Consider the following 58,135-nt stretch of genomic DNA (forward strand, 5'->3'; position numbering starts at 1 on the left):
GGAGGAGCTTGTGTCTATTTTTGATGGGTTAGGGCACTGAGCATGCATGAGGGCAGTGGGCATTTGACAGAAGGAAGGGTACCATGGAATGAGGAAAAGGCCTAGAGAGGGGGAGGGAGGATACATAAATGACAGCTAATTCCTGCTGAACTCTATTCAGGGCTGGCCTATGCTCTGGTATTTCTGTCCTGAAATTGAATGATGTCCTTCTCCTCTTCTTTCCCCCAAACAGATTGACATATTATGTTGTTTTGCAAGAACAACACTGGAAGAGTGTAAAGCAAGTGTTCCTTTGAGGAGTAGGCTTCCTGGTCCAAGTAGCTCTATAAACTGCATCCACCCACACCATGCTACTCCAGAGACAGTCTGTAATCACAAAAGGAACAGTCTGGAAGATTCCAGTTGTCAAGCAGCTAAAATGTAGCAGCAGCAGGCCTTGCACAAGAGACAGATACCACAGCGTGAATTCAGGATTTTTCTAGCCTTGGGGACCCGTAGGCTCGGTGCCCTCTCAGTGGATGCCAGTATTTGAGGGGGCCCTGTGTCTATGCCCCCATACCATTATCTGCTCTGCAGTTCTATTTCATCCACTCCCACCCCATTCCTGCCTCCTCTGGTCCCCTCCCCCTCAGGGTACTGTGGCTAATTTTAACCTGTAATCTGAAGCCCAGTACAGGGCAGTCCCAAGGTACCAGGGTGGCCACAGTTAAAGCACGCTTTCAGGGAAAACACAAGACAAGGCAAACAGGAAGGTGACGACTCTTGTCTCCAACACTCCCCCAGAGTTTAAAATAAGGACAGATTATCCTGGACAAAAATTCTGATGAAAGACTTTCTTCATTTTGAAACAGATTGCCCAGAAAACAGAGAAGTGTTTATCAAATGCTTTGCTGTGTACAGAGCATGATTTAAGCACTGGGAAAGGACACCAGTTAGGGGACAGTCCTTCCACTGATGTTCAGGAACAATGACAAAACAACATGTCAGTAAGTAGACAATAACACACTCAAGACAGTAAGATGAGCTAAAACTTACAAAATTGTTTCTAGGTACTGGGTGTTCACAAATACACAATAATTTAATCCTTGTATTGCCCCTATGACGTAGATGCTGTTATTATCCCTACTTTACTGATGAGGAAACTGAGCCACTGAGAGGTTTAGTCACTTGCCCAAAGTCATACAGGATTCAAACCAAGGCAGCCTGGTTCTAAAGCCCTGCTCCTAACCACGCCACAGCACACCAATAGGGAGGGGCGCAGAGAAGAATGGGGCTGACCTAGACAGCTTCCTGGGGGAGTTAAGTTTGGATAAAGAATTATGGAGAGTGAGGACAATGTTGGGGGTGAATGAGAATGAGTTGGATTAAAAAAAAACAGGTTTCCTTTTTTTTGCTAACCTATATTAGTTTTAATGTCTGTAAGAGCATTCCTTAATGGGAGGCCTTTTCCATAAATGCTTAAATTTTATCTTTCCATGAGTACTGGGGCCATGTTTCAGTGAGTTCCAAGATGGAGGGGCTTAAAAATGAGAGTTGTGGGTCTGGGAAGAACAATAAAATCATCTGGTTCACCTCCTTATTTTACAGGCAAGGAAACGAAAGCTCAAAGGGACCCCCAGATTCTCAATCTAGGGCTTTTCCACCCCGACCCCCTGATGTGACCTCCTGAATGCAGCAGCCTGAGCTGGACTGGGCCTGGGACAACAGGAGCAGAGTAGGATGGTCTTTCTCAGATGACGCCAGACATCTAAGATGGTCACAGTTGGGGAACTCTGAGGCACGCTTGGCTGGCCTGTGTTGGCCTGGGTCAGTGCAGTTAGGGACTCAGGGAGGGAATCACAAGGTCATGTCAGGGGTCTTCGTGGTGCTGAGTGGTCTGAGCTCCCTGGATGACTGACCTCTGGGTGTCCTGCCTGTTATAGCATCCCCTATTGTCCCCACTCTGACTCAGTCCCTGAAAGAGGTCCTGTGGTCAGGATAGGTGGCCCTGGCCACCTTGGCTGCCATAAGCACGGTGCTGGCCACTAGGGATGAAAGATGAGCAAATCCTGCCCCTGCTTGGGGGCACCAACAGAGCATGAGCATGGTCTTGTGGAGACCAGCTCGTAAATGGGTGACTTCTGTTTCTTTCCCTGAGCTGAGCAGGGGTCGATGTTGCCCCTCATCAAACATATTCAGTGTAGAGATGATAACTAGATTTCATTTAGTTATCACTGAACCCTAGTAAAAAGTAATTTATGATTTCACAGAAGCCAAAGCCTCATTCTGGGAGACTAGTCAGGAGTCATGTGGCAGACAGGGAGGGGGACTGAAGGAGGAGCTGGCTCACTCAGATCGCAGTCTGGGCTTCCATGCGGCCAACTGCACAATGTTCTGGCTTTGGCTCTTCATCTGTAAATTGAAGGCGTAGATGGCCTTTTTTAAAAAAACAGCTTTATTAAGATATAGTTAACAATTTACCTAAAGTGTGCCATTCAGTGCAATGGTTCCCAGTGTATTCAGTATGCAACCATCGCCATAATTAAGTTTTAGAACATTTTCCTCTCTCCAAAAAGCAACCCTGTCTTATTACCACTCACTCTCCATTTCCCCCTCCTTCCAGCCCTAAGCAATCTACTTTCTGTCTCTATGGATTTGCCTAGTCTGGTGAAGTTGTGTATATATACTTTTAACACTCAAGAGGTCGGGGTGAAAAGCATGGCGTGCTCTGCAAGTGATCCCATTCTTCCTTCTACCTCTTTGAGATCGCAAGTCCTGCTTTGCTTGAGAATAGTCAGAGACACATGGTTCCATGGAAAGCTGAGCGCAGGTTTTTACATAAATGAAACAGAATTTGAACATTTCCCAGGACCTGGTCAGGATTTGGTAGCACAGATTTCTGGGAAACTTTTGAAAAACATCTGAAATTTGTTTTATTTTTTTCATGTAGTGCTATAGATGGTTGACTTGGTTGACTTGGCTGATTACGAATGAAATATCCTAGTTAACTATCACACCACAAAAAGAAGTGCACTAAACTAAATAAAGAATTATTTAAGGCCTCAAATTTGGATGAATCTAAGGCTTAGACAGTGTCAACATCAATATTTTTATATGAAGACCTCCAAATAAAAATGTGAACACTCACAATCATCCCAGGATTTATAGAAGGGCTGGTGCAGGACAGCACTTGAGAGCTTACACTGGTTTCCTGTAGGTTTTCTTATGCCTCCAATACCTGCTACAATCTATACCCTAAAAGTTCAAAGGATTATGTTCTTTTGCTAAGATACTGCATCTTTCTCAGTAGAAGTGCCTGTTTGGTCCTCTGGAGTGGCTGCTAACATGCATACTAAGGGAAGTTTTCTTGTTTGGGTGGCAGTTTAAGAATACTACTAGTGATTACGAAGCGATCCTAGTTAGGGCACATGGACTATGTTATGTTTCCCATGCATGTGTGGTTTTACAGTTTACAAAACATCTTCACATAATTGCCCTCATTCAAGCCTTACCAAGTGCTACCCATTTGGCAGGGTCTCTATTCCTTGGAGTCAGAATGCTTGGGTTTGAATCCGGCATCACCACTTTGCAGTTGGGTGTTTTGGGGCCAAGTTATTTCAACTCTCCCTGCCTTGATTTCCTCACTGGCAGAAAACAGAGATTATTACAGTACACTGCTTCATAGGGATGTGATGAAGATCCAATGAGCATGTAAAGACGCTAGAACTGTGCCTGGAATACAGTAAACAAATGCGCTGTACTTATTCCCACTATGGTTATTACTGTTGTGGTTTTAGAAATGGGGGAACAAAGGTTTGGCAAGGTTAAAGGGTTTAAAGTGGCAAGGCTGGGAGCTGAACCCTGGCCTCCCAACTCATCATATTTGTGGTTGTGAAATTATCTGCCTGTAAAAACTGGTGTTTAACAAACAGATTAAGATATTGTGCAGCTAAAACAATCATGGTTTTACTAATTGGCAGGAGGACGTTAATAGACTTTTCTCAGTCTTAAACTTTGGGGACCAGCTACCACTTGTCTAACAGCACTTGCTGGTGCTCATAACCAAGCCATGACATTCACAGAAATATTAGTGCAGAAAAAAACTCAGAACTGACTGACCATACTTGGTTCAACAGGTTGTTTTCATGAGCACCTGATCTTGTGATTTAATTGCATCCATGCATCGTAGGCACACTCTGCAGGCACACCTATCCCGGGTCACGTGAAGGAACTGGACATTATCAATAATTTGCAGCATCCCACAAAGAGCACATTGTTCAACAGAGAACATGATGCCTTTTAGTCCCAGCCCCAAAGAAGCCCAGTCATCTCTCCCCAGCCTCAAATTCTAACACATGCAGACTTATTTTTTACACTTCCTGCAACCACGTGAGTTTTAGATCAAGGATATATGTTCTCGGTTATTCTTGTAGGAGATAGTTAGCAAAGAGGAAACCAGGAAGCTGGGAAAAGAGGAAGAGAAGAGAGATGAGGTGAAGGAGTCCTGCTGTTGACATGCAGCTTAAAGGAACCGAGGCAAAAAAATAAAAATAAAAAGCAAAACCCCGTAGGTGCTGAGGGATGAAATAGCTGTGTGAAGGCTACCTTGCTGCTTTGCAGGGGAGAGAGTGGTGCCTGGGGTAGGCTGTGGTTTGGCTCAAATACTACGGCAGAGCTAAGGATACATGACCCTGTATATTGAGGAGGATTTTTGAGAACTACTTAAGTGTGTGTGTGAACTTCTTAACTAGCAACTCCCTCCCTTCCAAGCATGCAAGTTAATCCAGAACAATGGTGGAACCCTGGAAACTGTTTCATAAAACAGAAACAGGAATTGAAGATTTGGTTGGAGAGCCAGGAAAAATATTACATGTCACAGAATAAAATAAAATCACCCACATGTTATCAGAAATAAAGAGAAAGGACATTCTGAACTGTTTCTAGCCACTAAAGGGTAGTAACTTAAAAGTTAATGGTATGGTTCTCTTTAGTGTTCAGCCTGTGCTCTTATTTTCATGGACATTGTAACCAACACTATTGAATGCCAACCAATAGCCATTCCTAGTTTCTTTCTCTCCTTGACCTCCTCCTACTAGAGGGGCTGGAAAATCTTGCTATGTAGGTGGCCATGTGACCTAGTCCTGGCCTGAGGCAAAAAAGGGATTTCTGTGAGAGGGAAAAGAGCTTTCTCCTTGATTAAAAGGAGACATAGAGAAGAACGCTTTTCTATCTCTTCTTTTGCTTTGGATGCTGCCACATGAAGATGTGATGTCTGGAGCTGTGGCAGCCATGCTGTGGTCAGATTTGTGACCAAGGCTGAAGCTGAAAGTTAACAAATAGAGGAAGGTAAAAATGCAAAAGATGGAGTGAGGTCCTTGAAAGCAACACTGAACTGCCAACCTTGGGGATCACCTATTTCTACACTCAAGTAATTAAAGTCATTAGGCACAAGTCACAGTTAGTTTTATGTTACTTGCAGTTGGAAGCATCCAATTGACACAAATGCAAAAAAAGAAAAAAATATTATGAGTGCTCTCCTGGGTTCACTGAGTATCTTGAACTTCCAGCTTCCATCTTTCCCCACAAAGTCTTACCACTGAGGTTTTCACAGCAATTCTTGAGGTTTGAGAGAGAGAGACCACTGCCTGTCCCAGGATCACTTGGGTTGCTGTGAGGTTCATCCAAACCATAAATTACTGTAAAATTAAAGGGAAATAGTAAAAAATACTTCTGTGTTAGGCAGACACTGACTTTCATGCCAAAAGGGAAAAGATGCCACTGAACAGCTGTTTCCTTTCTCCTGGGAAGAATGGGTGTTGTCAAATCTAGATGGCTGAGACGGAAGGCTTTTTAAAAACCTCTAGACAGTAACTTCAGAAATGCCACACTAATCTGAAACTGTGGTGCAGCTTCCGGGGCTTTAATATTATGCCGACCCGAAACTTCAAAATCATAAATAGCTGACTAGGGTTTACGGAAACAGTATGCGGGGGGTGGGGGGGGTTGGGGGGGGGAAGGATTTAACTGAAAAGTTAGGACCTTGTAAAGTGAAATGACCACATATTTCAAATTCTTACTTCTGAGTGTTGGCCTAAAAATTAGTTATCTGTATCTGTGTGACATGTACAAGACCAAGCTTATTGCTCTCTAAGTAAGGACACCAAAGCTCAGAACCTCGAGGTTCACAGTGGATACTACGACCCTCTCCAGGGTCCCAGAGTCTGAGATCTTCGAGTGGAAACTGCAGAATTAAGGTAGGGACAGGACTGCATGGCGAAGCTCTGCTGCGGAGGTCGATTCCAGAGAGAAAGCTATTTCTAGACATTTTAGTTTTTAAAGAAATCAAAGCCCCACAGATGTGAGAGCAGGGCCCAGGTAAGACACTGTAGGTGGATGACCTACATCTAAAACACCGATGGCACACCATTTTAAACACGCAGAATGACTTTGCAAATCATTTAGGGCCTTTAGAATCTTAACAGGCTCACACTCAAATCCCTCAGTTTATTTGACTCTAATTTTGGTAAAAGATTTCTGGAGAAAATGAAGTGTTTCTAAAATTAACTTCTGGGCTATACGTCATTTACCTACTTTCCCAGTGTTCCTTTGCTTTCCTCCTGAGCAGATGTGTGTTGCTCCACAGGTCTGCCAGCGCAGGCTGACTGCAGAAGAGCTCAGTTCTCCAGGGGTGGGACATTTGCTCACAGGTCCTCGAGGAAGAAGCATGCAACAAGGAACTGGACCAGTGTCCCTGTAGGGAGACTTCTGCTGGCAGCTACCAGCTTTGGATACTTCCTTCTAGGCTTTTTCAAAGTGGAACTAACTGAAGTTGCTGGGCACCTGCTGGCTGTTTCTGGCTCTCCACACCTGAAGTTGATCTGATCTCTGAGAGAGCCCACTTGATGGGTGTGGCTCAGTTGGGGTTGTTCACACACAGCGAAAGGGGGTGGGTTTCATTCCCTGGCAGGGCAGGGCAGATGCCAGGGTTGCAGGTTGGGTCCCTGGATGAGGCACACATGAGAGGCAACCAATCGATGTTTCTCTCCTTCCCTTATCCTCTCTCTAAAAATAAATAAAATCTTTTAAAAAGAGCAGTAAGAAGTACAGAGAGATGAGTGTGATAGCATTTGTTTTGCTCTTCCTGAACTTTATCATGTAAGCCAAAAAAGCACCTTCCTTTTTTGCTGAAGCTGGCTTGATTTAGGTTTCTATCACTTGCAACCTGAATCCTCAGCTATTTTTAAAAACTTGTGTATAAGCCCCACTTTTCCTCAAACAAGTATTTTACACAAGCATGCTAAAGGAACTCTTTTGAAAAATAAAAATTTATTTTATAAATCAAATAATTATTTTCAAATTTATGTAAATTCAAATTTTTAGGTACTAGTTTTTCTTATAATACACCAGTGTTATCACATACAATTGGAGGAAATAACAATTGAAATGCAGTGTAGGCAGAGATTGTTCTAGTATTCATATTCAACTTGAATAGGAAAGTGTATCAGTCACATAGAATTACATATTTTAGACAATAAAAATGACACACATATTATACTCATGTTAATATATTATAAAATTTAACTGAATATTTGCATAAGTACTGAAAGGGTTAAGAAATGATTTGGGTTATAATCAGAGGATCATAAGTGTAAATTTGTATATATTTTCCCAATAAAATTCCAACAAAAGGCTAAACATTACCAAACATCTTATACACATAAAAAATAAATTATTTCTGGTTAACGTATTTTTGCTTTCATGTCAGAAAAATCACAAACTTGATAATGTACGTTAATTAAGCCAATGTTTTTTTAGGTCTGAGTTCTGTTGCTGCCTGTATGGGATATGTTTGGAAATGAGGCCAAAATCCCTAGAACACGGCGTAGTAGGGTGGGGAGAGAGAGATGCTTGCTCAGGCTGACACGGTTAGCTAATAGGCAGAGGCTGGGAAGGAGGAGGCTAGAACTGAAAAGGGAAGATCGTGTCCCTAAGCAGTGCTGCAGAAGGAAATGCACAAGCTAGCCCCAAACCGTCCAGTCAGGGTCATGTTGAAGGTGGCTGAGGATAATTGGGCTTTAAAGTGTTCAGAGACAAATTCCAGCAAGATGTCTGGTTTGAGTCATCAAGCCTTTCTTCTTGAATTTGTGACTTCTCAACTGAGGTACTTGACATACTTAGGGGAAAAAATGAATACATTCAGATTTTGTTTTGTTAGATATTAAGCTAGAAAACTAGGTGAGAAAGACCAGCACAGAAACCAAAATTGTGTTTCCTGTAAAGAACCATACACAGAAACAAGTTTGCTTATTAAGGGGGCGGGAAGGAAATGAATTGGAGTTTGGGCTCTTTCAAAAGACGATGGGCAGCGAAGGGAGGAGGAGAAACTGGGACCCCAGAGGAACCCTGAAGAATGGAGGGACTAGGAATAGTTTCTGTCAACTTGTTCTGCTTTAGGCATTTGTAGCTAAAGCACTTGTACCTAGAGAGGTATGTTTTCAGGATCTAGCTATGGTTATAGATTTTCTGAAACTTTTTCCAGGCATCTTTCCTCTTTTGAGTGCTAATGCTTAATTTCCTAAAGTGATGTGAATCCTTCTAAGCCGAGATAGCTCAGCAAGTGTCCAGTCACAGCACGTTTACACTGTTCACAGACGTCTGGGCCAGCAGTGGGAAGGGGACACGTATGTTTGGTTCATACATTTTTTAAATAGAACACATTTGACCAAATAAGGCATTGTCCTGAACCCTCCTAACCCCCATGTAAGCATGCAATCCACTCCGTCAAAAAGGGAGTTCATTGTTCCTGAGGCAGAGGGGAAAAAGGCTGCTCCACACTGCCAAGAACTCTACAGCAAAATCAATGGCTCAGATTGAGTGATGGACTGATGCAGCCCACTTATGACCAGTAGGAATGTCATTTGGAATACTTTTGGCAAATAAAAGAATGTCACCCCCCGAATGTTATTTTAAAAACATTTTATCAGGATATAAGGTCACTTTGCTGTTTTTAACCTATACAAATTAGTGTTTGCCTCGAAACATAATTATATATAGTACTTTCTCCCTTGGGTGTTCTTTATTTGGTAGGAGTGTCTACAGTCCAAGCCCTTTATCTAAGCTCCACTAACCAGTTACATCTGCATTAAGTAGTTGCGAACGTGGTCCTAATGGGATGCCATTTACCTAGAAGTCTTTAGTACTTAAGGCAATGGCTAAATGTGCAGTATTTTCTGGGGGTCCTTCTCCGAAAGGGGAAGAATGTATCAATAAAATATTTTGTGAAACAGCTAAGATAATTTCAGATTTAGTTGGAAAAGATTAAATTAATAACTTTGAAACTGATACCACTAAAGCAAAAGTACTTGATTTTCACACTTACTTGGAATTCAGAATCTTTGTGCTACATAAATGTTTTCCAAAAAGACAAAGACCTACACTTTCCAGTTTAGAAATGACACCCACAGGACAAAAGGCAACTTTGCCTTGCCAGTGTGGTTGGAACGGTGCCTGTGGATTCAGCCCACCCGTCTGGTCAGGAAGCCCCTGTGCGGTTTCCCCACTGTACCAGATGATGTTCGGATGTGTGCATGTGGAGGACGGAAAAGGTCCTGTCAATGTCGTCTTTTCTGAAATGCTTATTTTCTCTTACCTGCCAGCCACTTAAATAAGATGAGAAGGTGCTTTTCCAAAGTAACCCAGTTGTATGTAGGAATTTATTTGTTTTAAATATAGAAGTAAAGTAAGAATGAGAATATCTGTAACAGCCAAAGAAATCAACCTAAACTCAGATATCTGGCATGACAGTTCTCTAATTCTGAAAGCATATGATCTGAGCTTGTAATGTGCAAAGGCATATTCATTAAAGACATTTCTAAAAAGTGCATATACTATCTAAGTGTCTAGATGTTGCTACAGAACAAAACAGACTACCTCCCTTCTATAAAGAGCAGAAGACCAGAAGGAAGTACACCCCATCCCACAAACTGGAGTAGCCATCCACACTGAGAAATAGCAAGTTTTCTATGCAGGCACTGCCACAAGTGGAGTATTATTATAGCTCAAATTATGAGGGAAAGGAAGAATGACCAAGTGAGAGGGACAGAGGAACCTAGAGGTACAAGAGTCCCTACTACAATTGAACCATTTCATTAGGCAACAAGATTTTCTAGCTGGAAGGCACATAAAAAATAACCATAACAGTACCTTATGTAGACAATGGAAATTAAAAGAGAAAAACCTCCTTTGGATGTAAAGTATGTCCACTATTAACATGTGAACCAGCTAGAGCTGAAACACAGCACTGCTGCACAGAGGCTGACTGATGTTAAGGGCTGGGGCAGTAGGCAAAGAGGATTTGGTGCTCCTGGATTAGTTTCAGCAGTTCTTCAGCACTTAGTAAAGCCAATGTGCCTTTTAAATGTCACCCCGAATCCTCTATGTGACAAAACATTTAAAACTGTAGAGTTATACAAATAATTACTGTTGGTATGTCCCCCAGGTTAGGCCAAGTTCACTGATCCAGCTGGTGGAGTCCTCCATGCTTCGTCCACCACCACTCAGCATTATGAAGTCAACCGAACAGAAAGGACGAAAGGAGCAATTATGAAGTTCCTGACTTCTTTGCCTTGGTTACAGGTCCATAATTTGTATAAAATACATAATGTGCATTAAATGAAAAACAGGGGTAAAAGTTGAAATGGGAGGGAAAAAGCACAACAATCTGGTATTCTTAAGGCAAAACAATAGAACTCTCTTTAAATAGACACTTTATTATATCCACAGGCGATAAAATCCCAGAGCTACTGTTAGGCATGTAAATACAGACCCTGTAAGAAAAAAAGTAATTGAACACAGTATTAGTTATAAAGTTACTTGAGAGAACACCTTTTTATTAAGAAAACATAGAGACACTTATTCACCTATCCCCCCCAGGGGGAAAAAACTAAGAAACTTGTTCACTGATTTGCCACATTCCATGAAACATCTGCCCATAGAAAAACAAAAACAAAAGTAAAAACAAACCCACAGCCTGAAACCATCCTCTCTGAAGTACAAATGTATCCAGGACCCAAGAAAACTTTTCAGCAGAAGCTCAGAAACACACTCTACGGTCACTAAGTGTGCGTGTGTGTGCTGTACAGGGACACACCCTTTAGCTTGTGAGCAAAATGTCACTTCTACATACTGTTACAACTTAAAATATTGATTAACCCCAAAATATTAAATTTGAGTTAAAATAATGGCTAATTTTTTTTGGTACATGAATCTTTATTCCCTTTTTAGGCTCAAAAATTGCAAGTAACTCCTTCTGGGCAGAAAGATCACAATTCTAAAATATTCCATGTCTTGAATTTCATTAAAATTTTTTTGAAATAATTATAGTTCAGAGATAGTATCTTAACAAACTTAAGATTCCATTGACTATAAAGTACATAATTTTATTTACTAAGAAAAATATTGCCAGTTATAGTATGATACTCTATTGGGAATTATAAGATACTTGCCAATTTCAAAGATGTTAAAATAAGAAAAAATGTGTTGGAATCAATGAAATATAATGAAATAACTTATTTTATAGATTTTGTTTATTTGATTTTCAGCTTGTTTTAACTCCCTACCTTCAGGACAGCTTACCTGCTAAATATTTAATATTATCAAGCTTGTGCGACTCGAGCATGGTTTTGAGGCCAGCAACCTCAGTGTCGATCTTCCTGTCTGTCTGGGTGACGGCCCGGTCTTGCTGGGCGTGCTTTTAAACCAAAGACACACAGCATTACTCCACTTGGGACAGACCATCCCCTCTGCCGCGTCAGTCCTGAGAGTTCCTGCCCAACAGGATACAGTCAGGGGACCTGGGTCAGATTAAGGACACTTGGGCTTAGTCTCAGTTCTACCATCCTCACTCTATGTTACATTGGTCAGGGCCTTTAATAAACATAGGCCTGTTTCCTTCTGTTTGAAAAAAGAGAAAGAAAATACTGTTAGCCCTGCCTACACACAGGCTGTTTAGAGAATGTGATAATCTATGTAAAAAAAGCTTTGGTACATTATAGATTGCTGCACAAGTAAGATGAACATAATGAAGCCAGCCTGTTCTCAACGGCAATAAATGTGTCCTATCCTCCTGTTAATGAAAGGTATGCATGTATGCTTTTAAAAAACGAACAGAATCTTGGATAATCTAAAAGCAATAATGCTTGCCTTGACACTATTTCCATTCACATTTTTAAAAGTTTTCTTTTTTTACAGCTCAAACACCAAGCGTTTTGCTATGAGGCTTGGCTATACCAAAGGCCTATTTGTGCTCTTTCCCAAATATAATACAGTTAAATTAGATACATAATTATTCCCAAAGGGTGGTGAATTTGGCTAATGTTATAAAGGGATTGTCATATTTCATTAATGCATTAAAGCACTGGAAATGCTTCACTAAAAATTCTAGGCCAAGTAGGTAGTTCCCTATGACTAACAATTCAAGTAATGAATAAGAAAATAAATGCCTGGATGAATGGAAAAGTATTCCAGAGGAGTATTCCAATATTCTCTCATGGAAGTCTCTGAGGTTCCAGAGGTCCCAGGTATTACAGGATGGAAAAGATGTACATGCATAAGTTAAAAATGTAATTTAAAAAAAATCTATGTCTATTCCTTATTATTCTTCAATCACTGAGATTTTAACTTTTACTAAAATAATCAAGTATTCGGTTAAGTGTGAAAAAAATCCTGTAATACTCCACTTCCAGGTATATGCACATACTCAAAAAACAAGGACCCCAACTGACATTTGTACCCCATGTTCACAGCACTGTCGACCCTAACAGCCACCAGGGGAAGCACCCCGACTGTCTAGCGACAGGGCAATCAAAACGGGGCTTATCCATAGAGCTGAATATTGTTCAGCTTTAAAAAGGAAGGAGATTCTGACACAGGCTACAACATAGATGAACCTTGAGGACATTATGCTCAGTGAAATAAGCCAGTCACAAAAGGATAAATGGTGTATGATGCCACTCGTGTATGTTACCTAGAGCAGTCAAATTCATAGACAGAAAGTAGAGTGGTGGGTGCTGGGGCTGGGGGGAAGGAGATGGGGAGTTGCTGTTCACTGGTGACGGCTGTATGACCATGTGAACGTACTTAAGGACACTAAACCACACACTTAAAAATGGTTAAATGGTAACATTTATGTTTACCTTACTACAATTTAAAAAAACCTATGACACCAAGCCTGCATCTAGTGTCCTATAACATATCACTACAAATACCAGTAACCATGCACGGGATGAAGCAGAGATGATAAAATGACCGAGAAAAGTTGGTCTCATTTCTTACCAATGCCACCATTTCTGTCCTCATTTCCAGCAGCTTCCTTTCGTTTAATGAATACTGAAACAAACATGTCACAGAGGTCAGATTCTGGTTTCTTTCTCTTTCTCCTCCTCCTCTAGGGTCTTAAACACTCTGGTCTCACTACTTCCAAGAATATGTGACACTGGAAATTGCCTCCAGAATAGAGTAGCCTGCTTGTCCCTCTCCTTTAGGTCTGTTGTTTTGAGGTTTCTTATTTATATTCACTCGTTGCTCCAGTATCGGATTCCCTTTTCTCACCCTTCCCCTTTCTCTCTGCTATGTTTTTCTCTTCTCATCTCTTCCTGTGTTGTCTCTAGGCCCCTCCCACTATTCAGCATTCTCTGGGTCCAATTTAGATGGATGCTGAGTCATACCCTTTTTGGCTTTGACAGGAAAGAGCTGAAAAAGTGGGAAACAATTCCATTTAGTAGCTATCCCATCAGAATTACAAACAAAACTTGAGGCTTAGACAAAAGATAGGAAAGATAATAAAGTTGGGAAAAAAGTTTCACAGAATATTATTCTGTGACATGGATGCTGTCTTGTGATCATAAAACAATGTAAATGCAAGAAATACACTATTTCATCACTTCTAATTCAAAACAAACAAACAAACAAACAAACAAACAAACCCACCTGGGCACAGTCACAACCCAGTGTTACTAAAGGAACTAGTTCCACACAGAATTAAAATGGTGTCTTGCCTTTGGCTAGACTATAATGTCTGTGCGAAGATTGGTGCAATTTTGTAGACATTGAGACCAAAATCAGACATGTCTCCTCAGTAATGGGCACTAGGATTTAGCTGAAGAAATGCAAATCTATAATGTAAGAGAAAAATTAAATATTTTTCACTAAATTGTTACAGGAGAAAATGATTAATGCTTGGAAATATCTAGAAACTTTATAGCTATAAAAATTTCCCCTGGGACTACCACGGGTAGAATATAAAAACAGCACCACTTATAAGTTTAAAAAAAGAAGAAGAAAAGCCCCCCAAACCCTAAACCCCAACCTTGGTGCTAGTCACAGGACCAAAGAATGCTTGCTCATCTCAGTCTTGAAATGACAGGGCTTTAGGTGAGGAGAGGACTGTGCATCAGATCACCACCAGAGGGCAGAGGGGAACTGCATTTTCTTCACACCTTCAAACTCGGGCCTTCAAGTAAGTCAATACTGACTCAGATGCAAGAGAAATGAAAAGCCCACATCCTAATATTGCCATGATTTTTAAAAGAAGTTCCATGCTAGCTGACTAATAATATGCTACTTTCCTGCACTTCAGAGTAAGTTTAGTATCACCAAGAACAACTTCTCAGCTAGGGCAGTAAATCACATAAATTCACTGGCTTTAATCCAGGCTCACATCCCATACTTCCCAACCTTCTCAGTATTTCCTCCTAGCATGATTGACAATAGGCATCTTCTTAAGTCAAGTGAATTCAGAATTTTTGTTAAGCTCCCAAACCATAAGGACAAAGGTAGCTAAGAGAGTTTCTCCTCTTCTAGATACAATACTAGTCACAGGCTAGTAGTAATCACTAAATACTTTAGTGATACTAAGTGATTTGATCTTCATGGTTGAAAAGTGTTTCAAGATTAGAAAGGCAGGTTACATGAACATAGTAATTATTTGGTATAACAAAGCTCAGTTTAACTCTTGAAAACCAGAAGCAGTTCCAAAGTATAGTGAAGTACTTGTCTGAGTTTGAATATTAGTTTCATTTACCATTGTAGTACATTTTGGTTAAAAGCAAATTGTGAAAAATGAGAAAACAGTGAACAATTGTGAGCATTCGGTTTCTGCATGTGTATCTACTTCTGTGTTAGTGAAAAATGCTTTATAGGCCCTGTTTCATATTATGCCAAGAATAAAAAAGGCATCTGCCAAACGTTATCAAATTCAAATAAAGCCCAAAGAAGATAGATGGGTTAAAATCAAAGGCAGCCCAGCACACGAAGATTGAAACACACAATGTATCGAGCCCCACATTCACAGCAGCATTTACAACAGTCCGGGCATGAGCGCAACTGAAGAGTCCACCACAGAAGAGCCCACAGTGGATGAATGGCTGAAGAAAATCTGAGACATATCCTTGTATAGTGTATACCTCTTTTTTATTCTGCCATAAAAAAAGAAGGGAGTATTGCCATTGTGACAACATGGATGAACCTTGGGAGCATTATGTGTAGTGAAATAAATCGGACAGAGAGACAAATATTGTATGATCTCACTTAGATGTAGACTCCTAAAAAAAGCAAGAAACTCCAGGAGCTCACAGATACAAAAAACAGATTGACAGTTGCCAGAGGCAAAGGATGGAGGGTGAGCAAAAATGGGTGAAGTGGGTCAAAAGATAGAAATTTGCAGTTAAAAAATAAGTCCTAAGGATGTAATGTCCCACACGGCAACTATAGATAATAATAGTGTACCGTATATTAGAAAGTTGCTAAGAGAGTACATATTTAAAGTTCTCATCATAAGAAAAAAATTCTTAACTATGCAATATAGTGATGGATAGTAACTGAACCTATTGTCGCATTCATTCTGTAATGTGTACAAGCACCAAATCATTATGTTGCACACCTGAAACTAATGTATGTCAATTACAACTCAATTTTTAAAAGGATGTTACTGTGAAAGCTCTGAGGGGAAGTAACTGTATTTCCACGCATCGTCTTTGGAAAAGCAAGGGCAGCAGAGCTGTGTTTCCAGTGCGTGACCCACAAGTCATCGCACGGGGGTACATCTGCTTCAGCTTAATTTACAGCCTACATTTTGTGAGATCTTTTTGGTAACAAATGTGCAGTACTACTTCTAATTAAAAGTTTCAATTTAACATAACTTCATCATTTAGAATTTGCATTTCAAAACAATGTAGTAAAGTCATTAACATTTCTTGTTTTAAGAAGACAGTATGGAAATATTTTCAAAATCTTGAATTTCAGTATAGAACTTAATATTATTTCATATTAATAATTTAATATTATTCAAGTCAAATAATCAACTTAAGTTTTTGTAAAATCAGGACCTGTAGAGGTTTAAATCAGCATGAAGTAGATCAATATTGACTTTAATTTCTTTATTAATGTCTAAGTGATACACAATTTAGTATCTCTGAAACAAAAAAGACTCAAACTTATTTGACCAAGGCTTTAATTTTAATTATACTTTTGAAAGCATCAAATTTAAGTGTTAATCTAAAATATAATTAAAATTAAGAAAAAACTGTCTAACAACCATATACAGGTATTTAACAGTACTTGTGAACTGTTTATAAACTTAGACTTGAGCAAGCATTCCATCCAGCAAAGAATTTAATTCATACTCTATGTTAATAAAGCAACATACCAATTCTTTTACTCTGCTCTTTTCTAGACTGAAGTCTAATTTGGAATCTGTTCGGACTTTGACCACTTCATCCTAGTAGGAGGGCAAACAACAAAGAAAGAAAGAAATCCAGAGTAAGAAATCCAGACCCGCTGAGGATGTGAACCCGAGAAAGCTTCCAGCCTAAGAGCCCCTCCCAGGGAAGGGGCAGGACGGGAGCTGCCAGAGCTGGGAATGGGTGTCTGGGGAGACCCGAGACAGCCCTGTTTTGGGATTTCTTGGTTATATATACAAAGAATCCCCTTTTATGCTTAAATTAGCAGAGTTGGTTACTGTTGCTTTTAGCTTCAAGATTCCCAAGATAATATCCTTGTGGAATTCATGATTAAAGCTGGTTCTTGGACAACTTTCGAAAGCAGAGATGGACTCAAAGAAATAAAATATTACATTCTTATTTAGATAAAGCCTTCTTCCTGACACTCATCAAAATCTCTTCTTTCACACCAATGCCCTTCCCACTTAAAAAAAAAATCAAACTGCCCTGGCCAGTGTGGCTCAGTTGGAACATCACCCCATAAACCTGAAAGGTTGTGAGTTCGATTCCTGGTCAGTGCACATGCCTAGGTTGCTGGTTCAGTCCAGGTTGGGGCGCATATGAGAGGCAACCAACTGATGTTTCTCTCTCATATAGATGTTTCTGTCCCTCCCTGCCCCTTGCTCAAAAAAATTTTTTTTAATTAAAAAAATTTTTAAAAATCAAACAATTGGTATAGTGAACATTTTAAAAATATATGTAATTCTCTAAAGACAGTCACTTCTAAGAACATATAGGGTTCCATATGGCTACTTTAAAGAACTTTTTATTTAAAAATGATTTAATTCCTCCTAGAACATAATTTTCTTAATGAATTTAGTTATAGACATCAATAATTTATTCATTGGCTGTGTTCTTAGCTAAATCTTTCAATCTTACTTTTGAGACATATTACACAAATATTTAACATAGAATTAAGTTTTTAAGAACAAAGTATTTCTTTTTTTTTAAGATTTTATTTATTTATTTTTAGAGAGGGAAGGGAAGGAGAAAGAGAGAGAGAGAAACATCAATGTGCGGTTGCTGGGGGTCATGGCCTGCAACCCAGGCATGTACCCTGACTGGGAATCAAACCTCTGACACTTTGGTTCACAGCCCGCGCTCAGTCCACTGAGCCACGCCAGCCAGGGCAAGAACAAAGTATTTCTGACATTATACTTATTAAGCTTATGTAATTGTAAACAAGCAAGCAAATAGGAATGAGGATCTTACCATTACTTGTTGTTTTAACCGATGTAGTTCAAGTTTTACTTTCTAAAAACACATTAAAAAGAACCAAGTCAAGGATATGTCTAGAAGGTTAGAAGAAAAATATAAAACTTGGTAACAAACAAATATCAGAACATGTATTTACACACAAGTTCTTCCCGCAGTCAATGCGAAGCTGACTACGTTTAGAGTACCACCCTAACTGAGTAGTCTCAGTAGGAGGAGCGGTCACCTGTCATGCCAATATGGGACAAATTTTTTATATATACACATTTGACTTCAGAGACCTTCCTTTCTTTAATAACTCCTTTAATTTTTCTTTTAACTAAATGCCCTCACACAGTTGATTTCATGGACAATTCTGAGAGTTTCAAATTTTACCCTTTTCTAGCAAAAAGAGAATCTTTGCTAGAAGGTTTCTTGCAAGACTAAGACTAATATAAACAGGTAATAAGTGAACTTCCTTTATGGAACTGTAACAGGATTGAGAACACAAGGACGATGAAAAGACAGCATTTATGTAAACACTGATCCCATGTGTTGCACTTTAAGAAACTAAGGGATATTTTACAGCAGCATTTCTTCATGATAACCAAACACTACAAACAATTCTAATATACATCACAGCAGAATAATGTGGCATGTTCATATAACACCACAGGCAATGGAAAAGCATGACCTACTGTTACAAGACACACTGTATGATCCTGTCAGTTGAAGTTCTAGAACAGGCAAAACTAGTCAGTGTGCTATAACCCAAGACAGTGGTCTCCTCTGGGGGAGTGACTAGGTGGGGGCAGGCGCAGGACTTCTGGCTGCTGGCAGTGTTCTACTTCTTGATCTGACTGGTAGTGTACACTTTGTGAAGATTCATCAAGATGCACATTTACTTGCGTACTTCTGTGTATGTATATTACACCTCAATGTCCGGATTTAAAGCATTTTATAAGTGGCTGTTTAGTTTTACCTCATTTTCTGCTCTGAGGGCTGAAAATTCACTCTTCTCCAAAATAATCATATCTTTTTTCACACTAGCAATCTGAGACATTATTTGCTGAAGAGTGATCTCCTAGGACAAGAAAAACAAAACATATTATTAAGTCTAGTCTAGAAAGTACTCCTCCTATGGTTTCTACCTAGGATCACCTTAATGAGAAACTAAAAGAATGTGAACACAAGAAAAGAGGTTCAGCAAGGTCCCCCTCTATTCCAAAATGAGAAAAGGAAAGAATAAAAATTCAAGTCCAGTATCACACCCACTGAATCACAGCTAAAGGGGTGGCAGTCTGAGGACCAGTGGCTCAAAAGTGCACCGCTGTAATTCTGGCCGCCTCCCCATTCACGCAGACATGGAGAGCTGAACCGTTGGTTTTTAAGTACATTGAACTTACAAGCATAACGATTCTATAAGAGTTCACTAAGTAGCTCTGAATAAATACTTTTTATGCCACTGTAATAATCTGCCTATCAACTATGGGCAAAATTTTTATATGCTTTTCAATAGAACATTATCCAAAAATACATATTACAAATGACACCCCCCTTTAGACTTCAGATTTGCAAAAGTGCCTAATGAAGCTCACCTGCTGCATCTTGGTGACCATGTCTTTGTAGATGATGTCCATATTGGCCTCCGTGATCTTGACCAAAGCAGATACAATGATTTCTGCTTGTTGAGTAGTAAACCCTAAGCAAACACACAAAAGACAATTATATTCAGGAGATTCTAGTTGTCCAAAAAAAAAAAAAAAAAAAAAATCCTTCACAGAAAGAGAGAAAGCACAAACTTGCACACTGAAGTGAAAGTCTGGATTCAGAAGCAGGTGAAAGCCTGTGGTAGGAGGACGAGGGGACTAGTCACAAGCTATGATGTGTCTGTCCCTCTGGACAAGTGTGCCATGTTTGGGTCTGCTTCTTCATGCAAAAGGAGCAGTTGGGCTAACTGCTCTACAATGTCCTTCCTAGCTGTCCAAAATCATGTTTTCAAAGAATGTCTAATAACATAGGGGATGCCTGCCATGGGAGGCCAGGTGAACAAAAGCAAGGTTCAATATTACAGATACAATTTACCACTTTCTTGGTTTAACAAAGATTCTAGATAATGTTTATTTTCTTTAATGGATGTCACTTCCTCCATTATAAAATGTATATATTAGCAAAAAATAATTTAGTAAGTAGAAAAGCTCAATTATTTTATATCCAGCATAAATGAAATTATTGACTATGGAAATAATGATTTTGTTGCTAGTTAATTTGATGTTCAAAAACCGATTAATGTTAAAATCAGTTCTTTTGGTTGTCCTCCACAATTCTCTACAGTCAGTGATGCTGCAGGCCCAGACAGGAAGAAAATATATTCTTTGATTACTCAAGAAATGATACTGAATTGAACTGTATAAAGATTCAATTTGGCAGTATTACTGTTTTTAACAACTTTAGATAGTAATTTATATTTCATATTGGAAATTCTAATAAAATGCTTAAAACCAAGTCCCTGGAAAGTAAATCTTTCTATTAAACACACCCGTCTATAAGAATTTCAGAAGAATCTATGATTCTTGTAATTAATGGCACATTTGTTTGAATAAAGTTATATATAGGTAATGAGATTCAGCATGAGTTTAATTTTTTCAAAAAAAAGGCACAGTTTTAAAGGTGACAAAAAAAAAAACCCTTCAAAGACCTACTCCCTTCACTTCATTCAAAGTCCTTTAATTTTCAAAGTGTGGGTCATACACATGTAGAAAATCATTCAAAAGGTTGTCTGCCAAAATGGTAACATGTGTAGCCCTCAGATATTGGGATTCAGAATAGTTTTGCATGTTTTTTCCCCTATATTCCTAATTTTTTAAAAATGTATATGTCTTTTGCAATTTTTAAAAATTTAAGAAAAGTTCATCGTTAAACATAATGAGATTTGGCAATTATGAGGAAAAGAAAAATAGAGACTGGAAAGGAACTTATGCTTAAAATTAACAAGCACCTGTGGAAGGTGAAAGGGGATAAGGAAAAGCAGAAGCCTGCACACCTGCTGAGTTACCAGACACAAATCATTCTTTTGTAGGAGTGTGAGAACAAAACACATTGGGGTCAGTGAGATTGTAGACATAGAGGGAGTTTCATTAATCAGCAGACATAACTGAAGAAAAAAAGGATAAAGGAGGGAATACTCCTTGAAGGGTAAGTTATCTGACCTCACCCTAACCTGAACAACTTACATGCCCATCACTGATCCCAGTGCCTTCACACCCTACACACAGTCCAGTGGGGTCCTCACAGCACTGGTCTTCAAATATGCAAACACTCATGCATATTTCAAGGTTTGAAACCAAGAAAAGTAGGAAGTATATAAACAAAAACATCACATTTTAAAAATATATAATTTTTATTTGTATAAATAAATAAATAAATAAATAAATAAATAAATAAATAAAATTTTAAAGGGGAAAAGGGAAAATAAACTCCACCCCTCATTAGGAGGAAGGATTGGTGGCCACTGCAGCTACCTTGCCAATGGTACACTTAACAAAATTAATGATGCTCCCTAATGTCATCAAACACCTAGTGGATGTTGATATGCCCACATTGTCTCTAATATTTCTACTTTGAATACAAACACACAGGCCCACCAAGAAGAAAAAAAATGCAGCAAGACTTCTGCTAATTTATGAAGATATTTCAGATGGCCCTCTTCTCACTTCCACTTTCTTTTTTTGGCCAATAAAAGAAATTTTTGGTGAAAAGGGCCTGCTAATTCAAGTTTGACAAGAAAAGCTTGTAAAAAATATTATACAGCATTTGACAGCTTTTCCAGAATACATTCAATAACACTATTTCATTTAATATTCAAAGATCCTTTGGAATTCTTAGCATGCCCATGCCACCAAAGAGGAAACTGAAACTGAGGATGAAAGGACTGCTGAGTCCAGGCCCCCAGCGTGGCTTGAACCCAGAGCTTCTGACCCCCACAAGGGCAGAGAATTCACTCCATCACCTTGATCTGGGCATCTTTAGCACATCTACAGAGGGTAGCTTTTCAGATATGATCATAAACAACTGGATAAATAACTACACAATGAAGTAAAAACACAGATATATTTATTTCCAAGGAATAATCTATGATATATAAGATTCTGATTTTGAAATGTATCCCAGTACAGAGAATTATAATTGGTGTATTTGTCTAGATAAGATGAAATATGAGAATGTTCTCTATATATAAAGTGTGCTTTCAACAAATGTTATATGTGTCAAAGCAATCTGTTTTTTAAAAAAGATTTTATTTTTAGAGAGAAGGAAAGGAGAGAGAAAGGGACAGAAACATGATGTGTGATTGTCTATCATGGGCCCCCTACTAGGGACCTGGCCTGCAACCCAGGCATGTGCCCTGACTGGGAATCGAACCAGAGACCCTTTGCTTCGCAGGCCGGCACTCAACCACTGAGCCATACCAGCCATAGCCAGAGCAATATTTTATATGAATAAACACAATAGCAATAAGAGAAAATGTTAGTCTGAATATTTTTTAAAGAGAGCACAATGATGTGATATTATCAATAATTGCTGCTCAGCAACATTTTAATATCATAATTGTGAAAGCACACAAGATGCACAGTAATAAAACTATCACTTCTGTGCTTCAGACAGTAAGAACCACTCGTGAGTTTTGTTGACTTGTGTGTAGATTTTTATCTTTAACACTGTATTTCTAGAGTGATGTTAAAAAAATACACTTCACTTGGCCAAAATGTGTGAGAAAAATCTCTATTGTATTGATGAAGCAAAAATGTCCTTCAACAAAAAAGGAGAATTCAAAAATGGAGACTGACCAAAAGACTACCCGCCGACTTAAAAGTCAAAGAGAAATACGAGAAATTAGATGAAATCATAAGAGAAGTAATAATTCACGGTGCTGTTCTATGGCACTGAGTGACCAAAGAGAAGGGATTACCATTTTCTTCCAGTAAACACACTAAGGCATGGGTGTCAAAGTAGAGCTTCTTACTCCCAGAAGAGGTGAAATCTCGGTGTCTGCGCTCCAGCTGTGGGCGCCCAGCAGAGAGGCTTAGGTCTAGAATGAAAAGGACAATCATGTTCAAAACAGAACCTAAGGGTAAACCAAAGCAACCCAGCAACATGAATAAATCAAGCATACCTCAAAAGCCTGATTTTTTTTTTAACAACAGCTTTATTGAGCTCAAATTCACATACTATGCAACTCACCCACTCCCCGTGTACAATTTGATTGTTTTTAGTGTATTTACAGAGTTGTGTAAGCATCCCCACAATCAACTTTAGAACACTGTCATTATCCCCCAAAGAAACCAAACTCCCCAGGCCTCCACTCCCAGGCAACTATTGATCTACTTCCTGTCTCTGTGGATTTGCCTACTCTGGACACTGAGAAGGAATAGACTATAAGATATGTGGTATGCTGTAACTGGCTTCTTTCAGCTAGCATGATGTTTTCAAGATTCATACTACACTATACTACACATACATCTTGTAGTATATGTAGTATGTCATTTCTTTTTATTGCCAAATACTATTCCATTGTACAAAAATACCAATTTTACTTAACCTATTCATTAGTTAAAGGACACTGGAGATGTTTCCTTCTTGGCTATTATGAATAATGCTGCTATTAAAAATTGTGTACAAGCTGCTGTGTAAATGTGTGTTCAATTCTCTTGGGTACAGTCATAGGAGTGGAACTGCTACACCATAGGGTAACTTTATGTTTAACCTTATGAGGCTACATCAGACTGCTTTCCAAAGTGGCTGCGCCATTTGACATTCCCACTAGCAGCGTACGAAGGTTCCAGTTTCTCCATATCCTCAACACTCGTTTTATCTTTTTTATTATAATCACCTTAGTAGGTGTAGAGTGGTATCTGATGTTGGTTTTGATGTGCATTTCCCTGATGGCTAATGATGTTGAGTATCTTTCCATGCACTTGTCAGACATTTGTATATCTGCTTTGGAGAGATATCTACTCATACCCTTTGCCTACATAAAAAAAAATTGGGTTATCTTTTTATTGCTGAGTTGTAAGACTTCATATATTTTAGATATAAGTTCCATAATATACCAGTAGGTATGATTTCAAATATTCTGTGAGTTGTCTTCCACTTTCTCAACAGCACCTTTTGAAGCACAAAAGTTTTTAATTATAATGAAGCTCAATTTATTTTTTTATTTTGTTCCTTGTGCTTTTGGTGTCATATCTAAAAAATTATTGGCTAATACAAGTACACAAAGATTTATACCTATGCTTTCTTCTAATTATTTTACCGTTTTAGTTCACATTTAGATCCTTGATCCATGTGAGTTAATTTTTGGACATATGGCGAGACTGGAGTTCAACTTCATTCTTTTGAATGATGTGGATGTCCAGTTGTCTCGAAACTGTTTTCTCCCTTAAATTGCCTTGCGACTCTTGTCAAAAATTAATGGACTGTAATGTAAGGGTTGATCTCTGGGTCTTCCATTCTATTGCACTGATCTACATGCCTGTTCTTAGGCCAATGCCACGTTTTCTTGACTACTGTGTGGTAAGTTTTGACATCAGGAAGTCAGTACTGCGACTCTTTTCTTTTTCTAGATTGTTTTTGGCTATTCTCAGTCCCTTGCATTTCCATATGAATTTTAGGGTCAGGTCATCAATTTCTGACCCTAAACATTTTAACAATATTAAAGTCTTCCAATCTGCGAACATGGGATGTCTTTCCCTTTATTTAGGTCTTTATCTAATAATGTTATGTAGGTTTCAGAGTATAAATTCTATGCTATTATGTTAAATTTATCCCTAAATATTCTTTTTTATGCTACTGTAAAGAGAATTATTATTTAATTTTTCTAATTGTTCATTGCTACTGTATAGAAATAGAACTGATTTTTATGTATTTTAAAAATATATTTAGTATATTAATCTTGTATCCTGCTGAACTTGTTTATTAGCTCCAATAGTTTTTTAGTGAATTTCTTAGAATTTTCTAAGTACAAGGTTGTCATCTGTAAACAACGGTGGTTTTACTTCTTCCTTTACAATCTGAATGCTTTTTCATTTTCTTGCCTAACTGCCCTGATTTGAATTTGCAGTACAGTGTTGAATGGAAGGATGAGAGCAGACACCCCTTACTCCTGACATTAGGGCAGGGGTCTCCAACCTCTGGGCCAATGGGTGCTACTGGACCTGTCAGGAACCCATCTGCACAGCAGGAGGTGAGCTTGAATGTAATGCGCTTGTCTCATCTCAAAACCATTTCCCCCACACACACTGGTTCATGAAAAATTATCTTCCATGAAACCAGTCCCTGGCCCCCAAAAGGCTAGGGACTGCTGTGTTAGAGGGAAAGCATACTATTGCTTCCCATTAAGTATATTAGCTGAGGGTTTTTCGCAGATGCCCTGTATCAGTCGAGGCAGTTACCTTCTAATTCCTAATTTGCTGTGTGTGTGTGTGTGTGCGTGCGCGTGCGCGCGCACGTGCCACGCATGCACACTTTAAATCATGAAGGGGTGTTGAATTTTGTCAAATTCCTTTTCTTTGTCTTTTGAGACAACCATATGGTTTCCTTTATTTTGTTAGTATGGTGCATAATATAAACTGATTTTCAGGTGTTAAATGAACCTGGTATTCCTGGGGCAAAATCCCATCTGGTCATGGTGTATAGTCATTTTTATATATTTCAAGATTTGGTTTGCTAGTATTTTCTAGAGGATTCTTGTGTCCTTATTTACAAGAGATTGATCTGTCATTTTCTTTCCTTGTGATGTCTTTGCAAAATCCTACTTTTAGGGAGATGAGTTTAACAATTTGCATATTACCATTTTTATGAATTTCTATGCTCTTAGCCACAGATCCAACCCATTTTGTAAACTTATTCCAAGGTTCTCATTTGATGGAGGATGCATAGTAATGGTTTCCTGGCTTTTATATTTCACGAACCACAATACTAGCTTTTTAAAAAAATGGAACAATTGTAGTGTCAGTTTGTAATTTAGCCAAGAAAGGACATTTAAACATAATAGCTCCTTACTATTACAGTCATACTAAAAAAAGAGACATTTTGATAGCAAGGGGGAAAAAAGAGATGGACAACATGAAATCAAAATCTTTCATTTAAATGTAACAAACATAGTTATGTGCAAATTTTGCTACATATTTGTCCTTACTTTTCAATGATGCCAGGTGTTGCAGAAGAGTGGTAGAAGAGAAAACAGTCATCTACTAACTCAAAGTTCAAAGGTTTGCTCAGTAGGTCTCCTAAATGACCAGAAAGATACTTCAGCTTATCAACTCCTACTCTCAATCAATCCCCTACACCCTCATAGAGAAACTGCAAAGCAAAAACATGACATGGACAGGCCCCTACAGATCTGATTCTTCCCTAGAAGCCTAGAGCAGTAGTTCTCAACTTACTGGCTACGGGAAAGAATGGAGTTGCTGTAGTCACAGTAAGATCAAGAGATCCAACAGTCACTCTGTAGGACACACTGTAGACTGACAACATATAAAATGCAACAACTAATGTCTGTATGTGTGTGTTTAATGGTTAAAAAATGGCCCTTAAATTCAAAGAACCAGCCTATATTAAATTCAAAGAACTAGCCTATATTATAAAGTCCTTGGCAAGGAATACGAAGCCTGTTCCAATTTGGCCCACACTTATCTTTTCAGCTTTCTTTCTACCCACTGAAGCTCTCCTGTTTCCTGAACTTTCACTCTTTGGTATTCCATCCTTAATCTTGGCTTGCTCCCCTTTCTCAAATGGTAAATTTTAGGCATCTTCTTTACCCCTCTTCATTTAATCTGATAACTTCCTAAACACTCATTACGTTCTGGTTATGGTTATACAATTTATGGCTCTCTCTGCCAACTCCACCCAGGTCAGGGAGCCACCTTTATTGCTCCTTTATCTCAGCCCAGTACAGATAGCTCTATCATAGAACTCATTATATTATGTCCATATCTGTATCCTCTATTAGTCCATAATCCCCAAGAGGAGCCAATCTTAGTCATTTTTCATATTGTTGGTATCTAGCAGAGGGCTTGGCATACTGAAAGTGAAAACTTATTAAAAACAAAAATGCAATTGTATGATTCCTAAGATATGGATCATGAGACTGTCTAGAAAGAAAACCTGAGATCAGCTCCTTTCTCCTCTTAACACATTGTCTTCCCTTTTTACATAAATGAGTACCTCTTTTTCATTCTATTTTTTTTGAAAGGATGTGGAGAATCACACAGTAGCTCAGAAGTTCCACTCAGAAGTGGCACCTACCACGTCTAGTCACATTTCATTGGCCAAAGCAAGTCACAAAGGTCTGGAAGGAGAACCCTAAACATTCAGTGAACAGCTCAGTGTTACCCCTTTTCTTACTCACCTGTATCAGCAGATCCCACCCTGCTTTAATGCTCTTCATTGCACTGCTCCTTATCACGTGTTATATTTACTTGTTTATTGTTCACCATCTCTCCCTAGAATCTAAGCTCTGCGCTGTCAGGGTATGTCTGGTTTTGTTCACTACTGTACCTGCAGCACTTAGAACACAGCTTGGCACTTAACCTGTACTCACACGGATCGATACTAACACAAACAGTTAATACCTAAAGGTGCTTACCACGTGCCCAGCACTGTGCTGAACGCTGTTTATGCCGTAACTCATTTGACCCTCAGCTCAATCCTACAGAAGGTATGTAGGTCTTATTATGACCCTCATATTCCATACAAAGAAAATAAGTCTTAGAGACATTGAGACACTTGCCTAACATCACAACGTCAGTTAGTGGGCACAGCCAGCCTCTTAACCTCTGGGAGGCCCTGCTTGGCCCAGCCACTTATGATTAGGGGGCAGAGCCATAGTGTCTAGGTACTGGCAGCTGAGTGTCCACCACGTGTGGAGATAGGGCCTGGGAGCATGTTCAGAAGACAGAGTAACAATGGCAAAAATAATAAGAGTATCACCAATGACTAGGTGACAGATACTGTGCTAAGGGAGGTACATTTCATTCCACGCTCACAACAATCACAGGAGCAAGTGTTGCTCTTCACCCACAGTTTTCCCTTTTCACATAAATGACTACCTCTTCTTTCATTCTTCATCTCCAGTCCTGGGACAAAAATTCCATGAAAAGAGACCCTTCATGTCCGCTGACACAGAACAGACCTAGCTCTAGAAACACTGTGGGTGAATGAATGAATGAATGAATGCACCTTTCAAGGGGCTCTCTGTAGGTCACCCACCCATCTTAGAACTGTGCTGCACTGTGCCATGGGTTTGGAACCTTGAAAACCTTTGAGTCTAGAACTGGCTTATGAAGAGTGATGGGTTTAGTCTAGTCCCAAATTCTTTCTTTCTAGTAACAAAATAATCATTATGTGATTTAAAACAAAATACCACAAACACAAAACAAAATACCATGACTCCTTTCTAGGCAGGAGCTAATTCCAATTTAGATACTGCACATTTTTTTCCCCAAAACATTATTGGAGTTTATTTTGATTACAAACTTATTTCATAGAAATACTGTCATCTGAGAAGTGGAGAAAAGGTCTGGCCACTTCCCACTTGGCCCTCCAACCCCTGCTGACAGAGGGTGAATGCCAATTTGCCTTCTGTCAAAGGGCCTGAGGATGCAGCAATACTGACATTCAGAGTACCTCTGACTCACTTTTCTTTTTTGTGACAACAAAAGGAGACCTAAGAACCACAAATACCTACTAATAACCAGGAAGAAAATAAACTGAGCTATATTAATATAGAGTATTAGGAAATTCTCCTTTGGGGGACCTTCAATATACCAAAAGGATGTTAAAAACATACACAAAAGAAGCCCAAAATTAGCCTTGACCAGAAGAGAGGATCAAATACTGTATTTTGCTGTGTATAATGCACACTTTTTTGCCCAAATTTTTGAGAGAAAAATAAGGATGCCCATTATACATGACTAGTACTAATTCTGTATCTACAGAAATGTTTATAATTCTTTTATTTGTGCTTATGCATTATAACAAGCTATCAATAATGGTATCTGTATGCAAAATAATACCCTGAAATATGATGGTTTTGTTTCTAAATATAAATACAAAAATTGAATTAAAAAATTAAAGATTTTTTCCTTTAAAGTCTGGGCAAAAAAAGTGGGTGCACATTATACATGGCAAAATAAAGTACAAGTTTCCTATTTGTACTGTCCGTAAGTCCAAATAGCCCTACTTAGAACCTTTGGCACTGAATAAACTACTAGGCTGAAGACAAAGGAACAAAACTCTCATTTGCTGATGGTTAATGGGCACACATGATTCCTTAACTGTGTCTTTCCTCATATTTATGAATCCATACACACTCAGTGAAGAATGACATCATTTGAGACTAATCTGACATTATCGCCTTGTGGATACAATGTCAGAGAACTGATAAGAAACCTCTCCCCTTTGCACCAGAATCTTGAATTATAAAGAAAATAAACCACAAGTTTTCAGCTTCACAAAAAAATAGGACCAAAAGGCAAAGTACAGAAATAAAGTTCAAAGCCATCTCTAACTAGTAAGTACTGCAGGACACTGACAAAGTTCACTCATTACTCATTCCCCACCTTCTATATATAAAGCTTCGATCACTGTTTGTCTACCAATCAGTTTCTCCCCTAGCCAAAGGTATTTTTAAATTTTAGATGCAGCCCACATTTACTCACCATTTCCATTGAGAAAAAAGCAAAAAGCAAACAGCTATCAGAATGGTAGAGTGGTTACTGATGGAAAAGTATGCTCCCAAAGTGATATTTTTGCTACGTTTGCTAATAATTACTCAAAATGATGACCTTTTTATCAACAATTTGCTATCTAGTAAATTGAGCCTGTTTAGATTTCCTTAATCTCATGTAGGGCAGTGACTGTCCTCACCCCCTTCAAGTATTTAGTCAAAGGCCATCTTCTCAATGAAACCTATTCTGAAGATGCTATTAAAGTCATAACTGGAGGCCCACCTCACTTCCTAACCCTTACCACCTCTATTTTTTCTTATAGTATTTATTAGATTATGTACATATAACTATTATACCTGCACATGTAAATTGTATATGTATACAAAAATTATATCTATATCCATTTAAACATATATGTATATCACCTCTTTTGTTGGAATTAAGCTCAAAGAAAGCAAACGTTTTGTTGACTGATAGGTCCCAAACATCTACTAATGTGCCAGGCACAGAGTAGGCGCCAGTGCTTAATGAATTAACAAATCAACTACAGTTTAATATTAAATTGTGAAACAATCCATTCATTTCCCAAAGTTCCACTTCTTAAACTTGCCAACCTCCTGCACACTCTTCACCTGAGTCGGGACAAGGTGAGCACCGGCAAAACAGCAACCTGTGCATGCACCAGCTCACAGCCCTGGGTCGTGCCACCCTCCCCAAATCCCATTCCAATTTTGCGCCAAAACCTTTATGCCGGCATTCCGAGTAATTCAGATCATCTTAGCTGGCCAAGGCCAAGATACTGCGGACCAGAAGGGCAGGGCCAGACAGACTTTCGTCCCCACGCCCTAGACGAAACCTGGTGACCTCTAGTGACCGGAGCTCTGGGTCTTCCGGACTTCCCGCCACGCTGCCCTAGCCCCGCGAGGAGAGCCCTCTCTCCTCTGATCGCCCGATCCTACCTCTCCTCGAGGAAGCGAGGGCTAGCACCCGGGCTTGGCATAGGTGGAGGGGGCGGGCGGCACCAGCGACGCCCAGGGCGGGGCCCAGTTGGCCCCTCCGTGCGGCGCTGCAGCCGCCACCGGCTAGGGGAGCCCAGGTTTCCGGGCGCTCCCAGTCTCCTAGTGGTCGGCGCTGGGCTGCGGCGGCCAGACGTGGGGAGGGCACCAGCACCAGCAGGAGCAGAGCGGAGGCACGGGAGGCGCCGCGGGCCCCTGGGGCTCGGGGGCCCAGCGCCCCTCGACTTTCCGGGAATGCAGACAGGCAGCAGCGTGCCGGAACGCCGCGGCCGCCTAGGCTTCCGTGGCGGCCGGCAAGTAGGAAGAGCAGAAGCCGCCGGCGGTCTAGCGGGTTCTTCGGCCCCTCACAGGAGACAGAGCCACAATCCATCCCCGAGGCTGTCACTGGCCCGGGCGCGCGCTTGTGGCGCTCGCGCGCTGCGCCAGTCACGCGCCGCCCGGTCCAGAACTCGCAGGCAGGAGGCCGTGCAGCAGCGTAGGCCCGCCCCTTCCAGCCCGCCGGGCGGGGCTCTCGGCGCAGGGTGGGGCAGGGGGTGGGGCTTGTCTCAGAATCAGATAGAGAGGCGAGTCCTGCTCTGCTCTGTTAGTCGACCCAGTGGAACGGGTTGGGGCTGCGGGCGCTTCCGGAACTACAGGGTGCTGTCGCTGCCATGATTTGCATATTCATTACACTGGTGTCGTTATAGTGAAATTTATGACCCTGGCGCCCTTTAGACTTCGGTGAAAAGTCCCTTCACCACCAGGCCGCCCTCGATTTTATTATCCCCTTCTAAAGTGCCCCAGAGACTGGCGCTCAGGTGCATTTTAAGGAATTATTAACAGGGCTAATGGAAGGACCCGACATACTCAAAATATTTAAAGGCTAAACTTTCAGAGCTTTTGTTTCCAGATTAGTGCACCGTAGAAATGAGAAAGTCTCAATTTGGAAATTTAAGACGCGGGGCAGGAATATTGAATGAGATAAAATGATATGTAAAACCAGTGGTGTTCAGTTCAGTGAACATTTTGAATGCCTGTTGCACCTACCTCAGTTACTGGTCTATTGTGTGAACTCAATAGATGTTCCTTGAGTGAATGAATGACATGCTTAGGCATTAGGCTAGGAGATAAAAAAGAGATCGTACTTGTCCTCCAGAAGTTTTCTTATACACCTGTAAGTGTACACATACATGAACGAAGAAGAATATAAGAGAGCTACAAAGTGCTGGTAAGATAGAAGAGACTGCATGTGGTTGTGGAAGAGATGTAAGTGGCTATCAAATTATAAAGAATTAAAAATATTAAGGTGCAAGGAGACACTTTCATAAAAGGTGAGAAAGTATGTTTGTCCAACTGGTAGGAAAAGCACTTAGCGATATGTGTCAACATTGTATTGTGTAAATAAGTTTTGCTCAAATCTCTCAACTCTAAAAATTTAATGTAAGGGAATAATCCAAAATATTAAAAATTTATTATGTTGGAACATATGGACTTGTCATTTTTATAGATTGAAATATTGAAGACTGGTAATTTTGTGTGGATCAATGTAATATATACGCAAAGATATTTATTGTATTATAATTCATGATTGTGAAAAAGTGAAAAAACGAATGCCCACATTAGAGGAATGATTAAATCAACTATGGCACAAACTGTATTTAATAATAGCCCTTTGTACAGTAATTTTTTAAAGTTGAATTTGCGCATAATAAAAATCTTCAATCTTACTTCACTTTGATGACTTTTATCAATTGTATATACTCATGTAACCACCACTCAAACAAGATAGAGAACATGTTCATCACCCCACAAAAGTTCCTTTGTGTTCCTTTCCAGTTTTTCAGATAATTTCCTCCACCAAAACAACCATTTTCTGATTTTAGTCACCACAGATTAGTTTTATCTGTTTTTGAACTTCATATAAATGGTATCATAAATAAGAATGCCTTGGATTTGACTTCTTTCTACCTCATGTCTGTTGTCAATACAGTATCTGTGAGATATATCCATATTGTTGCATCAGGAATTAGTTCTTTTTATTCTTGAGTAATGTTTCATTGTGTAACTATTCCATAACTTAGTTATCCCTTCTCCTATTGATAGCATTTGGTTTCCAGTTTTTGGTTATTATGAATAAGACTGGTATGAACACTTTTCTATAGGTCTTGGTGTGGACATATATTATTTACCCCTTCTATGGTAGTATTGTGAATAATTAATAAAAATGTTGAGTATCATTGCTAATACAAAAGATCTAAGAACTTTTATTGCTTTTTATTAATTCAAAGATTTTTTACCATGTGTGAAAACTCACTTTTTCCATAGTATGAAAAACTCAGTTTTATAGTTTTATGATATAATACATATAACATATATGTATTATATATTTTTATGTATAAGAAAGTATACTCATTTATATTTATAATAAACTGTATACATAAATGTTTATATAATATGTATTATATAAAGGGATCACTAATGTGTTCAGAATTAAATTTCTTTAATATAGTATATGATTTGCTTGGACTGGAATTTGAAGCAAATCTCAAGATTGAAATTGTAGGTTAAAAATGTATATTTTAAGAAATGTTAAAAATAATTAGATACTCCTGGCATTCTGTAACTGACTTGTTGCTAAAGAAATTGAGATTTGTACTAGGTAGTGTGTGCTGTCCTCTTAAGCCTGCTTCTGTGCCTGACTCTACTCCATTTATTGTATTTAGTCAGGCAGTCTACTTACTGTCTATGACACTTGGAAAACTCCAGATCACTCAAATTAACAGAGTCCCCAAATAAATATAATTCCAGCAGTTGGATCATCCTCCCAAGGAACAAAATTAGATGTATTTTGATGATAGAAGCAACAAAATTTGGTGCTGGCTTTGTTGGGGTAAGTGCTGTGAGAGAAAGAAGGAAGCCAAGGTTAACTCAAAGGTTAGAAAAATGACGGAGTTGCTCCTTATCAAGATGGGGTTGATGGGGAGAGGAGCAGGTTTGGAGGAGGACAGGGATAGCAGTTTTTTGGGGGGTATGATGAGTTTGTGATGAATTCAAGTGGAGATGGTGAGCAAGCAAGTGGATTTGACTCTGGTGTTCCAGGGAAAGGTCTGGACTGCCAGCATGTCCAAGCCCAGATGAGATGGCCAGGGGAGCAAATGCAGGCAGAGAAGAGAGGAGGTCTGAGCTCTGAGGCCTGCAGCTTGCAAAAGAAACTGAGAAAAAGCAGCCACTAAGGTGGCCAGAGAATCGGGAGGGAGTGGTTAGGAATTGTCCAGGAGGGAGAGATCAACTGGGTCAAAAACTCCCAGTAGGGAGTTGAAGTAGGATGAGGACTGAGGATTAACCATTGACTTTTGCAGTGTGATAGTCATTACTGAGATTGACAGGAACCCTTTTTTAATGGAAGGGCTGATGAAGGGCAGGCTGGAGAGGGTTCCAAAAGAGTAGAAGGAGAAAAGATGGAGAAAAAATTGTAGTAACACTTTCCAAGGGTTCTACAGTAAAGAGCACAGAGAAATGACATGGAAACTGGAGGGGCAAGTGGGATCAAGAGAAGCTTAATTTTTTTTTAACGTAATTACAGTATGTCTGTATGTTAACGAGAATGGTCCTCTAAAAAGGAAAAAATCACAGCTACAGGTGTGAGATGGAACAAATGCTGGACTCACTCTTGAGTAGGGGGGAGGATCCCCCTGGCATACAGGAGTGGCCACCCTATGAAGTTCATCCACAGCAAAGGGGAACAAATTCAGACTTTGCAACTTGTGGTGGGAACAGGAGGAAAGGTCTCTGATTCTTCTATTTTTCAGTGAAATGGGAAACAGGATCATTTAATTGGAAGACAGGTTTTAGAAATTTGAAAAGAGAAATAATAAGGTGTGAAAGTTTCATTTGGTGGAAAAGAAATATCTGTGTGGTGATGCGTGGGTCACCGGCCAGCAGTGATCATGGAACGCTGTGGATGGCTCGTCGAAACTCGAGAAAAAACATGCACAGAGACAGACTAGTTTCTGTGGAGAAGTAGGGATGGAATGGCCAACCCCTCCAGTGGGGAGCGCACCCTCTCTCCTGGAGGGCGCCATGGCCACCCTCCCTGGTGGGGAGAGCGCCCTGTTCCCCCTGCAGAGAGGCTTTTTATTAGTTTCATTTGCATAAGAATTCAGGTAAAAGCTCATTACTCATTGCTAGGAAGTAAGGATCAAACAATAGAAAACAAGGAAGTCTGAGGGCCTATTTTGAGTCAGGGTCAAAGAGCTGTAAGACTTTTAAGGAACAAACTAACTTCCTCCTTGGACCCTTCTCATTCAACTGAGAGCATTCTAAACAAAGCAGGTTTCACAGGAATTTATATGTTCTTTCTTAGGCCTGATCACCCGGGGAACCCGCCCTTTTCAGCACAGAGCTGCACCACCTTGTCATTGTTTCAGGCTTAGGTGGAGCAAGGGAAGTAAGGCAGCCAAGAGATAAGGAGATTTTCTCCCAGATGATGAGAACTCAGGCTATGTCAAAGCTGAGGAGCGAGGGCCCATCACCCCCTTTTGCTGTAGCCCCCAAAGTCCTTCCTTGGGGGCCTCCCACGTGATCGTGCCTGCCTTTGATCGTTCCCCCTTGGGGAATCTTACCCGTCACTGGCTAACTGACCAACCTTTGGGGTTCAGAATGAACCCCAAATGAACCCTTCATTATGAATGAAGCAGCAGAAGCAGCGCTCCTGCCAGAGAGATAAGCTTTTGTCTCCTTGCTGGCTTACGGTCCCAAGGGCTTTCCCTTAGCCTTAGCCTAGGCGGGGGATACAGCTTCTGATACCAGGCAGGGCGGTTCCCAACAGTGTGGGTTCCAGTGTACAAAGATTTAACTCATTGGATGGTCACGACCGTTGTTTGTCATTTTATAATTGCGACTGATTGCATATACAGAAGTAATATATTTCTGAAATATTGGACTGATGACCACTAGGAGTCCCCTAGTCAAGGAGTCCCCTATGGTAGCAAGTTGATATCCCCATTTTCTCTACTTTGCCTGGCAGTAAGATGGGAAATAGAAAAGGGTCAAATCTCAAAAATTATAGTTGTTTTAGTGAGAAAAGGAGTTAGGAGTTAGAGGGTTACAGAATACCAATTTAAAAAAGTTATTTTTCCTGTGGACATTTCAAGGTAAAGGTATTATTTTTATTTACAAGTGCCTAGCTATATAACTAAAATACCACTGAGCAAATCCAATACTTCATTATATCTAGTTTTGGGTTAAAAAGGTTTTCTTTTCCTATTACAATTCTATCATTAAGAATACTTCCCTTACACATACTTTTCACCTTTTTCACTTTTATCACTCAATGTTATAAAGAAAACACAGGCTCTTTGCTCCTCCTATTGGACAGACAGATGCGTCTTCCTGCACAGAGACAGCTGCAACCCTGAGACCCAATGGTGAAGGTCAGAGTGAACGGATTTGGCTGTATTGGGTGTCTGGTCACCAGGGCTGCTTTTTACTCTGGCAAAGTTGGTATTTTTGCCATCAGTGGCCCCTTCATTGACCTCAACAACATGGTTTACATGTTCCAGTATGATTCTACTCATGGCAAGTTCAAAGGCACAGTTGAGGCTGAGAACGGGAAGCTTGTCAGCAATGGAAAGTCCAACTCCATCTTCCAGGAGCGAGATCCTGCCAACATCAAATGGGGTGATGCTGGTGCTGAGTATGTTGCAGAGTCCAATGGTGTCTTCACAACCATAGAGAAGGCTGGGGCTCATTTGAAGGGTGGAGCCAAGAGGCTCCCTATCTCTGCCCCTTCTGAGGATGCCCCCTGTGTTTGTGATGGATGTGAACCATGACAGGTATGACAGACAGCTCCATGAAGATTGTCAGCAATGCCTCCTGCACCATCAACTACTTGGCCCCCATGGCCAAGGTCATCCATGATAACTTTGGCATCGTGGAGGGACTCATGACCACAGTCCATGCATCACTGCCACATAGAAGACCTTGGATGGCCCCTCTGGGAAGCTGTGGTGTGACGACTGAGGAATAGCTCAGAACATTATCCCTGCTTCTACTGGCACTGCCAAGGCTGTGGGCAAGGTCATCCCTGAGCTGAATGGGAAACTCACTGGTATGGCCTTCTGTGTCCCCATCCTCAATGTGTCAGTTGTGAATCTGACCTGCAGCATGGAGAAAGCTGCCAAATATGATATCAAGGAGGTGGTGAAGCAGATATCTGAGGGCCCCCTCAAGGACATCCTGGGCTATACTGAAGACCAGGTTGTCTCCTGTGACTTTAATAGTGACACCCATTCCTCTACCTTTGATGTCAGGGCTGGCATTGCCCCCAATGACAACTTTGCCAAACTCATTTCCTCATATGACAATGTGTTTGGCTACAGCAGCAGGGTGGTGGACATTATGGTCCATGTGGCCTCCAAGGGGTAAGAGCTCCCTGGACCACCCACCCCAACAAGGGGAAGAGAAACCCTCAGCTGCTAGGGAGCCCTTGCCCTGATGGTGTTGCTCATGATCTCCACAGTTTTCATCCTAGACCCCCTGAAGAAGGGAAGGAGCTTAGGAAGACCTACCTTGTCATTCATCATCAACAAAGTTCACTGTACTCAGCCAAAAAAAAAAAGGAAAAAGAAGAAGAAAACACAAATGCTTTTAAGTAAAGGATGGTATCACTCACTTAATAGTCTTTTTTAGATTCAGAAGTACTAATTTTTTTATTACAATGTTGTATAAGGAGGTGAAGAATTTTACTCAACAGAATATTCTCATGAGAGAAGAATATTATTTACCAAAAAACTTGGTGGAGAGGTTTAACCAGAAGGGAGGAGCTTCTGGGCTAACAGAGAAACAGGAAAGAGAAGACTGAAAGGAAAGGTGATTGGCAGTTTCCTGGGGGAACTGAGAGTGAGAAGAAAAGAGGCACAAAGCAGTTATGGAATGTGAAAGAATTAAAAAAGAGGAAATGGAACCTCTTTATTGTTCTTGAAACCACAAAAGTAACACCTGGAATTATTTTCAATTACTTTTAATTGTTGGACTTCTTTTGAATTTGTAATTCTCCTGAAACTGGGTGGTGTATGTTCTCAAGGATATCATAGGGTTACAGCTGTAGCACACACCACTACGATTCACATTTATCTCTCAATGCTGTGATAAATACAACACAAACACTTTAACATGAAGTAACTGTGCTGCCCACTCATCAGTTTTGTTTAAGCGAAGCTGTTAATTCTCGATTGCTATGGTATGTAAGTAGGTAAAACATTTCACTTACCAGGGATATTAACAAAGTAGCTTAAATATGGCAATGGAAAAAATAAACTGAGGCTACATAGATGAAGCAAAAAACACAAGTAATTAATATTTAGCTTAAAAATCACACATACTTCAAAAACAGACAAAACCAAACAATTTATTTTTTAATTATGTACACATATGGTAACATAAACTAATGCATTACACAAAATTTAGGATATTTTGTGAGGGTGTAATAGGGTAAAAGTATAAGGAATGGATATACAAAGTTTGAAAGGTGAAAGTAACATTCTATTTGCACAATTAATTTTTGGTAACTTGGTATTTATTTTATCAATATCTTATATACTTATACATCATAAATTCTCTCAATTAATTATGTTACATTTTATTACATTAACACATTTAAAAAATCTCCTTGGTGTTTTAGCATATAAAACAGTGCAACTTGTAAAATCACCTTTGTCTTATAATACAATGTAAAATATATTTCTATGTTTTCAATTACTTTTGAGTTTATATTTATCTGTATCATTTGTCCTTACATTAATTACTTATATTTGGAAAGAATTGATAATACTGTTGTAACTTTAAAGATTTCTGTCAAAAAACATTTAAAAAAATCTTTGTTCTATTATATAAACTATAAACATTTTACAAACTGATAAAAATTCTAATGCTATATGTGAAACTCCAAAGACCAATTGAACTTTTTTGTTGATAGTTTGATTAAGTGTTCATGCCTGTTTCACAGCAGAGGGGAAAGCACAAGAATTGCTTGGTTGGTTAGAAAGTTATCTAGTTCTATTCTATCAATGATGAATAAAAAGCACAAGTATAATTATCCTACAGTTTCCAGAAGGTACTTCCAACCATGTGTGTCTTACATATTTTGTTGCATTGTTGTATCCCTAGTTTCCAAAGATATAAATAAATAAAATGAAACATTAAAAAAAAGGAAATTTCATTTGCCAGGAAACCTTATTTAAAACTATAATGTAGCCTTACTTGTCTTTTTTGTGTCTGTAATTATTACAGTATTGTGTTGCTCAGACTAAAGAGTATTCTTTAATATAGTGATTTGTTTTTTGTTTTGAGCTGGGAAATGGTCACTTTTTGGGTATAGATGAACTTTTTCTTTATATATATTCAAACTTGTTTTTATGATAATTATGATCATTTCTATTATCAGTAGCATAATTGCCTGCTTTTGGTGGATTGTCATACAGTTAGAAAAAGAATAGGCTTTACTTTGCTTGTGTTTTTCTTCCCTTAATCAATATATGTTTATAATAGACTCCAGGGATATTGAGCTTTTCTATTTCAGATATATAATTTAAAGAACTATATGGATGAGGACAATTGTACTAGCATAATCAATAAAATATAATTAAGAAAAGAACTATGTGGAATCTAACATAATTATTGTGCTTTGAGAATATAATCCATATGGACAAGTAGTCACATAACTGTAGTTATTTGATACTGGTAAACCTGGAAACATATTTCCTTTAAAATTTGATTATGGTTTGCCCTGATAAAATGCCATTTTTGGCAGTTGCTCATCAAAAGAGCTGTCTCTGAAATAACCACTGTAGGCATCAGACATTAAGTCTGTATTAAATGAAGCATCTCATCTAATGAACTGCAGGAATTTTGGAGTTTGTGGGAAGAAGAAGGAAAAAGAATATCAGCCTTTTCCAGATGGAGGGTGTGACTGTGGCCAGAATTGCAGGCACTGCACCAGAGTCAGGGAAGGCGCCATCAGTTGGGGCAGGTTGGCTCTGGCCTGTTCCCCAGAAAGCAAGGCAAGGCCATAGTTCCCTGTGAAACTAGAAAAGATACTTTAAAACGTTTTTCTTTCAGACAATTGATGTGGATCCTGGCCTGCAGGATCCGTGTATGTTGTGGCTGCTAGTGAACAAATACACAAGGACAACAGAAGTCCTATGGAGAAAAAGGGACAGCATGGCCACTTTCTGAGAGAGAGAGAGAGAGAAAGAGGGCGAGAGGGCCCTGGCCCCCACCTGGACAGGCTTTTATTGCTTTTCTGGGTACATTGCATGGAGGATGGTCCTCATTTACTATGCACAGGTTCACTGCAGGTGATTACTTTTTACAGATAACAAAGGAAAGAATGTTGCTAATTACTTCAAAGAGAAGGATATTACAGATCTGGGGGAAAAGTGGTTGAACCAGTTACACTCCATACTTGGGAGGTTTAGCACAGACTTTAGGAGTTACAGTAAACACTTGCTGCCTCAATTCAGAGTGAGGGAGTTTTAGCAAAAACGAGTCTCATAGCAGCTTAAGTACAATGCACACCTGATTCCCCATGGGAGAACCTCTTCGTGGGTGTGGTCCTGTGTGCCACTCACTCCCCAGTGGTTTTCCATGTGAGTGCTGAGCTACATTCCCACGCCATGTGAAATGGCTCCTATAGACAATGAGTTTGATTACCCATGGAAAAATATACATTTATAAAACTGAGAAGTTATGTGATAAATTTTCATTGGAGCAAAAGTGTTAAAACTCTTAGTCTGCCTGAATTTAAGACATGGTTCTATTACTTACTAGTCCTGTGACTCTGGGTAGGTTACCCTATGCTTCTATGCCTCAATTTCCCCATCTTCAAAATGGGGATGAAAACCATACTTACCTTAAGGCTGTGTTAACTAAATGAAATCGTGTCGGTAAAGCACTTAGAGGTCAGAGTGAGTACCTAATAAATGCTATTATTATTTCATCATCAACATTTAAATAATGAGCTCCTTTATGTTTGAAATATTTTATTATGTGGTATGAATGAAGGATCACTGATCTTGGATTGAAAATCAATGGGTTTTGATCCCAATTTTAGCATCTGTGAGATGCCTTGAGCACATTGCTTAACCTCTTCTGGCCTGAGCTTCCCCATCTATAAAATCAGATATGATGGTATCTACGTATTCTTTCAACACAAATATTGTTTGCCTCTTTTCATGACTTCTGCTAAAACTTAGAGATGCCTTAAAAAAAAACTGTCCTAGAACTGAACCTACAGTAGTAGTATGTACATACTCACTCACAAACACACATGCTCACATACACCTTATCATGGGAATTACTTTACATATTCCCAGGCTGGTGCAGAATCATTGAGCAAAATAGAAATTGTGTGAACTCTTTTCTAGGCGAGAGTGTTACCACACTGAAGAAAATAACTAGTATTTAAAAAACAAAAACAAACCCCAAAATCACCATTTAAAAAACATTAGCACCATTAAAAAAAACTGTCCTGACTGGCATGGCTCAGCTGGCTGGGGTATTGTTGTCTCATGGACTGAAAGGTTGCCAGTTTGATCCCTGATCAGAGTACTCACCTAGGGTGCAGTTCAGTACCTCATCAGGCAAGTGCAAGGGACAACCGATTGATATTTCTTTCTCATATCAATGTATCTCCCCCTCTTTTTCTCCCCCCTTCCTTTTTCTCTAAAAATAAGTAAATAAATAAAAAAACCTTTTAAAAAATCTAACATGATACATACAGGTATTGAAAAAAAATTAGCGTAGTATGGGTTTTTCTGAAAGTTCTAGACTAGAGAGAGGGCCAATTCTACAAAAGAAGAAAGGAGTGGAGATGGGTAGACCAGAGAAAAGGTGAGTTATCCAGGTGATAGAAGGTCAGTTCCACTGAACAGTAGGGAACAAGCAGCAGGAAACAGACAGCCTCATTCTGTAAGATGAGACCATGGGGCATGATCTGCCGCCACCAGTTCTTTCGTCCTCCTTTGGTTAAGGGTTGCCCTTGGAGTGTTAGTTGCCCTTTGTGTCCAGGCCATGTTTCTAGGAAGCCAAGAGGGCTCCTGAGAGTTCAGAGAAGAGCTTGAGCCAGGATGTGGAGACTAGAGGTCAATGCTTGGGTGGGCTCTGTTGGTGTGAGCCTAATCAAGCAGAAACTGTCTATTGCGGTTGTGACTAAAATCAGAGCTGAGTCAAGGGGATGGGACATGGGGTATCAAAAGAGGCTGCTACTTCCCATTGATATCGGTACCTGATGTCTCAGTCTGTTTGGACACACACTTTTTCTTGGGCACTTTTCCACCACTACATGGAGGAGTGTGGGCAATGGGAACAGGTGGGCACTGGGGTGAAGATCAAGGATACCCGCCTGTCTGTGGTGAAAACTGATAATGAAAAAGAAACAGTTTTAACAATTTGGATGCAGTTATTTTGATGTAGGGGTAAGGAAATGGTATAGACTTAGAGATGGGGTAAGGCTCAGGGTGGGAGTTAAGTGTCAGTGATGTTTGTTTGAAATATTCATAAGCAATAAAAATAGGGTTTCTTCATTTTGATGCAATGTTTTGACACAGTTGACAAACAGCTGGTCAAAAACTTCTTCCCCTCAGCCTCTACGTTCAAATGGCCACTCTGTTCCATGGTGTAAGCTCATCCTGTCTATTTGGATGTACAAGAATTAAAATGTAAGTGGGTTTTGGAAAGGTGATATTTATGCTAATGTCTGTACTAAAAAATGGATACTAGGAGAGACATATTTGGGTGATATATCATTCTGGCTCTGTAGCTAGGGAAGGAGGATCTAGGAAAATCAATATTTTGACACAACCATTATGACAATGATAATTTGTTGTATGCTAAAAAAGTGATTCAACTTTCAACTTTTAGAATTTACCAAATGGCATGCTTAACAGATACTGCTGCCTCTCCTGGTCCCCATCCCATCCTGACTCTTCTTCATTCTTTCTCTTTTTTAAAATTCTATTTTTACCGCAGCCACTGTGGAAAACAACATGGAATTTCCTCAGAAAACTAAAAATGGAACTGCCTTTTGACCCAGCAATTCCACTGCTAGGATTATATCCTAAGAACCTTGAAACACCAATCCAAATGAACCTGTGCACCCCAATGTTCATAGCAGCACAATTTATAATAGCCAAGTGCTGGAAGCAACCTAAATGCCCATCAGTAAATGAATGGGTCAAAAAATTATGGTACATTTACACAATGAAATACTACACAGCAGAAAGAAAGAAGGAGCTCCTACCTTTTGAGACAGCATGGATGGAACTGGAGAGCATTGTGCTAAGCAAAATAAGCCAGGCAGTGAAAGACAAATATCATACGATTTCACCTATAAGTGGAACCTTATCAACAAAACAAACAAGCAAACAAAATATAAACAGAGACATTGAAATTAAGAACAGTCTGACAGGAACCAGAGGGGAAGGGGGAGGGGGTAGTGGGAAAAGCGGGGAGGGTTTTCAGGAACAACTATTAAGGACATAAGGACAAAACCAAGGAAGGGTGGAAGCAAGGGAGGGAGGTGGGGATGGCTGGGGTGGAGGGTTGTGGTGGGGGGAAAATGCAGACAACTGTGCCTGAGCAACAATAACATAAATAAATAAATAAATAAAAACATTATTTTTAAATCTATTTTCATTTATGGATTAAAAAATCACAATAAAAATACACACAATATAAAATTTACCCTCTTAACCATTTTTAAACATCTGACAGTGACATTAGGTACAATACATTCACATTGCTGTGCAACCACCACCATCTTGCCTCTGCAGAACTCCCTCCTAGCTGGAAAAACTGAGACTCTGTCGTCCATTAAACAGTAGCTCCTCATTCCTCCCACCCTTTAGCCATTGCAACCACCATTCTACTTCCTGTCCGTGTGAATTTGACTGCACTGGGTATCTCAGAGAAGTGGAATGACAGTATCTGTCCTTTTGTGACTGGCTTATTTCGCTTGGCATAACGTCCTTGAGGTTTATCCATGCAGCAGTGTATCAGGATTTCTTTTTACTTTGGGGCTAATTGGGTTCCATTACATGTAGATATCATATTTGCTTATCAATTTACCTGTTGCTGGACACCTGTGTTGCTTTCACTTTCTGGCTATTATGGATAATGCTGCTCTGAACATGGGTATAGAAATATCTTTTTGATATTTAATTTCCTTTGGGTATATGCCCAGAAGTGGGATTGCTGGATCTTATGGTAATTCTATTTTTAATTTTTCTGAGAGACTGCCATATCGTTTTCTGTAGTGGCTGTACCATTTTACATTCCTACCAACAACGGACAAAGGTTCCAGTTTCTCACATCCTCACCAACACTTACTTTCTATGTTGTTGATAGTAGCCATCCTAATGGGTGTGAGGCATTTCTTCCCTTTTAATTGGTACAAGGATGTGTAGATTCCAGTAATTTGGGGTCAGTTGCCTGAGGCAGCCTCTGGGTAAAGAAAGCCAGTAGCTCTTGGCAGTGGCTAAAGAAACAGAGCACTGAGGTATTCTGAGCTGGAAAAAACATCACCATGCAGGAGTTAATTGAGATCACAGAAAATGTTCTCATCACATCCATTTATTGTGCTTACTAGACTCAGTCAGATAAAGAGAAAACAAATCTTATTAAGTTATGGTGCTGTTGTCACAGGTGGGCACAGGTAACCAGGTTCTTGGAGATCTCGGACAAAGAATTAAGCTGAACACATAGAGAGTTTATAGCAGAAAGACAGAGAGCACATTCATTAAGTGATAGCACACTCCATGGAACATGGGATTGGGCCAACTCCAAGCAGAGACTGACCTCCAGGGCTGGAGGGATTTTATTCTTATAGGGCGGACATTTCCTGCTAGTTTTGGTGGGCTTTTATTGTGCATGTACAAGTAATTATGTTACTTTAAAGCTACTGTGCATGTGGTCTTGCATGGTTTTCCTTCACTGGTCACCAGGGCAGGGGGTCACACAATGTTTATTTATTATAATGCTATTATAATGAAGCAGGGGTCCTGTAGCATCTTCTGCACAGGTGCATTCATGATTCACCACAATTCAGCACTTTTCCAGAAAGTGGGAAGAACCAACCGATCTTAGAACAGTGTCTTCATCCTATATCATGTCCTTTATCTTAGGCCTGGGGCACCTCCGGAGTTTCTTGCTTCCTGACGATCTCCTGCCTCACTGTGATATGAGCTATGAAGGGAAGCTCATATTTCTGTTTTGCTCCAGAAGTTCAGCAAGAAGCAAAAAGTAGTGAAGAGATACTTGAGAGGAACGGCTATGCGAAGTTAAAATTGCTGAGTTTCACTTTGGAGAAACGCTTCTTGGAACAAGTTCACCTCTAATTCTCACGAATGCTCACCAGGCAGCCTTAAGGCAGTGAAAGAAAAATGTCCAAGGAAGCAGTGTTAGCCATGGTGAGGTCTTGTGTCTCTGCCAGCTCCAGCACGTTGGCTTTGACTTTCATTGTTTTCTTTGCTTCTGGTGAGGGCAATTCCAGGCACTTTTTAATCTTCCGTCTAACATTCACCCTTTGCATTAGTGGAAGTTAATTGTGCTGTAAGAGAAAGGTTTGTTTTCCCTCAAACCCTCACATTTTGTTTTACCAACAACCACTGGAAACAAGTTTATGGCACCCATTTGGAGCAGCTGGGATGGAGCTTCACACCAATATGTGAGAGTGAGGGGCCTTGAAGATAGGCAACAGAGGGATGTGATGTGTTTGCTCTGGCAAGAACCTAAGGGGCGCCTGTGCAGAGGAAAGACCTTGAGAGAACATAGCAAGAAGACAGCCAATTGCAGGCCAAGGAGAGAGGCCTCAGGGAAAAAAAAACCCTACTAACACCTTGATCTGGGTCTTTCAGTCTCAGAACTGTGAGGATGCCTATTTCTGCTGTTTAGTCCCCCACTCTGTGCTACTTTGTTAAGATAGCCAGAGCAGAATAACACAGTGACTTTGTCCAGGTGAGTTGAAGAAATGGAGGAAAAACTGGTTTGTCTTCCTTTCGAAGAGGGGTGTGTGTGTGTGTGTGTGTGTGTGTGTGTGTGTGTGAGAGAGAGAGAGAGAGAGAGAGAGAGAGAGAGAGAGAGAGACGGAGAGAGGTTAAGGAGGAGGAGGAATGATGGAAGTGAGAGCAGGATTTTCTTTTCTTGTGGAAAACAGAATTAATGAGCTGGTAACTATTTCTTCCCTCTGCCCTTCCTGAGAAGAGGGGAGCATTCATATGTCTGTCCCATCCCATGCAAGAATAATAATCACCCTCTCTAGAAGTGGGGGCCCCCAAGGGAATTGAGGTGGGGGAGAGTCAAGCATGCTGCATGGGTGGGGAGAGACTTGGTGACAGGTGGGGTCACATCCAAGGCAGGGCAGGGTGAGTATTGTTCCCCTATGGTTGTCACAAAGAGGTGGCCATCCTGGCGGGAATTCTGGCATTTCTTGTGAACCAGGATCTCTGCTAGACTGTCGCCAGCAAGGACACTCAGGTTGCCTCACTGTCCAGTGCGCTTACCTGCCACCCCACACTTTTATAGTCTGTGGAGTAAGTGCCACTAGCAGAAGCCCATCCATGGCTCGTGAGCCAGCAGCTGCCAACCCAGGAAGGAAGATGAGACCAGGTGAGTTGTAGTGCAGGTGAGGGCAGGAGTGGGCAGCCCATGTCCCTCCCTGTTGTGGGAGAGGGGCTCCACCTCAATAGAGACCCCAAATGACACATGGATAAAGCTAGTTTACTCACCTGTACTGAAATTACCTGAGGTTCTGAAATGCTGTTAATTACTAACTTTCAAATTCTTCCTCTCTGGCTCTTAGGGTGCCCAGGGTGGAGAGTGGTGCAGTTCTACAAAGCAAAGTCATTATTATTACTGAGAAGGATAAAACCTTTCCATATTTGTTCTGAGTAAACTGAGAATCTTGTATCCTGAGAATCCTTCAAGAGGTGGTTCAAAGACCACCGTTGAATAGCAACTATTGTGTGATCAATACTTGTTGAGTGTGGATTCCAGGACTAACACAAGGAAAGGTGTAGCTATACTAACACCAAAAAAATTAGACCTTAAGGCAGAAAGCATTGCTAGACAGAAAAAAGGTCACTTCATCATGATAAAATTAAATTTGTTATTTCAGAAAGAAATAACCCTACACTACTTATGTGCACTTTATTACAGAGCCTTAATACACACACCAAATAAAACCATCAGGAGAAATAGAGAAATCTACCTTCTTACCGAGATATTTTAAAGCACTCTTTTTCAAATACTGAAGATCAAAAGATGATAAATCAATAAAGACATGAAAGATTTAAAAAATACTATGAAATAATATTATAATATAACATATTATAAACCCTGTGTCTAAAACTTGGAGAATATATATTTTTTATGAGAACACATGGAACATGTACAAAAATTGACCATGAGTGAGCCCTAAAGTCCATCTTGACAAATTTCAATGATCATATTTTTTTACCACAGTAAATTAAGTTAGAAATCAATAAGAAAAACTAAAACTTCCATATATTTAAAAATTTAAAAAACACATGTCTAAATATCACATGGATCAAAGAAGAAAGCACACTGGAAATTTTAAAATATTAGAAATGGAATGGTAATACTATACATTAAAACTCAATGGATGTTGCCCTGACCTGTGTGGCTCAGTGGATTGGGCATCATTCTGAAAACCAAAAGTTTGCTGGTTCAATTCCCAGTCAGGGAACATGCCTGGGTTGCAGGCCAGGTCCTGGCTGGGGGTATGTGAGAAGCAACTGACTAATGTTTCTTTCCTTCCTTTCTCCTCTCTCTAAAAATAAATAAATAAAATCTTTAAAAAAATACTTAATGAGTGTAGCTAAACAGGTATTTCATGACAGATTTTTAGTTTTAAAAAGAAAAGCTGAAAATTCAGGAAGGAAAAATTCAGAAAAGACAAATAATGAAACCGAAAACAAAGAAACAATAGAGAATATTAACAGAGTGAAAGCTGGTTTATTGAAAAGACAAATTTCTGAGAATGATAAATAAAACTAAATCTGCAATTAAACATATGGTAAAAAATTTGCAAAATATCAAAGACAACATGAAATTCTTAAAGGAGGTAGAGAGGAATCAGAGGAAACACTGATTATAAAGAACAAAACTAGACCAGTAGTAGAGGTGCCAAGAGCAAAACAGAAACCAGAATAGAAGGAAACAATATTTAAGTGCTGAAGGAAAATAATTACAGTCTAGAATTATGTACTCAGCAAAACTTCTCTGCAAGAAGAAGGCTGGCATATAGACAATTCTGATAAATAAACAGAGTTTATCACCAATAGATCTTCACTAAAGGAATTTCTAAAAGATACACTGTAAAAAGATGGAACACCAATTCAGAAGGAAGAACTGAGTTGCTTATCTGGATTCTTCTAACATTTTTTAATCACAGAACTTAAAAGAACCATCTGACATATTATATATGTTTTTATCCATTTGATTTTTGTCTACCTCATTTTCTCCCCTCCTCACCACTGCTCCTGAGAATACAAGTGGCAGAAGGGTGGAGATTCCCAGGGAATAATACGTAGCATCCCTCAATAGGTATTTCTGGGGGTGACAGTGTTATTTGCATCATAAGGAGGATCTTAACTTCATGGAGAGATTTAAAGCGATAAAATAAAAAAATGTTTTTAAAGCTTTTCTTATTATCCGAAGTTATTACAGGATTAGGTCCCTAACCTGCAGGCAGTGCCTGACTCACAGGGCCATGCTGCTCCTCTAGTCCAGACCACAGAAGTGTCCATAGCACAGACGGCACTACTATTTACTACTGTTAGGTAGAGGTCATGGTTCATGGTTTGGCTTGCTGTGGGAGAGACTTTTAAAGACAGAGGTTCAGGATTCTTGCTAGTTGGAGATTAATTACAATTGAGATAATGCATTTCTGATTGGGTCATTAATTTTTCTCTCCAAGTATGATTTATACAGTAACAGGTGTTTCCTTGGCCTCCTACTTGAATATTCATAGTAGTTATGGAGAACAATGACAAATGGCGATTTTGAGGCTCTGAGCAGTTCATCTACTTCTGGCTAGCAACGCCTTTAAATTCCTCCTTCTGGCTAAATGTGAGAGTGCGTTTGTGAACCGGTGTGTAAGTGTGTGTATATGAGCATGTGTGGGTGTGAACAGGTAGGGTGTGTGTGTGAATGGGTGTGTGTGTGTGCGTGCAAGCATGCAAGAATGTGGGTGTGTGTGTGAGAGAGAGAGAGAGAGAGATTTTGGGACACCTCATGGTTATTCCTGCCTGGCACCACCTGGCTCCTGGGGCTCAGGTCACTGTGGAGACTGTCTCTATCTTCTCCACCCACATGATGCTGCTCAGGAGGCTTTCTCCTTTGGCTAACTTCATGTGACCCTGTACTGCTGCTGCCAACCCTGTCCCTTCCTTTTTTTAAAAAAACCCAAAGACATTTTTTTTATTGCATCTAGAGAGAGAGGAAAGGGGACAAAGAAACATCAATGTGAGAAAAACATTGATTGGTTGTCTTCCACATGTGCCCAGACCCAGGATTAGACCTGTAACCAGGGACTGGTGTGTGTGGGACCAGCCTGTTCCAGGTCTGCACCTCCTCCTACCAGTCTGGATGGATGTCGTTTCTTTAGTTCTGTAGTTGTCAGATTTCCACTCGACACAGTTTCTGATGGTTCTGAGTGATGGTCATTCTATATTTTAGTGGTAATTTTGATGTGGTTGTGCCAAGGGGTGAACCACATCTGTCTATGCCATCTTGACCCAGGGGGTGCTGTTTCAGATAAGATCATCTTGGAAGATTTCTCTGGCCAGGGTGCCTTTAGCTGGCACTGAATGAGCAGGAGAAAGTTCATTCCCAGGTAGAGGAAACAGCAAGAGTAAAGGGCCTGAGGTTTGCACTCACTAATTATTAGTCTCCGTTTTACGTTCTTTCCATTATTGAGGCAAATAAAATAACTCAATTTGCTACAAATCCATTCTCAAGATTACCACTCTATAGCAATAGGCCTTTTATCTTCAGCTATTAATGTTTTGTGGAAGCAGTTCTGACTTGTGTGGATCCTATTCTCTGAAGATTCTAATTTAGCATGAGGCGGGCCTAGACTTGTACTTTATTAAGAAGCTTTCCATCTAATTCCAAAGTTTGAGATGCACTGTGTTACACATAGGACTGTGGGCCCCAATTTTTAAATGTACTGTATTCCTTATAAAATGTCTGTCTTAGAGTTTGAAGTTTGATTCTTTCCTTCACAGCTCTTCCAGGGAAATTCAGAGTTAGATGAGGACTTACTCAGTTATGAAATGAGTTAGCTGTGTTCCAAGCTAGGGGAAGAAATGTGGCTGTGCTTTTGGCACCTGTTAATTGGAGATGAATGTTAGCATTTTGGAGAAACTCCAAGTAGCAACTTGAGGAGAGAAAAGACCTAGCAAAATTATGAAACTAGTAAGTATTGTTTCCAAAAGCTGAACATCCTCTGTTCCATAATGATAGTGAGAAAAATGAAGTGTCCACAGGAGATTCGTCAATGCCAAAAAGAAAACCTTCACAGGAGAAAAGCAGTTCCTTTACCAAGTATAAGTTTCTTCTTTTAAGCAGCTAAAATTTGAAAGTTACAAATGAGGGAAATATTTATATCAGTCATGAAAATATAATTTATAAAATAAACACAAAACTATTGTGTTGAGAATATTCATACATTGTTTAGTGGAAAATATGTATTTTAGAAAAGATGTGATTATGTCACCCCAAAACAGAGGAAGAGAGCAGAGTAAGGGAGTAGAGCACTTTCCAAAAGAGGCCAAAAACAGAAGGGAGAGAAAGAAGAGGAGGAGGTGGCCCTCAGGGTAAAGCAAAAGGCCTTCCTAGGGATCAGCAGGCAGGCAGCTGGGTTGGACTAGATTCTTACTAGCAGCTCCCTGAAAAATGAAGTCTGTGGCAGCAGTGAGATGATAAAATTAAAAGAAAGGGGCAGGTGCCCTGGCCGGTGTGGTTGGAGCATCATCCCCAAACCTAAGGGTTGTGAGTTCAATTCCCAGTCAGGGCACATTCAGGAGGGATATCTCAGGAATGAGGAGTCGCAGCCCCACACCAGGCCTTCCAGCCCAGGGTTCCAGTGCCAGGAACATAAACCCCCACAACTTCTGGCTGCAAAAACCAGCAGGGACTGGGTTGGTGGAAAAAACTGCTGGACCTCCAAGCAGTGCCTCTTAAAGGAACCACTCATGACTCATCTACATGGACTGACTCCCTCTGAGCTCCAGCACCAGTGTAGCAGCTTGAAAGGGACCAGTGTCATACAGGGAGAAACTGAAGTGTCTGGCATCAAGGTGAGCAGAGGCCATTTTCCCTTTTCTAAACCCTCCTCCCAACAGAGCCACCAAGCCACAGACCCAGAGAGCTGGTGCCATATCTGAGATTCCATCAGTCTGGCTAGTACTGATTGACCCTCCTTGGAGATCCCAGAGATTCTCCCCTGTCCAATTAAGGGACCCACCCAAGCTGATTTTCCATGTGAATTGCTGGTCTTGCCTCAAGCTTCACAACTTCCTAATTCCTCTCAAACAAGCAACAGCTGGCCTCAGTGAGCCCCAGGACCAGCACTAGCAGCAGCCAGCCTAGATTCTCAGCTTGGCTTTGCCTGGGAATCTCCAAGCACAGCACAAGTACCAGCCATCTCAGACTGCTTTATAGCTCAGGCGGGGTGGCCCTGAGGAAACACAGGTGAGGGTGGACTTTGGCATGCACAACCCAGGAAACCCCAGAGCCAGTGCACCCAATGGACAACTACAAACCCAGTATGAGTGCCACTGCCCTATCTCTGCATAGCTGATCCTCCACAGAGGGCAGAGGTTGATGGTAAGTGGTCACAGCCAGTCCTTGAAGCTGACTGGCCTGGAGAAATCCCTTTCATTGATCTGCCAACAACAACCAAAGCTCAACTACAAGAGGAGGGTATACTCATACTACACAAAGGGCACACATCAAGTACCCAGTTTGGGTGATAGAAACATGGTCCAAATGAAAGAACAGATAGGAAATCCAGAAAAAGAACTAAATGAAATGGAGACAAGCAATCTATCAGATGCAGAGTTCAAAACACTGGTTATAAGGATTCTGAAGGAACTTAGTGAGCACCTCAGCAACATAAAAAAGATCCAGTCAGAAACAAAGGATACACTAATTGAAATAAAGAACAAATTACAGGGAAATGATAGTAGAGTGGATGAAGCTGAGAATCAAATCAATGATTTGGAATATAAGGAAACAAAAAACAACTAATCAGAACAACAAGAAGAAAAAAATCCCCCAAAAATAAGGATAGTATAAGCAGCCTCTGGGACAACAAGAGGTCCAACATTTGTATCATAGGGATTCCAGAAGGAAAAGAGAAAGAGCAAGTAACTGAAATTGATTTGAAAAAATAATGAAAGAAAATTTCCCTAACTTGGTGAAGGAAATAGATATGCAAGTCCAGGAAGCACAAAGAGTCCCAAACAGGATGGATGCAAACAGGCCCTCCCCAAGACACATCATAATTAAATTGCCAAAAGTTACAGATAAAGAGAAAATCTTAAAAGCAACAAGAGAAAAGCAGGTAGCTACCTGCAAAGGAGTTCCCATGAGACTTCTAGCTGATTTCTCTAAAGAAACTTTGCAGGCTAGAAGCGATTGGCAAGAAGTATTCAAAGTGATGAAAAGCAGGGACATGTAGCCAAGATTACTCAAGTGATACCCCACAAAGGTATCACTTAGAATTGAAGAGCAGATAAAGAGCTTCCCAGACAAGAAAAATCTAAAGGAGTTCATCATCACCAAATCATTATTATATGAAATGTTAAAGGGATTTATTTAAGAAAAAGAAAAGCAAAACTATGGGCAGTAAAATGGCAATAAATACATATTTATCAACAATTGAATAAAAAACAAACTAAACAATAAGAGACTGAATCATGGACGTGGAGAGCGTTTTGATTTTGCCATTTGGGAGAGGCATTTAGGGGAATGGGTGCAGAGGTGAGAAGATTAAGAAATACAAATATGTAGTTACAGATTAGCCATGGGGATGTGAAGTACAGCATAGGAAATGGAGTAGCCAATGAATTTATATGCATGACCTGTGAACATGAACAATGATGGGGGATTGCTGGAGGGAGTGAGGAATGGTGGGTTGAAGGGTGCAAAGGGGGAAAAATAAGCACAACTGTAATAACATAATCAATGAAATATAATTTAAAAAATTTAAAAAAGCATCTGGGGAAAAGGGAAAAATAAAATAGAAAAGCAACCACTATTGTGACTTGCACTTTCCGTTATTTCCTTCTGTTCTGTTGTCTTCATAGTACTAATTGCTGTCTGAAATTGTCTTGTTTGTAGGCTAACTGTCTGTCTCCCTTTAATAAAATGCACTTCCTCATTCCTCAAGCCTAGAAGAGTACCTGGTAAAAAACACACACTTAAAATTGAATAAATGAATAATACAAATGCTGAATTTAGCATATACACTAAACCCTAATAATCACTAATCCCCAGAGCAATTCAGTAATATAGGTGCTAGTCTCTCCATTTCACAGATGAGGAAACTTAGGCTTAGAGAAGAAGAAAAACCACTTTCCTTAATCTCACATAATTAACAGTTTGTGGAATTGGAATTTGAAGCCAGGTCTGCTTGACCTCAGAGTCCATGTTTTTTCTCATAGCATGTATCAAGCAATAGGAGGTGTTGTGTGCAGTGAACTGAGATGTGAATTATTTCTTGGGATATAGGAAATATATCCCAGGAGATTAAATCTCAGTGGGGTGTCATTTGCAAACACCTACATACATAATGGGCAAGGTTTGACTGTGGTGATGGCAGTTAATGGGGGTAACCCTGTGCTTTACTCCTTTCTCTGGGTAGGGTACCACCATTCACCTAGTTTTCCAAATGACTCTTCTCTTTGTTTTATCACTGATGGTCAGTAAATCACATCATCTTCTTGAGTTCTACCTCTTCACTGTGACTCAAATTGCTGTAAGGACAGAAGTTTCCTTACCAGAGGTCGCCATGCTTTCTCAACTGATTTACTGCAAGAGCTCTGGGACTGGTCTTCATCACTCACCCTCTCTAATCCATCCTCCATTTTCCATCCAATCCATTCTACAGTCAATTTCCCTGCAAAACAAATTTTATCTCATCCTTTCCTAAACCCTTCAATGCCTCAGCATAGCTCTTCATGTGAATTCCAAAGGCCTGGGATGGCTTGGTCACACTGTACTCTTTCAGCTTCCCTGCTCACCACTTCATCCCCTCTTACCCTACATTCTACCCTTCTGTTAATTAACACACCATCAATGCTCATTTCCCTACCTTTGTACATGCTGCTCTTCATTCCTAGACTATCCCTTCCCCCTCTCAGCCTCATATCTTCTACTTATCCAGAAGCCCTCCATGACCACCCAAGTCTAATTAAGTGACCATATCTGTACTTTCAGGATGCACTCATTGTTCATCCTATAACATTGCCCTTACCATGTTATAATAATTACTTCTCTGTTTATAGTCTTCAAGAGGGCAGGAACCATGCCTAGCATGCTCATTGTATTGTTAGTACATAGCATTATGCCTGACAGAGAGAAGGTGATTTATAGTATTACTATTATTATTATTATTTTGGTGGATGATGAAGTAAATTGCTAGTTACATAAAGGAATTTATGATGATGGAAGTTAAGACAGGAATGGAAGACCTATTTGATAAATACTAGCCTGGCATTCTGTATTAGTCTGCTCAGGCTGCCATAATAAAAGACCACAGGCTGAATGACTTAAATAATAGGAATTTTTTTTGCTCACAGTACTGGAGGCTGAAAGTCCAAGATCAAGGTGTTAGCAGATTTGGTTTGTTATGAGGAGGCATCTCTTTTTTGGCTTGCAGATGGTGGCCTCTTTGCTGTGTCCTCACATGGCCTTTGCTGTGTGTGCATCTTTGATGTCTCTTCCTTTTTTTAAGGACACCAGTCCTATTAGACTAGGGCCCACTCACATGACCCTGTTTAACACCAATTGCCTCTTTAAAGGCCCTATCTCCAAATAGAATTGTGTTCTAAGGTACTAATGGTGAGAATTTCAACAAAGAAATTTTGGGGAATAGGCTGTGCCAGTTCCAGAGTTCTTTGAAGGATTTGCTGAGGCCCTGTCACAACTGCATTGCAAAGCAGCTTCTCCCTCTGCCCATGTCCTGCCTTCCTCATGTTTTTCCAGATGCCTCTTCTGAGAGCACTCTTCTTCATATACTGCATATTCTCATTTCTGCTTCAGCATTACTTACACTAAGTGTGATTGAAGAACTTATCTCTGAGGATAAGCACCATTTATAAAAATAGATGTGATAATATCATCAGCCTGAAAATGATATTTGTATAATACTTAATAGTTGAAAAACTGCAGAACAAACAATATCAGATGAAGTTTCAACCACTGTGACTCATTTTATAAACTTGCTTTCTATTTCTTTGTGTTCATTTTGGAAATATTACACTGCTAAAAATATATGGAGCCTATTTGAACTTTAAAGGTTCTTTTCTAACAGGCTGCTGATTTTGTTGGCTCTTTAACTACAGACCTAGTAACCAACATTTTCAAGACAAGAAAGATTACGTCTGATTTGTACTTGCATTGTAGATGGCAGAATAGCTACAGATACTTAGGAAACTGTTTAATTAATTCAAAACTACATTTATCCCACCCCATGTTTTTTGAGGACTTTCCTGAAGAGTATGGGAAGAAGGTAACAATCAATAAGTTTGACAAATTAAAAGTCTTACCATGTTCCCAGGAGAACTATGGCTCCAGTGTTTGTCTGGGTAGTCATGGAGGCTCTAGCATCTCTAGCACCTTCCTCTCTTGCTTTCCCTTCCGGTGATTATGTGGTTCTTAGAGGGCTGTCAGCTATATGTGATGAGGCATTAGCTAACAACAGCTGGTCTTACATGCATTGTGCCAGGAATTTGTATAGCTTTATGGTCATTGAAATTATAAATTCAATTTTGGATTGACAAACTGTGCTAAATGTGACTTCAGCTAAAGCATATTTACTGAAGTTAAAAACTTGTGAAAACTTAGCAATTACTAGAGTTAAAGTACTCTAAATCACATAATCAATTAGTATCTAAATAATTAGAGCTGTCCTCCTAACGAAGAAAAGCCTAGGACCAAATGCTTTTACTGGTGAATTCTTCCAAATATTTAAAGAATTAATGCCAATCCTTCTCAAATTCTTCCAAAAAATTGAATAAGAGGGGGCACTCCCAAACTCACTTTATGGGGTCAGCATTACTTTGATATCACAGCTAGATAAGGACACTACAAGAAAAAAAAAGCCAATATATCTAATCAATACAGATGCAAAAATTCTCAACAAAACACTAGGAAACCAAATTTAGTAGCACATTAAAAGGGTCATGCACCATTATCAAATGGAACTCATTCCTGGGATTCAAGGGTGGTTCAATACATGCAAATCAATAAATCTTATAAATCATGTAAATAGAATAAAAGATTAACATCAAGTAATTATTTCAATAAGTATAGAAAAGCATTTGACAAAATTTAACCTCATTTCATGATAAAAACTCTCAACAAATTGGGTGTAGCAGGAAAATACCTTTATATAATAAAGGCCACATAGGACAAACTCACAGTTAATAACAGACAAAAGCCCCTCTTTTCAAGCCCTCTTTGGCAGAGCTAGCTGGGCCCCATAAAGCATGACTGACCCTAATTGTTTTATGAGCCTTTATCCTTAGGACTAGAAAATTACTGGAAGCTCCCTGAAGGCACAGAGACACAGGAACTTATGAAATAGGACATACCAGACCACAGTGACCAGACTGGACCCTGCACCCAAAGATAACGTTGAAATGAGTTGCAGCCCAGCTGAAACATCCTGCTCAATAACCACCCCATTACCCGACAAAAACTCACAACCCCTACCCCTCAGGGCTGGTGAATTTCTCTGCATCTAACCCTTTAGATCCCTTGGGAAAGTAAAAATATAAAACTTTACTCTCTCCACTCTCTTCTTTTTTGTGAATTCTTTCACAGCCCCTATCACCGACCATCCTAACAGTAAACATCACACTTACTGGGGAAAGGTTAAAAGGTTTTCTTCTAAGAAAAAAGACAAGGATGCCCATTCTTACCAATCCTATTCAACTTAGTACTAGAAATTCTAGCCAAGGCAATCAGGCAAGAAAAAGAAATAAAAGGCATCCAAATCAGAAAGTAAGAAGTAAAACTGTCTGTTTTTGGTGATGACATAATCTTTTAGAACCAAGTCTTCATACTCATGCATTCTACATCCATGGATTCAACCAACTACATTTCTAAATATTTTAAAAAATACTTACATTGTTGCTGATGTGTATACTATGTAGTTAGGCCACAATGGTTGCATTTGTTTTGAACATGTACAGACCTTTTTTCCCTTGTCATTATTCCCTAAACAATACAGTATAACAACTATTCACATAGCATTTTACTTTGCATTAAGTTTTATAAGTAATCTATAGATACTTTAGAATACATGGGAGGATGTGTGTAGGTTATATGCAAACACAACACCATTTTATAAAAGGGTATAAGGGACTTGAGCATCCACAGATTTCAGTATCAGAGGGATGACTGTACATACAATATCTTAAATCCTGCCTTCCCCCCCAAAAAACCTGTTAAAACAAATAAACAAATTCCGTAAAGTTGCAGAATACAACATCAATATACAAACTCAACAGCACTTCTGTACACCAACAACAAACTACCTGAAACATAAACAAAACAAAGTCATCTATAGATCAATGCAATCCCTATTAAAATTCCAGAAGGATTTTCACAGACTAGAAAAAACAACCTATGTAGAACCACAAAAGACCTCAAACAGCCAAAGAAAGTTTGAGAAAGAACAAACCTAGAAGAATCACGTGTCTTGATTTTAAACTATACAAAAAAGTTATAGTACTCAAGTAGTATGGTTCCACAATAAAAACAGACACATTGACCAATGGAATAGAATCAAGAACCAAGAAATAAACCCCTTCATGTATCACAATCAACTAATATTTGACAAGGGAGCCAAAAATACTCAGTTGGGAAAGAATAGTCTCTTCAATAAGTGGTATTGGTGAAACTGGATATTTTCATGCAAAAAGAATGAAATTGGGCCACTATTCTACACCATTCACAAAAATCAGCTCAAAATGAATAAAGGGCTTATATGTAAGACCTGAAACTATGAAACTCCTAGAAAAAACATAAGGAAAAAGCTCCTTGACATGGGTCTTGGCAATAATTTTTTGGTCATGAACTAAAAGCATGAGCAATAAAAACTAATGTATAATAAACAAATCATCTGCACAGCAAAGGAAACAACAAAATG

The 58,135-nt window shown here is 39.7% G+C and overlaps 1 protein-coding gene and 1 pseudogene across 1 annotated transcript; one reads left to right on the forward strand and one right to left on the reverse strand.

Annotated features, from left to right (window-relative positions):
* Positions 1–7,293: 7,293 nt before the first annotated feature.
* On the reverse strand, positions 7,294–31,162 carry MCUR1 (mitochondrial calcium uniporter regulator 1). The gene is made up of 9 exons (XM_045847118.1): positions 30,634–31,162; positions 22,915–23,034; positions 19,547–19,650; positions 18,931–19,032; positions 17,967–18,008; positions 16,682–16,753; positions 13,312–13,365; positions 11,614–11,728; positions 7,294–10,805 (listed from the first exon to the last, which is right to left on the reverse strand). The coding sequence occupies exons 1-9, from the start codon at positions 31,058–31,060 to the stop codon at positions 10,750–10,752; spliced, it is 1,092 nt and encodes a 363-aa protein (XP_045703074.1). The 5' UTR covers positions 31,061–31,162; the 3' UTR covers positions 7,294–10,749.
* Positions 31,163–36,092: 4,930 nt separating this feature from the next.
* On the forward strand, positions 36,093–37,095 carry LOC123823959 (annotated as a pseudogene).
* Positions 37,096–58,135: the final 21,040 nt, after the last annotated feature.

This window comes from Phyllostomus hastatus, unplaced genomic scaffold (assembly GCF_019186645.2).
Source record: "Phyllostomus hastatus isolate PE091 unplaced genomic scaffold, TTU_PhHast_1.1 phas_contig_524, whole genome shotgun sequence".
NCBI classification, from domain to species: domain Eukaryota; kingdom Metazoa; phylum Chordata; class Mammalia; order Chiroptera; family Phyllostomidae; genus Phyllostomus; species Phyllostomus hastatus.

What these genes read in the sequence shown, in the direction of transcription:
- MCUR1 (XM_045847118.1), bottom strand. Translation starts at nt 31,060, where the DNA reads ATGGATTGTGGCTCTGTCTCCTGTGAGGGGCCGAAGAACCCGCTAGAC. An exon ending in AGAGCAGAGTAAAAGAATTG is followed by an intron (nt 13,366 to 16,681) that starts GTATGTTGCTTT and finishes TGTTTGTTTCAG; the next exon opens with TATTCATTAAACGAAAGGAA. An exon ending in TAATATTAAATATTTAGCAG is followed by an intron (nt 10,806 to 11,613) that starts GTAAGCTGTCCT and finishes TTTTTCTTACAG; the next exon opens with GGTCTGTATTTACATGCCTA.